At 45.9% G+C, this 72089-nt stretch overlaps 2 protein-coding genes across 12 annotated transcripts; one reads left to right on the top strand and one right to left on the bottom strand.

Annotated features, from left to right (window-relative positions):
- Positions 1–23291: 23291 nt before the first annotated feature.
- LOC125541477 lies at positions 23292–26205 on the bottom strand. Of its 2 annotated transcripts, XM_048704883.1 has the most exons (3): positions 25641–26205; positions 23509–25394; positions 23292–23419 (listed from the first exon to the last, which is right to left on the bottom strand). In XM_048704883.1, the coding sequence occupies exon 2, from the start codon at positions 25060–25062 to the stop codon at positions 23725–23727; it is 1338 nt and encodes a 445-aa protein (XP_048560840.1). In that variant the 5' UTR covers positions 25063–25394; positions 25641–26205; the 3' UTR covers positions 23292–23419; positions 23509–23724. The 2 variants fall into 2 exon arrangements, with proteins under 2 accessions (XP_048560840.1, XP_048560841.1); XM_048704884.1 differs by having other exon boundaries at positions 23509–26205.
- Positions 26206–28546: 2341 nt separating this feature from the next.
- On the top strand, positions 28547–59213 carry LOC125537029 (pentatricopeptide repeat-containing protein At2g41720). Of its 10 annotated transcripts, none has more exons than XM_048700316.1 (10): positions 28547–29016; positions 30268–30440; positions 33201–33306; positions 39683–40792; positions 40865–40970; positions 41044–41248; positions 44487–44619; positions 48711–48815; positions 49266–49386; positions 58945–59213. In XM_048700316.1, exons 1-10 carry the CDS (start codon positions 28606–28608, stop codon positions 59046–59048), a joined length of 2574 nt encoding a protein of 857 aa, XP_048556273.1. In that variant the 5' UTR covers positions 28547–28605; the 3' UTR covers positions 59049–59213. The 10 variants fall into 10 exon arrangements, with proteins under 10 accessions (XP_048556273.1, XP_048556280.1, XP_048556271.1 ...); XM_048700323.1 differs by having other exon boundaries at positions 48711–48825; XM_048700314.1 differs by lacking the exon at positions 58945–59213 and adding an exon at positions 57615–57760.
- Positions 59214–72089: the final 12876 nt, after the last annotated feature.

The following is a 72089-nucleotide window of genomic DNA, read 5'->3' as shown; positions in this document are numbered from 1 at the left end:
GCGGAGGAAAGCCTCGCACACGACGATAAACGCCGAGATGTTGAGGATGAAGTTCGGGGCCAGATCGTGAAAATCCAGGCCGTAGTAGAACATGAGCCCCCGGACAAATGGGTGAAGTGGAAAACCCAGTCCGCGGAGGAAGTGGGGAAGGAATACTACCCTCTCGTGGGGCCTTGGGGTGGGGACAAGCTGCCCTTCCTCGGGAAGCCGGTGCGCGATGTCTTTGGACAAGTATCCGGCCTTCCTAAGCTTTTTGACGTCGCCCTCCGTGACGGAGGAGACCTTCCACTTACCTCCCACTCCGGACATCGCTGGAGAAGGTTGAGGTGGGAAGTGCGGGCTTGGGCGCTGGAGCTCAGTGCGCAGGAGATGGATAGGCAAAGGAGGAAGAAGGCGTAGGTAAAAAGGTGGACCTTTATCCCCTTATATGGGCGGATGCGGTTGTGCGTCCCCACCTGCCCAATAAAACTCGCTTGCCTCCCAAGCGCCGTGGTAAATGGCGCGGTTAGGGTTACTCACGTCCGTATTCATGAGAATCCCGTAAAAAGGGCACACGATCTCTGCTTTGACAAGACGTGCCAAGGAAACCGCCTCGCAAAACATGCTGAGGTGGAAAAGTAAAAATGATTCGAGTAAAGGACTTGGCCGTAGTGTGATAGCGCACTGTGGAATACGTCAGCAGATTTGATTTGTGTCAATATTATTCTCTCTATGGCAATATGTGGAAACTTATTTTGCAGAACGGACACTACTCTTGGTGTTTACAAATCTTCTATGAAGGACTTGGAGGAGGAACCCGCCTTGCAATGCCGAAGACAATTTGTGCGCCGGACTCGTCGTCATTGAAGCCTGGTTCAGGGGCTACTGAGGGAGTCCTGGATTAGGGGGTGTTCGGTTAGCCGGACTATACCTTCAGCCGGACTCCTGGACTATGAAGATACAAGATTGAAGACTTCGTCCCGTGTCCGGATGGGACTTTCCTTGGCGTGGAAGGCAAGCTTGGCGATGCGGATATTCAAGATCTCCTACCATTGTAACCGACTCTGTGTAACCCTAACCCTATCCGGTGTCTATATAAACCGGAGGGTTGTAGTCCGTAGGCAATCAACTCCATACACAACAATCATACCATAGGCTAGCTTCTAGGGTTTAGCCTCCTTGATCTCGTGGTAGATCTACTCTTGTACTACCTATATCATCAATATTAATCAAGCAGGAGTAGGGTATTACCTCCATCGAGAGGGCCCGAACCTGGGTAAAACAAAGTGTTCCCTGCCTCCTGTTACCATCCGGCCTAGACGCACAGTTCGGGACCCCCTACCCGAGATCCGCCGGTTTTGACACCGACAGTATGCTGACTCGGGGACGCTTCGTATGTCATGTGCACTGCCTTGTACATGATGGTGATGTACGATCGAGCCCGTGTGGGGCCGACCACGAAAACTTCAGACGAAATCTCTATCATATGTTTGTTTCGGCTTATTTTGCAAGCCAATCCTTTGTCTTGTTTTGAGTTGGGGTATTCAAGTTGCTTCAATGTCAAGTGTTGATTCCATACCTTTCCTAAGCGGTGTTCTCATACTTCTATGTGAATACCAATCCTTCATGATAATCGAGATTGTCATGTCAATCCTTTTCAACCGGTGTGCTTCTCTTCAAGTGGATCCGATCATTTCAACATCAGCAAGATCAATTATCAGTTCTTCTCAACGGTGTTTGCTTCATCTGTCCTAAGTTGCCTTTGTTTTCCCCCCCCCCCACCCCTTTTCTTCAAGGACTCAGATTTCTTAATCAAGTATCCATCTTATTGATGCGAAGCCTCTACATTCCTTTTCCGTCAATGTTCTTATCCGGCGATTCTCATGAAGATTCCAATGGAGCTTCAAGCTCATCATTCTTCGTTCTTTTCCTTCTCCGGTGGACTTAACTCAAGTTTTCATGTTGATAATATCATTTTCCTTGTTTCAAATGTTTTTCTCATGCCGGTGCACCTCTTTATCATTCACCTCTCACTATTCTTTTGGTCCGGAGTGCTGAAGTTATCTCGAAGATTCGTGTTTCCACTCTGCTTTCATTCAAGCTCTTTCGAGGATGTTATCTCATTCAAGCCATTTAATTCAATCGATGCAATCTCTCTTTTAAATCATTTCAACGGTGTTTCTCTTGAGTGGGCCCTAACCCACAGGTCTTTTCCCAGGATCTTACCTGACTCTTCTAATTTTTCCTGGAGTTACTCCCAAATTCTTTTTGAAGTTTGACGTAAGAATGATTCATCATCAGTCAGATGGTTTCTCCAAGATCTTTCAAATTCTTTTCATTGTTGGCTCAACCTCTTCGTTTTTTATTCTTCCAGAGTGTCTAAATAATTCATGGTGGTGTTTCTCATCATCATTCTCTGCATTTGAAGACCTAAGAAGAGTTTTCTCTTAAATCTTGCCCCATTCTCCTCAAAGATGTGTGGTTCTAGGCTTATGCCATTTTCTCATAATTGTTTTCGGTTGTGAGAATTCTTTTCACCCATTCAGGGTAATTCAGGAGTCCTTCCAGTCTGATTCTTTGAAGGCCATCATTTCAGGTTTATTCATTCTCAGCTTTCAGCTATTGTTCTCCAAATCATACCGGCGCATCATTCAAGTATTCTCTAATCAGCTCGTGATCTATTCGTTCTCATGTATCTAAGTTCCCTCAAGTATCATCATTCATTTTCCAATTCTTCCCGGTGAATTGTGCCTTGCTACTTCCATTTTTCAATTCTTACGGTGGTCCATTCAAGATTACTCTTCTCTGGGTTTCTTATTAATTCATTTGTTCTTTCAAATCCTAACGGTGGTTCGTTGAAGTCTTTTTCCCAAGTTTGCGCTATAGCTATCTTAATCCTTTTTACGAGAATAAGTGGTATGCCAAATCCGTTGCTTGTCATCAATTTAATTGGTGAGGGATACGCATAATGTAATTCCTATTCTTGTTTCTTCCAAGTGATTATTTCTTTATTCCGGAGGTTCATCAAATTCTCTATTTCAATTGTTTTCATCTTTTCTTTTCTGGGGTTTCAAGTTTTCTGCATTATCTCGTCGCAAAGCTCCATTTAATCATTCCAAGGCTTCACCTTATATTCTCAACTTCTCTTTCTTTTTGTCATCCTTTTATTACCGAAGTTCTTCATGGAGGCTCTACATGATGGTTCTTTAAGGATTTAATTCCTTCTCGAAGTGTTCCTCGAGATTCTTTTCAGAGGAGGTCAAGTATTCTTCATCTTGCATAATGAAGTGCAATTCTTTCTACCTTATCTTTTGAGGTGGTGTTATGTCATTCTTGATAATTTCCCTTCGGGTTTCATGATTCACAAGTTATCAAGAATGAGATATTTTAAATCCATCAATCTCGTCATTGGAGTTATCTTGGGTTATATTTCACCTAAAGCCTTCCCTAAGGATTGTTGCTAATTATGATGCTTATAAATGATCCAAGTTCTTCATTTATCCTCCCGGTGAAATAAGTTTCTCGTCTTCTTGGTCATATCAATCCAATCTATTGTTTTCCGTTAGTGGCAGAATTTCACCTCATAATTTTGAGATGTTTTCCATAAGTCCACTTCAAGCTTATCCTTTTCGTTGGTGTTAATCCAACAACTCCGTTCTAGTATTTGTTTTAAGCGTGTTCTCCCAAGATCTTGTTTTCCCTCCGTTCATTTCATTCCATTCTTTCTTTTCTTCCGGAGGCGTTGTGATGTTGCTCTTTTCTCTCATCATCTCGAATGGTGAGGATCGTGTTCTTTTCATGCTTATCCATTTAACCGAAGTGTTGTGTCCTCTACTCAAGTTCTTTTCGCCTTTTCAAGTCTTGCATCTCTTTTCAACCAGAGTGTTGTCCGAATTTGTTCTTCCTTGTTCCTCTTTCCTAACGGAGTGCTTTCAACTTTTTTCATCTCCGTTGCGTTCTTTTCTCGAAATGGTTTAACCTCTCAAGGTTCCTTGGTTTCACTCCTTTGTCAAAGAAGTAACTTAGTTTTACCTCTTTTCTTCCTCTTCCGTTTTTCCCTCCGGTGCCATTCTACATCTCGGGACGAGATCCTCTCATAGTGGTGGAGCGTTGTAACGCCCCGAGACCGTTGCGCCAGGTGTCTTCCAGTTATTCGCTGTCGTTGCCATGGCATTTGTTTGCGTGTCATGCATTTCATATCATGTCATCATGTGCATCGCATTTGCATTCGCGTTCGTCTCATGTATCCGAGCATTTTCCCCGTTGTCCGTTTCTCAATCCGGCACTCCTATGTCCTCCGACGTCTCCTTTTGCCTCTTTTCGTGTGCGGGTGTTAAACTGTCTCGGATTGGACCGAGATTTCCTAAGCGGCCTTGGTTCACCACCGGTAGACCGCCTATCAAGTTTCGTGCTATTTGGAGTTCGTTTGATACTCCAACGGTTGACTGGGTAACCGTAAAGGCCTCGTGTGTGTTGCAGCCCAACACCCCTCCAAAGTGGCCCAAAACCCATTCAAACCCTCTCCATCCTCTCGGTCGTTCGATCATGATCGCGTGGCCGAAAACCGCACCTCATTTGGACTCCCCTAGCTCCCTCTACCTATATATATGTGTGCCTCCCCGAAATTTCGCGCAGATGGAACCCTAATTTTTCCCCTCGTGCCGCCGGACATGTCCGCACCGCCCCTCCAACGAATCACGCAGCGCCACCTCAGCCACCGCCGTCCCGCGCGCCGCCGAGGCCCGCCAGGCCCGCGTCCGGCCCCCGCGGGCCTAGCGCCGCCGCCTGCGGCCGCCCTGGCTCCGCCGACGCTCGTCGGCGCCGACCCCCGCCGCCGCGCCTCCGCGCGTCCCCGCCGCACTTCGCCTCCTCAGCCGCGCAGCCCCGAGCCTCGCCCGCCGCCGCCCCGCTCCCACGGAGCTCCTTCCCGCACGCCGCTGCCCGGGATCCGCCGGCCCTGCGCCGCCCTTCGCCAGTGTCGCGCCCCGTCGACCGTGTCCCTCCTCCTCGACCTCCTCGGCATCTCCACCATCGCCGGAGGAGCTCGCCGCCGGCGTCGACCTGCCCCTGGACGAGATCCACCAAGTCCACTAACCAAACGGCGCCCCGATCCCGGATCTCTTCGTCCCGCTTCTCTCCGTCCCGCTTTTCGCGGAGGTGAAATTCCACTAAGTCCCAGATCTGTGTTATTTTCATGCCATGTTCATCGCATCATAACTTCATCACCGTTGCTCCGTTTTGCGTGCATGAGATATCAAATTGTTCATCTGGATGTGCTCTTCATTTTGTTCCATTGCAGCATGCTTGTTTGAGTCAATCTTGATGCCTAAAATGTTGTTGCAAGAGTGCTATAAAATGTTAGTTCCTGATTCTTATCAGTTTATGAGCATTTGTCATTTTTGCCACGATTATTGTGTGCTGCATATGGTAATGAGCTCTACATGTGTTTTGGGCTATGCCATGCCATCTTTACAGGGGTGTATGCCATGTATTTTTGTGATCAATGTGGTGACTAGAACAAGCATGCAAAGTAGCTCTCGTGATGTTGCTGATTTCAGAGACTTAGAAATTCACCAAGTCATTTTCCTGCTATTATTTTTATGACATGTATTCATGTTGCTACAGAGGGATCCATGCCTCTTTTAAGCATGTTCAGTAAGGATGATTTTGAGATATTGTTATGCTCTATCCATCCATGCCCTTGTTTGCATTTATGGAGTACCCTAGCATGACTCAATCTTGCTCTACTTTTGCTATAAAATATTCCTGGCAGATTGTTTACATGTTAATCAATTTTGTCGAGGTTGTTGTAATTGATCCATGCATGCTATAAGATTGTTCTTGCCATGGTTAGCTTCTTGATCATGTCTTCTTGCTGGGTGTATGCTTAGTTTGTCATGCAATGCCTTGTGGTGAGAGCATCGAGCTCGCAAACATGCCTTCATAATTCTATTTATGCCATGTCCAGTTTTCTGCTAAGTCTGAATCTGTTAACGAAACTTGCTATGTTTACATGGGTGCCATCATATCTTCTGATCCTTTTTGGCTTATGGTCAGTAAGGGACTTTTGTTATATGCTTTGAGTTGATTCATGCCATGCCTTTGTTTGCTATGATCTTATCTTGTAGCATGTTGTTATCTTGCTCTAAGCATTGCTTCCTGATGTTAATTCCTGACATGTTAGTATTTTCACTAAGTCTGTGAAGCTGAATCTTTTGCCCATTTGCCATGCTTGTTTGAACCTGCTCTTCTGTGGTTTAGCCGTAGCTCAGTGTTCATCTTTTGTCAAGCATCTTGAGTAGATCATTGCCATGTGCTTTGTTGCTATGTTGGAGTGCAGTAGTTTAGTTTCTTGTTGCATTCTAGATGGCATCATGCTGTTAATCGCAGAATCATGCCATTATTGTTTTGCTTGTCATTTGCAAACCATGCATCCGATTCCAGCGATCTTTATATCGATTTCGACCGAAATCAACTCATCTTTCCAGCGGCGCTCTTGGTTTGCCAAGTTGAGGCCTGGTTCAATATTTTCCTTCTGGAGCTCGCATATGCATTGCATATCACATCCCGCATATCATGCCATGTTTTGCATCATGTTGCTTGCGCATTGCACCGTGGTTGATTGTTGTCTCCTTTGCTTGTGTTCTTGCCTTGGGTAGAGCCGGGAGACGAGTACGTGATCGAGGAACCTGTTGAGTACGCTGACGAGGGTCAAGTCTTCGTCTTCTCTGAGAACTTTGCAGGCAAGATGACCATACCCTCGAAATCACTTCTATATTTGCTTGCTAGTTGCTCGCTCTTTTGCTATGCCGCGATACCTACCACTTGCTATATCATGCCTCCCATATTGCCATGTCAAGCCTCTAACCCACCTTTCCTAGCAAACTGTTGTTTGGCTATGTTACCGCTTTGCTCAGCCCCTCTTATAGAGTTGCTAGTTGCAGGTGAAGATGGAGTTTGTTCCATGTTGGAACATGGATATTTTGTTGGGATATAACAATATATCTTATTTAATTAATGCATCTATATACTTGGTAAAGGGTGGAAGGCTCGGCCTTATGCCTGGTGTTTTGTTCCACTCTTGTCGCCCTAGTTTCCGTCATACCGGTGTTATGTTCCTTGATTTTGCGTTCCTTACGCGGTTGGGTTATAATGGGAACCCCTTGACAGTTCGCCTTGAATAAAACTCCTCCAATAAGGCCCAACCTTGGTTTTACTTTTGCACTAACAACCTAGCCTTTTCCCTTGGGTTTCCGGAGCCGAGGGTCATCTTTATTTTAACCCCCCCCCCCCCCGGGGCCAGTGCTCCTCTGAGTGTTGGTCCAAACTAGAGCCCCTTGCAGCGCCACCTTGGGGAAACTTGAGGGTTGGTTTTAGTTGTACGGATTGCTCATCCGATGTGCCCTAAGAACGAGATATGTGTAGCTCCTATCGGGATTTGTCGGCACATTCGGGCAGCTTTGCTGGTCTTGTTTTACCGAGCCTGATCGGGTCTTCCTGAAGGAATATCCTTCGTTGACCGTGAGAGCTTGTGATGGGCTAAGTTGGGACACCCCTAAAGGGTTTTGAACTTTTGAAAGTCGTGCCCACGGTTATGGGCTGATGGGAATTTGTTAATATCCGGTTGTAGAAAAACTGACACTTAACTTAATTAAAATGCATCAACCGCGTGTGTAGCCGTGATGGTCTCTTTTCGGCGGAGTCCGGGAAGTGAACACGGTTCTTGTGTTATGTTTGACGTAGGTAGTTTCAGGATCACTTCTTGATCATTTCTAGTTCACGACCGTGCTTTGTTTCTCTTCTCGCTCTCATTTGCGTAAGTTAGCCACCATATATGCTAGTTCTTGATGCAGCTCGACCTCACTACCCTTTCCTACCCATAAGCTTAAATAGTCTTGATCGCGAGGGTATGAGATTGCTGAGTCCCCGTGACTCACAGATTACTTCGAAAACCAGTTGCAGGTGCCGATGATACCGTGCAGGTGACGCAACCGAGCTCAAGGAGGATCTCGATGAAGATCGTGTCTGTTGTGTTGTTTCGTTTCCAGTCGATCAGTAGTGGAGCCCAGTTGGGGCGATCGGGGATCTGTTGCATTAGGGGTTGTCTTTTTTATTTTGGTTCCGTAGTCGGACCTTGATTGTATTCTGGATGATGTAATGCCATATTCATGTATTGTGTGAAGTGGCGATTGTAAGCCAACTCTTTATCCCTTTCATTTCAGTACATGGGATGTGTAAAGATTACCCCTCTTGCGACATGCCTACAATGCGGTTATGGCTCTAAGTCATGCTCCGACACGTAGGAGATATAGCCGCATCGTGGGTGTTACAAGTGGCGACTCCGGCTCAGGCTGTGGAGCTGATGTCAGGCTCCGGTATGCATGAATGGCCTCCGACAAAACAAGGTACGTGCCTGAAAATAAGTAAAACAAAGAGGGAGCAGGCAAGTTAATAGTCTCAAAGTAATTTTTATCAAATATCAGTCTATATTTAAGTATCTTCTTCTTATCCTTAACAATAAAATCATGTGCTACCATACTCTTATAATCTAGAAAAATAGGAGGTAGCAACTTTTCCTCTTTCTCATAATGCCTAATAGGTATGTTAAAGTGTGCAGCAAGGCGCGAGGCAAAGATGCCCCCAAAGACGGGATCCTTTGTACGGTTCAAGTTTAACCATTTAGAAACAATAGCGCGTAAACTAAAAGTGGTATCACGGAACAAAGCATGGCGCAAAATAACAATATCAGGGGCACTAAGGTTTCCCTTGTTCCCGCGACCAATTAAGCATCTACTAGCAAATATTGCAAAGTAACGTAGAACAGGAAAATGTATGTTAGTAATTCTTGCATCGGAAACTTTCCTCGTTTCCCCTACAGCAATCATATCAATAAATCCCTCCACATCATTATGATGTGGTTCCTCTATGCTGCCCTCAAAGGGTATCTTACAGACCCGGCAAAAATCATATAGTGACATCTCCTTAACCTCATCATATAAATGAAATTCCACGGAAGGTGGCGACCTCCTAGCATGGAAATCAAATTTTTGCACAAAAATATTAATGAGTAGGAGATACTGTTCGAGCTGGTCATGGAGGAAGTCGGTGAGGCCTCCATTCTCAGCCAAATAATAGAAGTCTTCATAAATCCCGGCTGCTCTCAAGAACTCATCAGAAGGCCATTCACACGGCCGGACCTCCGCAGTGTGAGGGAGATTATATTTGGGCTTCTTATTCTCTTCACTTTGCTTATCGTTCGAGCTCCAGCTCGAAGAGCCTCTCAACAATCTCTTCATCATTTCCTCTGAAATTTTTAGTGACTCAAGATAAAAATGAACCAAACTCAACAAGATTGATAGCAACTACTCCCACAAGTGCCTAGAGGCCATATCATGCATTAAAACTACTTTTGACCACATAAATTTGACATGCAAGCTCAAGAACAGGGTCACCTAAGCAACAAAAAATTGCAATAAATAAAGCACTAGAACAAAACCTAATTGGACCATTGGAGGAGTCACATACCGAAGAACAATCCCCCAAAGCGGTTTTTCGAATGGAGCTTTAAGCAAGGAGATCGAAAATGGCAGCAAGTTGAGCTAGAACTCGGGTTTGAGCTGGTGGAGGATTTTTTTGGAGGAAGACGAAGTGTGTGGGTGCAAGAATAAGTGGAGTGGGGCCATGTGGGGTCCACCAGGCAGGGGGCGCGCCCCAGGGGGGTGGGCGCGCCCTCCACCCTCGTGGGCACATGGGGAGGCCCCCTGGTGTGTTCTCAGTGCCAATAATTCTTAAATATTCTAGAAAAAAAATCATATTTCATTTTCGGAGCATTTGGAGAACTTTTGTTTTCGGGGTATTTTTTTGCAAGGATAATTCAGAAAACTGACAGAAAATACTATTTTTGCTTTATTTAATCTAAATAACAGAAAGTAAAAAGGGGGTACAAAGAGTTGTGCTGTCTAACTTCATCCATCTCATGCTCATCAAGAGGAATCCACTAACAAGGTTGATCAAGTCTTGTTAACAAACTCTTTTCGAATAACATGAAACCGGAGAATTTTCGAATAACACTAAGTTACCTCAATGGGGATATGCATGTCCCTAATAATAAGAATATCATATTTCTTCTTAGCAGTAGGAAGAGGAAATTCAAAACCTCCAATAGTAATCGTTGGAAATTTTCCAATAGAATTGATACTGTGGACTTGAGGTTGTTTCCTCGAAAGTGTGCTGTATGCTCATTACCATTAACATGAAAAGTGACATTGCCTTTGTTGCAATCAATAGCAGCCCCTGCAGTATTCAGAAAGGGTCTACCAAGAATAATAGACATACTATCATCCTCGGGAATATCAAGAATAACAAAGTCCATTAAAATAGTAACGTTTGCAACCACAACAGGCACATCCTCACAAATACCGACAGGTATAGCAGTTGATTTATCAGCCATTTGCAAAGATATTTCAGTAGGTGTCAACTTATTCAATTCAAGTCTACGATATAAAGAGAGAGGCATAACACTAACACCAGCTCCGAGATCACATAAAGCAGTTTTAACATAGTTTCTCTTAATGGAGCATGGTATAGTTGGTACTCCTGGATCTCCTAGTTTCTTTGGCATTCCACCTTTAAAAGTGTAATTAGCAATCATGGTGGAAATTTCAACTTCCAATATCTTTCTTTTATTAGTAACAATATCCTTCATGTACTTAGCATAAGGGTTTATTTTAAGCATATCAGTCAAACGCATACGCAAAAAGATAGGTCTAATCATTTCAGCAAAGCGCTCAAAATCCTCATCATCCTTTTTCTTGGATGGTTTAGGAGGAAAAGGCATGGGTTTCTGAACCCATGGTTCCCTTTCTTTACCGTGCTTCCTAGCAACGAAGTCTCTCTTATCATAATGTTGATTCTTTGATTGTGGGTTATCAAGATCAACAGCAGGTTCAATCTCTACATCATTGTTATTGCTAGGTTGAGCATCAACATGAACATCATCATTAACATTATCACTAGGTTCATGTTCATTACCAGATTGTGTTTCAGCATCAGAAATAGAAATATCATTGGGATTCTCAGGTGTGTCTACAACGGGTTCACTAGGAGCATGCAAAGTCCTATCATTTTTCCTTTTCTTCTTCTTAGAAGAACTAGGTGCATCAACATTAGTTTTCTGAGAATCTTGCTCAATTCTCTTAGGGTGGCCCTCAGGATACAAAGGTTCCTGAGTCATTTTACCCCCTCTAGTCACAACTCTAACAACATTATCATTTTTCTTATTATTTAATTCATTGAGAAAATCATTCTGAGCTTTAAGTACTTGTTCTACTTGAGTGGTAACCATAGAAGCATGTTTACTAATAAGTTTTAGTTCACCTTTAACTCTAGACATATAATCACTCAAGTGTTCAATCATATAAGCATTTCGTCTCAATTGTCTACCAACATAAGCATTGAAGTTTTCTTGTTTAACAATAAAATTATCAAACTCATCTAAGAACTGGCTAGCAGACTTATAATGAGGAATATCACCTTCATCAAATCTATAGAGAATTTACCTTTACTACCTGTGTCGGGTTATCAAGACCATGTATTTCTTCAATAGGTGGTAAATTCTTAACATCTTCAGCTTTAATACCCTTTTCTTTCATAGATTTCTTTGCCTCTTGCATATCTTCAGGACTGAGAAATAGAATACCCCTTTTCTTCTGAGTTGGCTTAGGAGTTGGTTCATGAAGTGTCCAATCATTTTCATTACTCAACATATTATTCAATAGCAATTCAGCTTGATCAACAATTATTTCCCTAAAAACACAACCAGCACAACTATCCAAGTGGTCTCTGGAAGCATCAGTTAGTCCATTATAAAAGATATCAAGTATTTCATTTTTCTTGAGAGGATGATCAGGCAAAGCATTAAGTAATTGGAGAAGCCTCCCCCAAGCTTGTGGGAGACTCTCTTCTTCAATTTGCACAAAATTATATATTTCCCTTAAGGCAGCTTGTTTCTTATGAGCGGGGAAATATTTAGCAAAGAAGTAATAAATCATATCCTGGGGACTACGCACACAACCAGGATCAAGAGAATTAAACCATATTTTAGCATCACCCTTTAATGAGAATGGAAATAACCTAAGGATAAAGTAATAGCGAATTTTCTCATCATTAGTGAACAGGGTGGCTATATCATTTAATTTAGTAAGATGTGCCACAATAGTTTCAGATTCATAGCCATAGAAAGGATCCAATTCAACCAAAGTAATTAACTCACGGTTGACAGAGAAATCATAATCCTTATCAGAAATACAGATGGGTGAAGTAGCAAAAGCAGGGTCATATTTCATTCTAGCATTCAAAGATTTTTCTTTAAGCTTAGCTAATAATTTCTTAAGGTCATATCTATCATTGCAAGCTAAAAAGTCTCTAGCAGTTTCTTCATCCATAACATAACCCTCGGGCACAACAGGCAATTCATATCTAGGGGGAGAATCTTCATCATCACTTTCATCAATATTATCAGTTTCAATAATTTCATTCTCTCTAACCCTGGCAAGTTGTTCATCAAGAAATTCACCTAGTGGCAAAGTATTAAAGCATAGAAGTAATTTCATCATAAGTATCATGCAAAGCAGAAGTGGCATCATCAATAACATGCGACATATCAGAATGAATAGCAGGAGTAGGTGTCGCAAGTTTACTCAAAACAGAAGGTGAATCAAGTGCAGAGCTAGATGGCAGTTCCTTACCTCCCCTCATAGTTGAGGAAAAATTCTTGGTTCTTTCATCTTTCAAGTTCTTCATAGTGATCAGCGGATATAAATCCCAAGTGACTCAAAGAATAGAGCTGTGCTCCCCGATAATGGCGCCAGAAAATAGTCTTGATAACCCACAAGTATAGGGGATCGCAACCGTTTTTGAGGGTAGAGTATTCAACCCAAATTTATTGATTCGACACAAGGGGAGCCAAAGAATATTATCAAGTATTAGCAACTGAGTTGTCAATTCAATCGCACCTGGAAAACTTAATATCTGCATCAAAGTATTTAGTAGCAAAGTAGTATGAAAGTAATGGTAACGGTGGCAAAAGTAACAGTATTGATTTTGTAGTGATTGTAACAGCGGCAATGAAAAAGTAACTAAGCAAAGATCAATATGTGAAAAGCTCATAGGCAATGGATCAGTGATGGATAATTATGTCGGATGCGATTCCTCATGCAACAGTTATAACATAGGGTGACATAGAACTAGCTCCAGTTCATCAATGTAATGTAGGCATGTATTCCGAATATAGTCATTCGTGCTTATGGAAAAGAACTTGCATGACATCTTTTGTCCTACCCTCCCATGGCAGCGGGGTCCTATTGGGAACTAAGGGATATTAAGGCCTCCTTTTAATAGAGTACCGGACCAAAGCATTAACACTTAGTGAATACATGAACTCCTCAAACTACGGTCATCACCGGTAAGTATCCCGATTATTGTCACTTTCGGGGTAACGGATCATAACACATAATAGGTGACTATAGACTTGCAAGATAGGATCAAGAACTCACATATATTCATGAAAACATAATAGGTTAAGATCTGAAATCATGGCACTCAGGCCCTAGTGACAAGCATTAAGCATAGCAAGGTCATAGCAACATCAATCTCAAAACATAATGGATACTAGGGATCAAACCCTAACAAAACTAACTCGATTACATGATAAATCTCATCCAACCCATCACCGTCCAGCAAGCCTACAATGGAATCACTCACGCACGGCGGTGAGCATCATGAAATTGGTGATGGAGGAAGGATGATGACGATGGCGATGGATTCCCCTCTCCGGAGCCCCGAACGGACTCCAGATCAGCCCTCCTGAGAGAGATTAGGGCTTGGCGGCGGCTCCCTGTCGTAAAACGCGATGAATCCTTCTCTCTGATTTTTTCTCCTCAAACGTGAATATATAGAGTTGGAGTTGAGGTCGGTGGAGCACCAGGGGGCCCACAACGTAGGGGGCGCACCCAGGGGGTAGGCACGCCCCCACCCTCATGGATAGGGTGTGGGCCCCCTGGCCTTGATTCTTTTGCCAGTATTTTTATATATTCCAAAAATATTCTCCATTGATTTTCAGGTCATTCCGAGAACTTTTATTTCTACACAAAAATAACACCATGGCAATTCTGCTGAAAACAGCATCAGTCTGGGTTAGTTCCATTCAATTCATGCAAGTTAGAGTCCAAAACAAGGGAAAAAGTGTTTGGAAAAGTAGATACGATGGGGACGTATCACCTGCCCCTTTGAAGATGAGCCTAGCTAGGATCTGGGGCATGTATGAAGATGAGAACAAGCTTAGGCTGAGGGACAATGCAGTTAATGCTGAAGAAAATCTTAGGGTTGTGAGAGAGAAGGAAAAGATGGAAAAAGACTTGAGGTTTTTTAAGGTTGATTTTGCTCAAATGGTGGCTGAGAAGGAGCAAGCTCTGGCCCAACTAGGCAACACACAACTTGCTCTGTCTGACATGAAGGAAGATCTTGATAAGAAGATGTCTGACAAATCATTCACAAACATTCATCAAGTTGTGAGGGCCAAGGCAGAGAAAGAGAGGGACCTCATGAAGCAAGAGAGGGAAAATATCATGGAAGAGAGGGACAGTCTAGTGCAAGAGAGGGACAATCTGGTGCTGGAGAGGAATGTGCTAAAGCAAGAGAAGAAGAAGTTAGAGTACATGATTGGTGATCTTTTCAAACATAAGGAAGACACCAAAGGCAATATAAGGAAGCTGAAAAAGATTCTTCAAGAATTTGAGTGATGCAATGGTGGTCTAATGTAATCATTAGTAGCAGGTCCAGTATGACCTTGCACTTTAAGTTCCAGACTTATTTGTATTCAGTTAACTATATTCAGTAATTTGACTAATTTGTGTACTGAAGTATGTACTTCAATTTAAGTACTTTGATTGAATTGAAGTGTTGTTATTAATGATTTAATGAGTTAACTGAATTTTTGACACTTAACTGAACTTTGATAGTTAACTGAATTGTTCAGAGTTAACTGAATTTGTTCACAGTTTAACTGTACTTTGACAATTAACTGAATTTTTCAAAGTGTAGTGAATTTGTTCACATTTAACTGTAATTGTGACAGTTAACTAAACTTTGATAGTTAACTAAATTTTTTAGAGTTAACTGAATTTGTTCATAGTTAACTATACTTTGACAGTTAGCTGAATTTTTCAAAGTTTAGTGAATTTGTTTAACCGGTTGAACTACAGTACTTAACTGAATATGTGCTTAACTGAATATGTGCACCATATGGACCATACTCATTGGTCCTATCTATTTTGGGAAAGAGTTGGTTGCAACACATTGTTGCATATGGACCCTACTCATGGCATCTCATGTTGCATCAGTAGACCACATGCAGACATTCAAATTCATAACTGACCACAACATTCATAACGAACTAACTACATCATTGGATAGTTCAACATTAGCATAGGATAGGATAGGATAGCATGCCATAGCATCATAGTTCAACATCTGAGTTCACCATCATACTTAACAGTACCACAGCATCATAAAATAACTTATATGCTCTACATATATGAGCACACCTAAACAACAAATGCCAAAATATTTAACTTATATGCTGCTCTACTATACCAGCATACCTAATGTCTTCATCTTCAGCTACTGCATCACCCTGCTTCTGCTTCAGTTCTCCTTCAACATCTTCAGCCTCTCGGAGCAGCGCACCACCGCATCTGCAGCCTCTTGTTGCTTGCATTCTTCTTCCTCTTCCTGCTGTCCACCACTTCCTGCACAGACACCTTGTCCGCCTCTTCCTCCTCCTCTTGCTTGACGACGTCGAAGTCAGGCACATCCGACAATGCGTCCACGTCGATGGGAGGTTCACAGCCCATGGTGCGATCTGCACCTCATCCGGCTCGTCGTTAGAGAGGATGATGACGCCCACCTCCCACTCCTCAGACGACTCGGTCTCTGGGTCGTAGCCAGAGTCCGTGTCAGAGATGAGGTGCTCGTTCTCGGAATCCGACGACGAATCCGCGTCATAGACGTCGTCGGGAAGGAGGAGGTCAGGCTAGAACCTGTCCCAGTATGCCGTGTTGATTGGCGCGGGGATGGCAAGGATGACGTCGCGCACGCGCTCAGCCCTGGAGGCGACACGGTTCGGATCTGGCTCTTGCAGCGGCGCCTTGGCTGACCGGTACATCCACCAGCGCGCGCGCTGGCCCGGATCATCCGACCGCTTCTCCCCCATGGCGAACTGTAGGATCTTCGCCGGATGGACGCTGGCACTGCCGTACGGGCCGTTGGGCATGGAGCGAAGGTTCTCGTCGTCCGTCATCACTTTGATGAGGCCGCGCGCGTGGTTCCTCATCATCTGGATGCTTGGGAACCAGCGCGTGATATCCTGCAGGTCTGCCCGCACCGCCTGGTCGTTGTCGGCCAGATCTTTGACGGCCCTCTGCCATCCGAGGCTGCCATCCATGGCGTCGACGGTGGCATGGAGCTCGGAGAGGGTTTTCTTTGTGGCGATGAGATGGAGGTGGGTAGCCCAAGGAACGAGGAGACGAGGGAAGTGGGGAGTGGGTAGTGGGCGGCGAGAGCAGTGGGTTGACATCTTTAAGACAGGTGTGAAAACCGAATCATCTCTCGCTCGGAAAAATCAGTATTAGTATAGCAGTGGCAGCAAATACACCAAACCACTACTACTACTCCACTGGCATTGCTTCTAGCTTACCAAACCATGATCCTGGGTTTGAGACCCAGGCTGATAGAGGCGAGGGTCCCGATCTTTCGATGAGATGATAACTATCAATTTGGTGGAGACGACTTTGACGATCCGACTACAAACGTGCACGACGTTGCGCCTTAGCAATCGCTAAACCAATCTCCTGAGGTTACTGACGATGCCGGAAGCACGGTCAGCCTGACCACGAAGGTCTATTCCTGCAAGCAATCGAAGAACGAGCAAGAATATGATAAAGCAATCTGAATATTGCAAATATATATGAGGTATTGATAATGGTGGGGATCCGTAAGCGGTCTTGGTCTGGTCGTTGGACACAAACGAAGTACACGAAGTTGCAATGGCTAACTTTTAACTAAACAAATCCCAAGGAAAAAGCTACTAGATGGATCTACTTATATAGGAGCAAGGGGTGGCGGCCAAGGAGGTGGGAGGATGTCCCAAGGCAGCCTAAAACTAACCCTAGGTCGTACAAGGCTCATGGGCCCAAGTGGAGGTGATGCAACACCTTTGGGCTTGTAGTTTGACTCGGATTCTGCTGCAATGTCAGATTGTTTCGTCCGTAACTCAACGCTCCGGATGAATTTGAAGGTGAATCCAATTGGGTTGGAAAGAGCACGAAATCTAGTTTCCAACAGAAAAAGAATCACCCAATTCGGAGTCCGTATGAAAAAGTTGTTGGCGTTTTGAGTCAGGTATGTCTGTGCAGTCCGAATCTGAATCCAGAACGTGAGAGACTTGGACTCTATCTTCTCTTGGCCCAAAAGTGACGTGAGAGGACTTTTTGAACACAACCTAAACTTCTCCTTTTCCCTTATCTTCATATGTGGATTGTACAAATGTCCCATACACCTGCAATTAGACAAAACACAAAAGTGTGTGAAGTATTTTTTTTTCTGGATAACATAAATAGATTATTGAATAGTTTGCATTAGAAATCACCTGACAAATATGCATGTATGCAATATTTTTGGTCGTATCCAAGGTAGTCATGTCCTCATCACAGGCCAAACATTTTTTTATTCTTTTTTCCTTACCTTATATTTAGTTATCTGTAGGCCAAATAATTGCACCTAACTACATTCAGTTTGATGTATGGAGTTAAATTTAACTTCATTAAACATTTAAACAGAAGTTAACTGAATTTTCGACTACATTTGTATTGAACTTTGCTAACTAGACTTTGCTAACTTAACTGAATATTGGAAAGCATTAACTGAATTAAACTGAACTTTGCTAACTGACAGAAGTTAACTGAATTTAGTAAAGCATTAAAACCCAGCTAATGCCACATGTTTGCCGTCACAGTATTTAGTTACAAAAAGGGTAGTTAATGCCACTGTTTGCCATAAGAAAATGAGGCACTCGATGCTCCTTTCTGCATCCGAAAAAGTCCACTCAATGTTTTACATTGCTTCAGGCCTTAACAAAAAAATGTAGTCTGAACTGCCACCAAATCAAGCATTAGGGGGAGCATTTAGATCAGGAATTAGGCTGCTCCCCATGTCATCTCCAAACAGCAGCCACCATGCCCTCTCACATGGCATTACTCCTCTTCATGTACCTGCATCTGTAATTCTTCCTCCCATGCCTCTGCCTGCAGCTTGAATTCCTCCTCTTCCTCTCCATGCATCTGGATTTCCTACTCCTCTACCTGCATCTACATTTCTTCCTCCCCTGCCTCTCCAAGCATGCACATTTCTGCCTCCTCTTCTTGGAACTGCATCAACATTTGCTCCTCTTCATGGCACTGCATTTGCATTTGCTCCTCTTCCTGGAACTGCATTTGCTCCTCTTCCAAGCACAGCATTTGCTCCTCTTCCTCTCCTTCCTACTGGATTTCCTTCTCATCTTCCTCTCCTCTTCGTCTCCTTTCCTTCCTCTTCCTTGCCAGTAGCTTCAGATCCTTCTCCTCTGTCAGCTGCTGTGCTTGCCCTTGTTTGTCTACCAATGTTCATCTCTGTAGTGACCCTTGGCTATGGTATTGCAGCACCAGCAGCAGCAACAAATGAAGACTACTGTGGCAATGGGCCATGAACTCTTTATTGAGATCTTCTAGCTCTATGTAACGCCCTCGATGCGGCTATATCTCCCACGTGTCGAAGCACGACTTAGAGGCATAACCGCATGGAAAGCAATGTCGCAAGAGAGGTAATCTTCACACAACCCATGTAATACAATATGGTAAAAGATACATAGTTGGCTTACAATCGCCACTTCACACAATTACATGAATAAAGCATTACATCAACCAGATACAATCAAAGTCCGACTACGGAACCAAAATAAAGAACAACCCCAAATGCGACAAGGTCCCCGATCGACCCCAACTGGGCTCCACTACTGATCAACTAGAACGAAACAACACAAAGGACAAGATCTTCATCGAGCTCCTCCTTGAACTTGGTTGCGTCATCTGCTCGGTATCATCGGCACCTGCAAGCTGGTTTTGGAAGTATCTGTGAGACACGGGGACTCAACAATCTCGCACCCTCGCGATCAAGACTATTTAAGCTTATAGGAAGGGTAAAAGGTATGAGGTGGAGTTGCAGCAAGCGACTAGCATATATGGTGGCTAACCTATTCGCAAAAGAGAGCGAGAAGAGAAGGCAAAGCACGATCGAGAAACTATGATCAAGAAGTGATCCTAGAACAACCTACGTCAAGCATAACTCCAACACCGTGTTCACTTCCCGGACCCCGCTGAGAAGAGACCATCACGGTAACACACGCGGTTGGTGCATTTTATTTAAGATCAACTTCAGGTTTTCTACAACCGGACGTTAACAAATTCCCATCTGCCCATAACCGCGGGCACGGCTTTCGAAAGTTCAATCCCTGCAGGGGTGTCCCAACTTAGCCCATGACAAGCTCTCACGGTCAATGAAGGATATACCTTCTCCCGAGACGTTCCGATCAGACCCGGTATCCCGGTTCTACAAGACAACTTTGACAAGATAAAACAAAACCAGCAACACTGCCCGAATGTGCCGACAAATCCCGATAGGAGCTGCACATATCTCGTTCTCAGGGCACACTCAGATGAGCGCTCCATACAACTAAAACCAAACCTCGAGTTTCCCTGAGGGGGCGCTGCACAGGGCTCTAGTTTGGACCAACACTCAGAGGAGCACTGGCCCGAGGGAGTTTAAATAAAGATGACCCTTGAGTCTGCAGAACCCAAGGGAAAGAAAAGGCTAGGTGGCGAATGGTAAAACCAATGTTGGGAATTGCTGGAGGAGTTTTATTCAAGGCGAACTGTCAAGGGGTTCCCATTATAGCCCAACCGCGTAAGGAACGCAAAATCCGAGAACATAACACCGATATGACGAAAACTAGGGCGGCAAGAGTGGAACAAAACACCAGGCGTAAGGCCGAGCCTTCCACCCTTTACCAAGTATATAGATGCATTAATTAAATAAGATATATTGTGATATCCCAACAAGTAAACATGTTCCAACAAGGAACAAACTTCAATCTTCACCTGCAACTAACAACGCTATAAGAGGGGCTGAGCAAAGCGGTAACATAGCCAAACAACGGTTTGCTAGGACAAGGTGGGTTAGAGGCTTGGTTCAACAATATGGGAGGCATGATAAGCAAGTGGTAGGAATCGCAGCATAGGCATAGCGAAAGAGTGAGCACTAGCAAGCAAAGATAGAAGTGATTTCGAGGGTATGGTCATCTTGCCTGAAATGCCGCAAGGAAGAAGAACGAGTCCATGAAGAAGACAAACGGACGTAGTCGAACTCCTCACAAATGCGACGTTACCGGAACCAACCTGAAGAAGCAAACACCGGAAAGAAGCACACAACATAGTAAACAACCAACACATGAACATGATATGATATGCGGGATGCGATATGGGATGCATATGCATGATTTGACAAGGAATGATGGAACCTGGCCTCAACTTGGAAATCCAAGTGTGCCACTGGAAAGGTGAGGTGATTTCGGTTGAAATCGATATAAAGAACACCGGAATCGGAGACACGGTTTGGAAATGGCAAGCGAAACAAATATGGCACCGGTCTGCGATATACAGCAAGTAGCCATCTAAATGCAACAAGATAATGTGCTACAACACTCAAATATGGCAACAAAATACATGGCAGGGATCCACTCATAATACTTGACAAAAGAGGAACACTGAGCTACGGCCAATTCATCCATTAACAGGTTCAAACAAGCATGGCAAATGTGCAATTGATAAACAGGTTTCAAATTTAGTGAAATTAACACAAGCCTGGAATTTCAGATCAGGTAGCACACTTTGGAGCATGAAAAATATATGCTACAGGAACTTAACATGATAAAGTAAAGCACGACATGGAGCTACTCAAACAGCTTAACAAAAGTCCCTTAGTGACCTTGAGCCAAAAGGGATCAGAAAATACAATTGCAAGCATGTGAACATGGCAAAAATATAATCAGTTTACAGACTTAATGAAAAACTGGAGCATGCAAATCTGTTAACGAGTAGGCATGTTTACGAGCTCGATGCACTCACTACAGAGCAAGGCATGACAAACTAAGCATACACCCATCAGGAATACACATTATATAAGCTAGACATGGCAAGAACAACAACATAGCATGCACGGTTCAACAACAACATCCTCGGCAAAATCGCTAACAAGTAGACAATCTGCCAGGAATTACGAAATAGCAAAAGTAGAGCTCGATTAACTCAAGCTAGGGTGCTCCATAATTGCAAAGAAAGACATGGATGGATAGAGCACCACAAGATTAACAAAACATACTTACTGATCATCCTCAAAAGAGGCACGGATCACTAGGAAACAACATGAACATATGACATATTGATAAAAACATATCAAGGACTTATTGATATTTCTAAGTCCCTGAAATCAGCATTAATGAATGCACTACTTTGCAAGCTTGTGCTAGTCACCACACACATCACAAAAATACATGGATAGCACCTCTGTAAAGATGGCAAAACATATAACAAAACTCATGTATAGCTCAGGAGCATATCATGCACACAATAATCATGGCAAAAATGACAAATAGCTATTTGGTGCAGCAGATCTGACAATTAACTCAAATAGCTCTCTTCCAACAGTATTTCGGGCATCAAGATGAGCTCAAATGAAAATGATGCAATGAGATGAAATGATGTGCTCTCTGAGAAGAACATTTTGATATGCTACACGCTCAAAACGGAGCTACGGATGCGGAGTTACGGCATGATCAACATGAGCACATGAACTCTGAAATCTCAGGACTTAGAGAAAAAAACATGGGCGCAGGATAGCTATCGTGCGCACGAGCGGGGAATCGTGGTGGCTCACCATGGGCTTCGGCCGCAGAGAGAGGCCGGCTGGCCTGACGGGCCGGATGCGGGGCCTGGAGATGAGGCCCACGAGCGGAGGGCTCGTCGTTCTCCTCCCGATCCCGCCTGGATCGGAGAGGCAGGGAGCAGCGGCTCCGGTGCGACGCCGGCGAGGTTGGGCAGCGAGCCGACGAGGGAACAGCGCCGGGAGATGTGGGGACGGCCGGATCCGGTCGCTCCGGACCCATTCCGGCCAGATCCGGGGCCTCGCGACGACGGGGTGGCGCCGGTGCAGCGAGATGGAGGCGGGGCACTCCGGTAAGGTGGCGGTGAAGTTCGGTCAGCGGAGCACTCCGGTGGAGGACGCAAAGAACACGGCGGGGCCGAGCGGCGCGGTTGAAGAGGGGGTTGCGCGCGGGCGTGTGGAGCGACGCCGAATGCGGGCGGCAACGAGAAGGACACAACGGCGTGCTCCGGTCGCCGAAGTTGGTCGCCAGCGATGGCGCGAAGGCGGCGGCGAAGATCCGGCAAGGCGGGGTCTCCTGGCGCGCGGGCGGCGGCGCATCTGGGCCCGCGCAGGCCCCGGATGGGCTTCGCGGGCCGCGGCGACGGAGGGAGCTGAGGTGGCGGCCTCTCGTTGGTGCGGCCGGCGACGATGCTGACGTGGCAGCCCGCGATTGGCCGGGGCGACATGGAGGAGAGCGGCGGACATGTCCGGCACGGCACAGATGCGTCCGGACGCGCGGAAGAGGAGTGGATCTAGGTTTAGACCCGGATTTCGGGGGAGATGCACATATTTATAGGTAGAGGGAGCTAGGAGAGTCCAAATGAGGTGCGGTTTTCGCCCACGCGATCGTGATCGAACGCTCTAGATGATGGAGAGGGTTTTGGTGGGTTTTGGGCCAAATTGGAAGGGTGTTGGGCTTCAACACACACGAGGCCTTTTCGGTTCCTCGGTTAACCGTTGGAGTATCAAACGAAGTCCAAATGGTACGAAACTTGACAGGCGGTCTACTGGTAGTAAACCAAGTCCGCTTTGCAAGTCTAGGTCCAATCCGAAAACGTTTAACACCCGCACATGAAAAAGAGGTAAAAAGGGACACCGGGTGACATAGGAGCGCCGGATTGCAAAACGGACAACGGGGAAAATGCTCGGATGCATGAGACGAATATGTATGCAAAAGAAATGCGCATGATGACATGATATGCAATGCATGACACGCAAGCAATGACAACGCACCAACAGCAAATAACTGGAGGACACCTGGCACATCGGTCTCGGGGCGTTACACTCTATCTCTGGTAGCCATGTTGAAAACCATGCTGCTGGGTGACTCACTAGGATCCAATCTAGGATCTGGCCTGGTAGGGTATATGTTCTGCAAAGAAGAAGCTCATATTATTCAGTTGAAAGTGAAACATTCTTCAGTTACAAGTGAAACTTTATTCAGTTACAAGTTAAACATACCTGCAGAAAAGTTGGATCATCATAATTTTCATCCACCATCTCTACCCCTTCTTCAACAGTGCTTACTGCCATCTATAGTGGCCCTTTCTATTGTGGTCAGCTCTGCCACATATGGAGAAATGCATTGTAACACCTTTCTTTTTCAAATATCTCACACCATGTTTGATTTTATCTTCAGGTGTTTTTTTCCTGTTTTTCTTTGGTCTGCCCAGCTGTTTAGTGAACACTGGTGGAAATACCTTGTATCGGTGGAAAAGCGGATCCATAGCTCGGAGCCGCGTGGTACATGGCCGAGGCGTCCCAGTGAGGAGGAGCCGCGGCGTACAGTGTGGGAGAAGGCGGCACCGGCGCGGTGGAGTACAGCAGCGGGTAGGCCTGCGTTGGAGCGCCCGGACGGGGGCCAAGCACGCCCGCGGAGTTCTGCGGGATCCAGGGCGCACGGGGCGGAGGGAAGGGTGCCCCGACGGGAGCGAAGTAGCCCAGCCAGGGGGTGGCACCCGCACCGCGGCCAGGAGGAGCATCGCCGCGGCCACGCTCGCGGCCACGCCCACGGTTGCCGCGCCCACGGTGCGCGCCGAGCTGGCCACCACGCCCGCCGCCTCCATTGGGGGCGCGGTCACCTCCGCGATCACCGCGGTCGCCACTGCGGTCGCCGCCACGGTCGCCTCCGCGGGCACCGCCCCGATCCCCGGAGCGATCCGCGCCGCGCTCATCATGCTGGACGGCGAGAACCTGAGAGCCTTCGCCACGTGCGCGCCTGTCGAGGGAGAGCTCGGCGAGGACAAGGTGGGAACGCGCCTGCTGGAAAGTGGGGAGGGGAACAGTGGACTGGATGATGGCGGCTTGCATGGCAAATTTGGGCCCCAGCCCGTCCAACATTTGCAGGGTCAAAGTACGATCAGTCACAGGCTCGCGAACGTCGGCGAGCGCGGCAGCGATGCCTTGGAGACGGCGGCAGTAGTCGTTGATGCTGAGGTCGCCGCGAACCGTAGCCCGGAACTCCTGGCCGAGATGCATCGCGTGCTCGGCCTCGTTGGCAAGGAAGTACTCGTGGATCCTGGTCCAGATGGTGAAGGCGGTGGAGCCAGGAGGAGCGGTGATGTCGAGGAGGTCCCCCTCGATGGTGGTGAAGAACCAGAGGATGACAGTGTTGTCGTCGTCGCGCCATGCCTGGTCAGCCAGTCGGTTGGCCGACCCCTCCCTCACGTGGCCCTCTGCATGGTAGCGCGCCAGGAGGAGGTTGATGTAGTTGCACCAGCGCTGGAAGTTGGTGCCATCCAAAGCGAGCTTGAAGTCGATGACGCCGGAGATGCTCGCCGGCAGAGCAGGAGAGGAGCTAGAGGAGGAAGAAGGCGCAGTGGGATTGGGTGGGAGGGTGGTAAGAGGAAGAGCCGAGAAGGAATTGTCGGTGAAGAGCGGAGCGCGGGGGCACGCCTCAACGCTGGGTTCAGTAGGGAGAGCCGCGGCAGCGGCGGCGGCGGCGTCGGCGAGTGCGGCGGCTGCAGCCTCGGCGGAGTCGGCATCTGCCATGGGAGAAGAAGGAGGAGTAACCATCGCTCTGATTACCAAACTGAGCCGTAAACTCTGTGCTGTATTGCGAGAACTGAGCTCGGTTACATATACATCGAGACCTCTACATGCAGGGCACGTCTCGTGGTGGTTGCGGTAGACTAGGGTGGATCCTGAAGACTAGCCTACCTAGTTACAACAGATTACAAGATAAGCAACAACACAAGTGTACACATACAATGAACGTGACAGTTCAACAACTACCTCAACAGAATAATCAACATCAGAAGCATCACCTATGGATTGCCCATCGTAAAAGGCCGGAGAAATCCAGACACCCTTTCAAGAGTCGTCTCGGAGATGGATCTTTTAACAGACTGATATTAAGAAGAAAAATACTCTCCAATTAGCATTTAGATAAAATTTACTAATACTTTGTGTCAAAAAATGAAAAAGAATTAAGGGAACAATGCAGAAAAAATGCGCCAAACGTATCGAAATAAGCTCGTGTGCACACAAATTTCTGTTGACCAACATTCAGTAGTCGAAAGATTGGACACGATATGCAAATATCTCCAGTTTTAAGAACAAAAGCAGAACCAGTGGTGTGTCAAGGTATTTACCCGTTCGCTGCCACCGGTGACATATGCTTGTAGAATGAGGAGAGGTCTGAATCGCTGGAGAGAGATAGAGAGAGATGTGCATGTATGGTTGAACAACACTATCAAGTTGCAGCCTCGCAGATCAGAGGTGAACCAGGAAAACCAACAGAGGAGGCAGCCTCCGGTCGACCGACACACGCGAGGAGGATGAGCCAGGGATGGATGCAGCGGAGCTCGGACCACCGCCGTTCGTCCTTCTTCCGCCTGGCGCAACAATGAGGGCTGGGGGTGGACGCGGTACTTGGCGTGAGCACGACGACGTGAGAGGGGAGCGGGAGAAGAAGGGAATGGAGGATAACGGCGGCGGCCTGCAGACCACCTGCGGAGCACAAAGAGAAGGGAAAGGCGGCACTGCCATGCTTCTTTCATTTGACGCCGAGGAGGGAGGTGGTGGCTCTCGCGGCTGACGAGGGAGGGGAGGGAGGATGGAGGAGGGCGTAGGCAGGAGGGGAGATGGGAGCGATGGAGGGGGACCTGTGTGACGACTGCGGGGATTGGGGGAGAGGAAGGAGAGAGTTTGGGCAGCGGCACGAATTTCTTCACCTCTCGTGAAACCTAGGTTATCACCCCATCTGCGCGGCGCGGGACGAGCATATTGGCCAAAAGCGCTCTCGCGGGTTTCTTAGGTTGACCCGATCAATATCCACTAACATGTGGAACCAGCAGCCAAATCGGTCCATCTGTCATAGAACACAGAAGTAATTGCGGGTGTGCATGTGTCATTCCATACAAACCTTCAACTGCACACGACGCAAGCGACACGCCTGCGCAAATCGCGCGACGTGCACGCCGCGCGCAATGCATCGGTCAGCGAAACCTTTCTCTCTTCAAACGCAAACACCACGCGAAAGAAACACAAGTTAGGTGACAGATGTGTGGGACTAGGCTGAAATAGAGCCCACCTACAGCGGCAGAAACAGGCGCGCGCGGACGATACGGAGTCAGCCGACCAGAGAACGGAGCGGGAAACGAAATCGTGCGATATGCGCGACGCGTGAGGAGACCCAAAAAGATCTAACCCGGCCAATCACGTAACAGCCTGAGCCCACATGTCATCCTCCCCTATGAATTCACCGCGAGGTCAAAACTAACTGCGGAAATTCAGCTAAGATCTAACGTCAACGAGCATAAAAACAACCAGTTTGACCGGCATCCGATGGATGAAATCGAGAGAGCCTCCTGGAGCCGAGTCTTCGAGCCACCTTAGGCTTTGTTCGGTTAGCCCCAACCCCATCGGGATTAGGCGCAAACCCCGCCGATCCACGTGGGTTTCGCCCCCGCCGTGGTCAAATCCTGGCTGATGACAGCCCTCGGTTAGACCTGGTCTAAATCAAATCCTTCCCAAACCCCGTGGAGATCGCTGGGAAACGGCTCACGCGTCCCATCTCATGGAAACAAACTTTGTGCCAAACATTACGGCGCGTCTCTCTCGCCCCGATCCTTTCTCCCTCTCTCGATTCGGCGACGGCGGAGCAGGCGTCGGAGACGCTGCCGAAGCAGATGGAGGCGACGTGCATCCTCCTTCCCCTTCCTTCACCACCCTCCTTTTCAACCGTCAGCTCAACAACAAGCGAAGAGGCACAATATCAGCGGTGACCCAGAACAATCATGGAACCCGGCCGATCCAATCTACCCTGCCACCTCACGCTGAAGAAGAGGAGGCAGCCGACGACGAGACCTTCAAATTGGTTCTCTCTTTCTCTCTGTGCATGCCTGCTCCTCTAGTCCCCTGTCTACTGTCTTCTCTCTCTCTCTGCCTGCAGCAAGGCGTTGGCGATGTTGGCCTAACATGCTGTTAACTGATACTTCTGTAGAGGATTTATCAAATGCACCATGGATTGCATAGTGACATGTATTTAGTCCACGAGCGGATTTGATATAGAAAGGGGTTCACCCAATCCTCTAGAGTATTAAATCCAGTAGAGGATTAAAAACTCTGCAACCGAATAAGGCCTTAGAGCATCTCTAGCACAGCCCTCAAACTCCCAAAACCCTTATAAATAACTGTTTTTTTTTACAGTTTGCGAGTAAAAAATCGCATAGACTAGAACCCCTTAACCCTTAAACCCTCAATTTTTTTTAAGGGTTCAACTCTCAAACCCTCTACCAATTCTGAAAAGTAGGGTTGGGAAGCAAAACCTACCCCAACCCTCATTTGACGGTTATTCTCGCGCGGGAGGGGAAAATCCTCCCAACTCCCGCGTCCACGCCTGCGTCCGCCGCTGCTAGTCGCTCCCGCCGCCGCTGGCCGCCCCGTCGACCTCCCGCGCACCCGCCCCGCCCCAGCCCCCGGCCTCTCCTCCACCTCCTCCTGGCCGCGGTTGCGCTCGCCCCGCCCCCGGCCGTTGCCATCCGTCCCGCCGCCTGCCGCCCCGCCGGCTTCTACTCCCCCGCGCCCTGCTGCCTCCGCCTCCCGTCCCCCGGCCTCTCCTCCTCCCGCACCCCTCCGCCTCCGCGCCCTCCGCCTCGACCCGCCGCCACCGCCCTTCGGCCCGTGCCCGCTCCCGCGCCCTCCGCCTCCCGCCCCCGCGCCCTCCGCCTCCGCCTCCCACCCCGCGGCCACTTCCCTCCGCCCGCGCCCGCCCCGCCCTCCGCTCCCGCGCCGCCCTTCCCCCCGTCGTGCACGAGGTGCTCGACGGTATGCCCGCAATGACAACGTCGTTTATGAGGAATATTCCGTTATAAGGGTTGAGTTTGAGGGTTTTAATCTTTGCTTCTGTTTTTTAACCTGTGAAAATGCACAAAAAAATTATTTTTGGATCCTTAAAATGCTAGTGAGAATTTAAGGGTTTGAGGGTTCTACTAGACGCTTTTATAGGTTTAAATTTCGGGAAGGAGTACACCTGACCCAAATATATCTCTAACATTTTCCAGTGGAGATCGTCGCCGAGAAACATCAGATTCCTTATCCGCAGAAATCTCTCACATGCACAACGGTCGAGCTTTGCCACCAACTGCAGCAATGTCTTCGGCCACCCCCCGTCCGCCGGCGTCACCGAACCCGAAGGCGCCTCCGCGCGTCGTCCGCCCGCCGCCTAGGCGGTCACCGAGGTCGCCTGGGCCGCCGCTGTGGGCCAAGCGGCGGCCCTCCGTCTCCGTCGACTACGACCGCGGCCGCCGCACAGTCCGGGTCGAGGTGGACGGCGTAGGTGCCGACGCGCTCCCCGCGCGGCACCGCCTCCGCGTGGAGGGGAGCCGGTGGCAGCGGGACTGCAAGGTGTCCCAGGTCGCCGCGCGCGTGCTCGCGCTCCCGCGGGCCGACACCCATGCCGTCGACGCCGTGCTCAACTGCTGGGCCGGGCGCTTCGCCTGCCGTAACTTCCCTCTCCTTATTCGTGTAAGACACCTCTGCAATTTATGTGTTCGATGCAATGAGTCTCTCTGACTCCCACATACCGGCTTTCTATGTGTTCGATGAAATGAGTTACTGGGCGGTAAATTTAACAAATTTGACCTGTGAACGAAATCAAATCACAGAATAAACTGCTCGTGAAACTATTTCACGCGGCTGACCTTTTTGTGAGACGCCCGACACAAAGGCGTCACACTACATTGTGCAACGCCTCACAGATAGGCGCTACACGCCTGGCCAACGTTGCACCCCAAACTGCCTAAAAATTGCTAAGTCATTGTGCAGAGCCTACGAGCTAGGCGCTGCACTGTATAGTGTGGCGCCTAGCTCTCAGGCGCTGCACTAGTGGTTGCACTACAAAATGGAGCAACCACTAGTGCAACGCCTAGAAGCTAGACGCTACACTGTATAGTGTGGCGCCTAGCTCTCAGGCGTTGCACACTGACTTAGTAATTTTCGGATCACATGGATGCGACGTTGGCCAGGCGTGTAGCGCCTATCTGCGAGGCGTTGCACAGTGTAGTGTGACGCCTTCGTGTCGGGCGTCACACAAAAAGGTCAGCCGTGTGAAATAGTTTCACGGGCAGTTCATTCTGTGATTTGATTTTGTCCATAGGTCAAATTTGTCAATTTTGCCTTACTGGGCATCCATTTGGGTTTATCATAGGAGTAAATGAACAAAAAAACAAATGAAAGATTATTCTGCGACTATTGCAGTCTTGTCTTGCAGCTGTTGCCCATTAAAGTGTCTCCGAAATGTCTAGATGGGAGTGTTGAAACTGAATGAACTCAATTTCTGTTTTGGATAGACATTCTAGTCATCTGGATATTTTATAACACCTGTGATTTCGTGCTTGATTCAAGCATTCGGATCTTGTATTGTTTCTAGTCATCTTGCACGTATTAGCTAGTTCTAGTAAACTGTGGGAGCATTATTGATTTTAAGGATTCTTGCTTGATCCTTGTAATCATTAGGTTTCTCATGGCATTATTTTTGTTTAATGCTTTTTTCAGTAATTCCAAAATTCTAATTACTTAATTCATATACCATCTTACCATCTTTCTGCTCCAATATATACATTGCTATTTACTAGAGAATGTGCTTCTGTACTCCTTATGAGCTTCTAGCTACTGAAGCTACAAGTCACATGTCAAGACTTCTCATTTTGTTAATAAACCTCCCACCTTTGTAAATCCACTGACATAAAGTGCTTACATGATCTACATCACTTGTAGGAAATGGCCTTTTCTGGGTCCTTGCAACATGCTGTATATGTGTTCTGCTGGATGAAAAACCAGGAGAACTACTGTGCCCGTAATGACATTTATGGTATGATGATACGGTTACATGCCAGACACAACCAGGTTGATCAAGCACGTGGCCTGTTCTTTGAGATGCAAGAATGGCGGTATGAATAATATTAACTTGAGACTTCAGATTTCATTTAGCTACCCTCGGTTTTCACCAAAAAGTCAATAAGCCATAATAGTCCTCATGTTATCTGTGTTCATGAGTCTACATACAGACTATAGAACATATTTGGCCTTGGTTGCCTCTGTTATGGATGCAACTTGATTGTATTGCAAGGCCCATGGGGCAAATATAGCCTAATAAAGACTCCTACAGCAATACCAATACTCCTAGACCAATACTAATACTCCTTAACACCTCAATGACAAAGCATATGCAATAGCTTTGCATTTGAAGAAGTGTAACACTAGAAAAAAATGGTAATCCAAAATCCGCGTCTTGAGAGTATCGTTGTAGCATGGAGAGTCTTGAAAGCTTGTTGAGTTAAGCTAAAGGGGATAAGAGAAGATGGTGCATCAACAGAAGACACCGCATCAGTAGAAGATACAAAATAAGTATCAAGAGAAGATGGGTTGTCGAAAGAAGATGTCACATCAAGAGAAAGAAGCATTGTGCACAAAGTCATAGTCCAAGAAAATCAGCGGCTAGAGAAACTCGGCAGCAAGAGAATGGGCGTAAATCGACAATGCAAAAAGAGGCCACGAAAATCCTATAGAAAACAACAAGGACCGAAAAAGGCCAGAAAAGCTGTATAGAAAGGACTAGAACCAGAAAAAGATGCTGACATATAAAGGTTTGATGGACTTACATGGCATGAGAAACAAAAAATATCAACGGATTTGGTGGACGCAGCAGAAAATATGGAGAACTAGAAGCTAGGAAGCACATACACAAAACATATATCATGTTCTAGGATTGGGACCGGCCCTAAGACCGATGAATGTGACATGGTTAGGGGTACAACTCTGAGGAGTGAAGGTTGGCCAGCCATGGTGCCAGGGATGAGAGGGAGAGAAGGTCGGTGACATGGATTAGATCTTTACTAGTTTATTCAGGGATTAGATCTTTACTAGTTTATTCTTATCTACTATTTCATAATCCTTATGAGGTACGCGGTGTCCCTTTTATAGGGAAGACTCAACTTGATGCCTAAGAATAGAATCTCGACTTTCCTAACAAACCATATCTTAATCTTCCTAACTGAACCAATCTCTTTCCTAACTAAATACTCTTTCCTAACTAAATAATTATCTCTAATGGGCTAAGTATGAGATCCACGCCTTTGACAACATAGATTCAAGAGCCATCGTGTATGCAGGAGAGTCTGTGGAGGAGGCCTTGCAGGTTGTTGAGCTTCATGCGCTAGCCAACACAACTAAAAGTTCGAACTGATAGAAAGGGCTAGGCAATCCACATATACACTTCAACACCCCCTCTCACATGTGAGCGGGAAGTCAACACGTGAATAGATTCAGAGGTAGGAGTATGGCCCAAGAGGCCTATACATGTGCACAGAGGGCGACAGCAGCAATTTTTGAATAAATTGCAAAAGCCAGGACCTTAGGCTCTGATACCATGTTAAGCTTCATGCATTAGCCAATGCAACCAAAAGTCCGAACTGATAGAAAGGGCTAGGCAATCCGCAATCCACATATACACTTCAACACAAGTGAGATGCCGGTGAGCAGCAGCGTGGAATAACAACTAGCGGATGAACATGCAACACGGACGGAAGGTAGGTGCATGTGGGAGATGGAGTTGACGAAATGACCATCGCTGAGGAATCACTAGAGACAAACGACATTGTAAACTTATTTTTTCGTTTTTTAGAAGAGTTGAAGCTAAGGAGCACATAAGGCCGCAACATCAAGCATCTAGCGCACCAGCTAGAGCAGGGAAGAGCCACACGCTGAGCATACAACAACCAGTAGCGTGCAAAGCAAGCCGCTGCAAGGAAGAGCCAACACGCGAAGCGGCAAGCATCCCGCACGCGGGTCAGTAGCAGCCATGCAAGCAATGCACAAGTAGTGAAGGGAGAACCACGTGCGAGGCAATAGAGAAGCAGCCTGCATGTTGTCCTCTGTCGGAGAGGTGCGTCATGACCAGGGAGGCATCTGCGCCGGGAAGACGGTGGCCAGGGACTGCAGGCGGACGGTCGAGGTTGCTGGAGTTCCGGCCGGCGGGCAGCGGTGAAGCCGGTGTGAGGCGAAGCAGGCGGGGCGTGCCGACAGCATAGTTGTTCTCCTAGGGCGGCGGGGTGGTGAACTCCTGTACGACTGCGATTGATCTGGACGGGGTGGCTTCTGTTGATCTAGACTAGATGATCGAGCATGGGATGGCTGGATCGTGGGCATATCGATACGGAGATCGATCTGGCCAGCATTGGCGACGGCCGGTGCACGATATCGATCAGAAGAGGAAACCAAAAAAGTCCATCAAGAGCGTGAGCTGCGGCACGCGAAAAAATCCCTAAACCTGGGCTCATGATACCATGGCCTAATAAGGAGTCCTAGACCAATACCATTACTCCTTAATAGCCTTGTTGGCTGCTTGCCGAAATTATGAACTCGTCTGTTTTATGAAGCGTATCCACTTATTTTTCTGCCAAAGGCATATTTTATATTGTTACATATTTGCCTTTCTACCACACATTACTAATGCCTTTACTGGAATAGCCAACTTGGCAGTTTGAAAAGCTGTACTATTATCATATGCACCAATATGATTTATCTCCAGTAATATGTAGGTTATAGCTGCCTTATAATGGTCTGTCTTGCACAAATGAGATAGGAAGTGGGGGCCTCTTCTACATCATCAGTTTAGTCTATGATTTTTTTTACATAACCAATATTTATAGGTGCAAGCCAGATGCTGATATATACAACTCTTTGATCAATGCTCATGCTCGGGCTGGTCTATGGCGCTGGGCCATCAACATTATGGATGATATGCTTCGTGCAGCTGTCAGTATTGTTCGTTGAAATAATCATTGTGTTCTAATTGCTTTGTTTTCTTGAATATGACTGGTTATATGTGATTTATATAGTTGTTTAGGGTTGTACATTCCAAAGTATGCTATTACTCTCCTTAAAGAAAGTGACAGAGGTATGGGCCTTGTCCACTTATAATATTGCCTGGGTGGCACCAGTACTATAGATGGATACTGAGTTTTGGTATAGAATTCCCTCTAGTCTCCAACAAAGCCATAATTGTTAAGCATATATGTAGATTAGTACTACCACATTAGTTTTGGTTTACAGTCTCTTAGAGTATCCATAGTTGACCCTTGGCCTACCAGATTAAAACCATCATAGCACTACTAATCCACATATATCCTTAGTATTGGCTGTGAATTATATTGCTGTTTAGTTTGGTAATGATGGGTGTTATCTCTATTTTATGTTGGCTTGCAGCGCTGCCTCATATTTCTTGAATTTCATTACTGGCCCACTTAGAAAATGATAGGAATATGCAACTTGTATTTCCAGGTGACCATAGACCAGTATATATATATGTACAGGTGTGGAATATATGCAGGAAACCCCTTATACAATAGGGTAAATACGAAGGTTACATGGCTATAATATAGCTCTAACACCCCCCTCAAACTCATGGTGGATTAACAACACTGAGTTTGGAGAGATAGAAGCCATGCTGCGCTCTAGTTTGGGCCTTCGTCAGAAAATCCGCCAACTGTAACTCGGAAGGCACATACTGAAGAGCAATAACCTGATCCTGCATACCAGCGCGCACATAGAAAGCATCAACACCAATATGCTTCGTGAGCTCATGCTTCACAGGATCACGCGCAATGCTAATAGCACCTGTACTGTCAGACAAGAGCGGAGTAGGTGTAGTAACAGAATCATCAAAATCCTGAAGTAACCACCGTAACCAAGTCACCTCTGCCGTCAAAAGAGCCATAGCTCGTAACTCAGCCTCTGCACTCGAATGGAAAACTGCAGTCTGTTTCTTCGTCTTCCAGGCAATGAGAGAACCACCAAGAAAAACATAGTAAGCAGAAAGTGAACGGCGATCGGAGGGATCACTAGCCCACGTAGCATCCGAATAGGCCTGAAGTTGTAAAGAACTGGAGCGAGGAAAGAATAGACGGTGAGACATCGTGCCCCAAAGATATCGGAGAACACGAAGGAGGTGACTATAGTGAACCGAAGTGGGAGCGGAGACAAACTGACTCAGAATATGAACCGGATAAGAGATATCCGGACGAGTGACAGCTAGATAGACAAGACTCCCAACAAGATGACGATAACGCGTCGGGTCAGGCAAGGGGTCACCATCAGTATCACGGAGGTGAACATTGAGCTCCATTGGAGTCTCAACAATGCGCTCATCGGTAAGAGCAGCACGAACAAGAAGATCCTGTATATACTTTTCCTGGGATATAAAAAAGCCATCAGAGGTAGAAGAGACTTCAATCCCAAGAAAGTAGCGAAGAGGTCCAAGATCGGACATAAGAAACTGCTCACTAAGACGGGCCTTTACAAAGGCAATATACTCGGGGTCGTCGCCAGTGATGATCATGTCATCAACATAGAGAAGAAGAAGAGTCCGACCACGAGGAGAAAGGTGGGCAAACAATGCTGGATCATGAGCACTCGCTGAAAAACCAGCGGCAGTCACCACAGAGGCAAAACACTCAAACCAGGCGCGGGGGGCTTGCTTAAGGCCATAGAGAGAGCGACGAAGATGACATACCATGCCATTAGGAACAGAATACCCAGTTGGTGGCTGCATGTATACCTCCTCACGCAGCTCACTGTTAAGAAAGGCATTCTTAACATCAAGCTGAGATACAGACCAGTGGCGTGCAGAGGCCACGGCAAGAAGTGTGCGGATAGTGGTCATATGGGCCACAGGAGCAAATGTCTCATCATAATCACGACCATGCTCCTGCTGAAAAACACGAGCCACAAGACGAGCTTTGTAATGCTCAAGAGAACCATCGGAGCGAGTCTTAACCTTGTAGACCCACTTACAAGTAATGGGACGTACACCTGGAGGAAGAGAAACAAGATCCCATTTACCAGTGCGTTCAAGAGCAGCAATCTCCTCTGCCATCGCAAACTGCCATTTAGGATGAACAACAGCCTCACGATAAGAAGTCGGCTCAAGAACAACAACACCAGCTGTGGAAAAACCAAGGCGATCAACAGGCGGAAGCGGACGAGGACGCAAGCCATAGGTAGGCTGAGACGAGGAGGACGACACGTCAGCAGACACATCCACATTACGTGAACGACGAGTGTAATACTGAGGCAAAGATGGAAGAATACGAGGAGGAATAGCCGAGGTAGAATCAGGAGGTGGAGACGAAGAAATCACCGGGGATGAAGGTGCAGAATCTGGTGACATGCGAGGTGAGGAAACCGTGGGAGATGGTGGCGGCAAATCAGCAAGAGGTGGAGAAGTAGAGTGAGCAGGACGGAGAGACAAGGGCTCAACTGGAGTGATAGGTGTGTCGGGAAAAGTGAGGAAAGAGATATCCTCCACAGAAAAGGTCGAGGAAGATGGACGCGGGTAGAAGGGACGAGACTCATCAAAAGTCACATCCCGAGAAATACACATCCGACGACCGATAGGATCCCAACAACGATAGCCCTTATGCTTATCACTATAGCCTAAGAAAACACACTCAACAGACTGAGCGGTCAGTTTGGTGCGTTCCCGAGGGGCAAGAACATAGCAAACACAACCAAACAAGCGAAGCGTCGAATAATCAGGAGAACGATCAAAGAGACGCTCGAAAGGAACACCACCCTGGAGAGCAGCAGACGACTGAAGGTTGATGAGATAGGTGAAGGTGAATATAGCCTCGGCCCAAAAATGAGGTGGAAGAGAAGCGACGATCATTAACGCACGAGCCGTCTCAAGAAGGTGGTGATGCGTTTGCTCAGCCACGCCATTCTGAGCATGAGCACCAGGACAAGAGAACTGAGGAAGAGTGCCCTACTCAGCAAGAACACCATGCAACATCTTGGAAATATACTCGCCAGCGGAGTCAGCACGGAACACACGAATAGGTGAAGAGAACTGAGTGTGAACCATGGCAGCAAAACGCTTATAGATGGAAAGAACCTCACTGCGAGAAGTCATAAAATAAAGCCAAGTGTAACGAGAGAAATCATCTATGAAAATAAATATAGTATGGATGGCCCCCTTATGAAGCGAAGGGAGCCGGACCCCATACATCAGAATGGACCAAATCAAAAGGGCGCTGAGACACCGACTCACTAGTAGGGTAAGGTAACTAAATCTGTTTTCCTAGTCTACAGCCCTGACACTCTAAAGAGACATCTCCTGAGACAGACCCCAGAAGACCTCGATGAACTAATGACGACAAGCGAGACCCACAAAGATGACCAAGTCGATGATGCCACTGCTGGAAGGAGCCGGTAGCTGAAGCGACACAAGCGGATGGACTGGCGATAGTGGTGGCAGCGGAAGGAACATGAAGCCAGTCTAGCTCCCAAAGAACCTGAGGGTTACGGCGGCGAGGGCCAGCCCAACCAAAGTGTGTGTTCGACGATCCTGAACAGAATAAGAGTCAACGTCAAGGTGGACGCGACAACCAGAATCAGTAAGTTGACCGGCAGAAAAAAGATTCATGTTAAGTTGAGGAACATGAGCAACTAGACAGCTAATGAAAATCAACACTTGCCTGTTTGACATATGAACAAATCAAGGATGAGTAAACCTCCTTGGTTAAAGGAATTCGCAAGTCCATGTCTTCAAAAAGTTTCAGAGATTCTGCATATTTTCCCAATTTACACAATCCACTGATGAGTATATTATAAGTTACAGCATCTGGATTCACATTGCTCGCCATCATTGTGGCGTAGAACTCCAAAGCTTTCTCATAATCTCCAAAACTTAAATAGCTTCCAATGCTCAATATTAAGTTGAGGAACATGAGCAACATCAGGAACAAAGTAAGAAGGTGTGCTAAGATTGCCTCGACTAGCAACAGAAAGAGGAGTACCATTAGCAGTGAGTACATGAACAGGAAAATCAAGCGATTTAAGAGAGGACAAATTTGAAGAATGAGAAGACATATGAAAAGAAGCTCCGGAGTCCAGAACCCACGAGGATGTACCTGACTGTGTAGAGGGTGGTTGCTCAGTGCAGGAAGCATCAATCACAGAACCTGCAGTACTCGTCGAAGGAGAACCTGAAGCGGCAAGCAGATGCTTAAGTCGCAGAATATCCTGCTCAGTCAAGGCGGTGGCTGAAGATGTCGAAGTAGAAGAAGTCCCTGAAGCTGATGATCGCGCCTTACGTAGGTGTTTCTTCTTCTGGAAGCACTGAGACTCAACATGACCATCCATCTTACAGTAGCCACAGTGAGGACGAGACCGACCTTGGCCGCCCGTAGGAGTAGGCAAGAGCGGCGGAGCACTCGAGTGGGAAGGAGTCGGTGCAGCAGGCATAGCAGGAACTCGAGTAGCGAGCACAGAGGGAACCTCAAGTAAACCAGCGCCACGGAGGCGAGTCTCCTCAGCACGGATCTCTGAAAGCGCCTCCATGAGGGAGATACGACCACGAGCAAACAACTGAGCGCGTCGGGGCTCAAACTCCTTACGGAGTCGAGACAAGAGCTCGTAGACACGATGAAACTCCAAATCAGCCCGCACAGCCTGGCAACACTGACAAGTACGACAACCAGCAGTGCGGAGAGAATCAAGCTGACGCCAGATAGCAGAACTCTGTGCATAGAACTCATCAATAGTGGAGTCACCCTGCTGAAGAGCATGCTCCTGACGAACCACAGACAGGTATAAGGCATCACCAGAGGGCTGATAGCGCTGACAAAGCCGAGTCCACATCTCAAATACAGTAGAGAGGCCGAGAAACTCAGAGGCAAACTGAGGCATAACACTAGCAGTCAAAACAGCTGCGGCACGAGCATCATCATCAAGCCACTGAGTGTAAGCAGACAGAGCTGCATGATAAGTCTGAAGTGCGTCCTCATAGGTCTGAACCTGCTCATCATAAGCAAGAATGGCAGCGTCATCAGCCAGCTTAGCTGCATCCTTTGCAGCCTGATCAGCGTTGGCAGCAAGAACCGGTGGCGTCGGTGGAGTAGGAGCCACGTGAGGAACTGGACACGGCGGACTAGGGACCTCGCCAGAAAGAACGCCCCAAAGACGAAGGCTACGCATGTGAATGCGCATGAAGCCAACGAACTCGATGAAGTTAGTGCCATCAAAAATCACCAGAAAACGAGGAACTGCGACATAGCCCGTAGATGTAGACATAGTACCCTTTTTTTTTCAACGGAAGCAGACGGAAAACTGAACAGTGAACGCACACGCGCGGCTAGCAGAAGCGGAGACCAAGTCCACGTGGGCGAGCAGCGGAGACCAAATCCTCGCGGGCGAAGACCACTTCCAGCACCAATGATGTAGCGAGGGCGAGCAGCGGAGACCAAGTCCACGCTGGCGAAGACCACTTCTAGCACCAATGATGCAGCGAAGACCAAAACGGGTGGTGACTGAGGCGGGAGTCTCGATCGGAAGCAGAGGACGATCCAGAAATCGGCAGCAGCGCGTGACCTTCTCTGCTTGATCTGGGCAGTGAAATCGATCGAGGGCGGTCGGGCCGAGCGATCAGGGGCGACGGCGGGAGTCTCCGATCGGGGGTGGTGGCTATCAGGCGGCGGCGGGCCTCACGAGACAGGCGGACGAGGGCGGGTCGAGCAGATCGATCTGGGCGATAGCGGAAGTCTCGATCGGGGTGGGAGGCAGAAAAAACCAGTAGCAGCCTGAGGATTTGGCCACCACGGAGAGTCAGCACAGCCAAGGATGGAGGCGTCGCGTCGGAGGTGGATCAACAGCAGGAGTTGCGCGTGCTATAAAATTGACCTAGCTCTAATACCATGATAGGAATATGCAACTTGTATTTCCAGGTGGCCATAGGCCAGTATATATACATGTACAGGTGTGGAATATATGCAGGAAACCCCTTATACAATAGGGTAAATACGAAGGTTACATGGCTATATATATATAACTAACAGAAAACACTTGTATTTTTCCAGAATTATGGATGTTATGCTTAACTTTCTTCCTGTCCGAGGAAGTACTAATATTTTTACCAATTCTTGCCTCTTAGCAATAGGTGCGAAAATATCTGCAGTAGTTCATTGCACCACTAGCAAATAATATCTTGATTTTCTATATAATGCAGTCTGTAGTTTGCTCCAGCAACCACTTTGGCAAATAACATTTCTGTAAATATTATCAACGCTCAGATACTTGTACCATTGTTGGTTGTCATAGTTGTGTTATTAGTTTACTTTCTGTGTTTGTCCTGCAGATACCTCCTAGCCGAGCTACATATAATAATGTCATAAATGCATGTGGTGCTGCTGGTAACTGGAAAAAGGCTTTAGAGCTTTGTAAGAAGATGATAAGAAATGGTGTAGGGCCAGACTTGGTTACACACAACATTGTATTATCTGCTTTCAAGAATGGCTCTCAGTATTCGGAAGCCATAGGTTACTTTGAAATGATGAAAGGAGCAAATATTGCCCCTGATACTTTCACTTTGAATATTGTCATCCATTGCCTTGTAAAAGCCGGACAGCACGGAGATGCTGTCGATTTGTTAAACTCGATGAGGGAGAAAAGAGCACAGTGTCCTCCAGATGTTGTTACGTACACTAGCATAATGCATTCTTATTATGTTTGTGGGCAAGTGAAAAATTGCAAGGCAGTCTTTGATATGATGGTTGCTGAAGGAGTTAAACCTAATATTGTATCATATAATGCACTTTTGGGTGCTTATGCCTCACATGGGATGCACATTGAGGCCTTGGGATTTTTCAAGTTACTGAAACAAAATGGTCTGCGACCTGATGTAGTTTCCTATACCACTTTACTGAATGCCTATGGTAGGTCAGCACAGCCTGAAAAAGCTAGGGAGGTTTTTAACGAGATGAGAAAGAACTCATGCAAGCCAAACAAAGTCAGTTATAATGCACTAATTGATGCTTATGGATCTGCTGGAATGTTCAAGGAGGCCATTAGCTTACTGCATGAAATGGAGAAGGATGGCATTCCACCAGACGTTGTTTCAATAAGTACTCTGTTGACTGCCTGTGGCCGCTGCAGGGAGACAACAAAAATTGACACAGTTCTTGAAGAAGCAAAATTTCGAGGGATTGAACTTAATATTGTTGCGTACAACTCGGGCATTGGAACCTATTTAAGTTTTGGAGATTATGAGAAAGCTTTGGAGTTCTATGCCACAATGATGGCGAGCAATGTGAATCCAAATGCTGTAACTTATAATATACTCATCAGTGGATTGTGTAAATTGGGAAAATATGCAGAATCTCTGAAATTTTTTGAAGACATGGTGGACTTGCGAATTCCTTTAACCAAGGAGGTTTACTCATCCTTGATTTGTTCATATGTCAAACAGGCAAGTGTTGATTTTCATTAGCTGTCTAGTTTTCTGTGGAAAGTTGATATGCTAACGATGGTTCCCACTCAGGACAAACTAGCTGAAGCGGAATCTACTTTTAGTTATATGAAAACATCTGGCTGCTTCCCTGATGTTCTAACATATACTGCTATGATTCAAGCCTATATTGATCATGGTAAGATCCTCTTAAAAGTCTTAGGTTGAGATAACATTTTTTCACTGATCATGTTTTTCTTATGGATCATAAGGGAGTTGGACGAGTGTGTGGGACCTATTCAAAGAGATGGAAGGAAATGCCATACTGCCAGATGCCATTATATGCTCATCCCTCATGGAAGCATTGAATAAAGGAAATCAACATGAAAGGGTCCTTCAGTTGATGAAATTCATGCACGATCAATCCATCGAATTGAACCAAAAAGCTTATTTTGAAATAATAGCTTCATGCAGCATGTATGTCTATCCACTCTCTTAAGTTGAACAAGCATGAATTGGTAATTACGCTGTTATGATCTGAACAAGGTTACTACGGTAACACCGGTGGTTGTTACTTTATCATTTTAAGTATGTTCATATACTATATCTTAGATTTTCCAGCGACCTGCATGATTTTTTTTTGCATGTGAGTCCATAGTTTTTAGTATATTTTGAAAATACTTTCATATTTATATATGTACATATTAACAATATACTAAAATAACAGTTCATACTACCTAAAAAGTGGTATACTACCGAAATATTCTTATATACTACCTCCATTCATAAATATATGTTTTAACTTTTATCTGAATCGGATGTATATAGACACGTTTTAGTTTGTTTGTTTGCTCATTCCAGTCCGTATGTAGTCCATATTAAAATATCCAAAACATCTTACATTTGTGAACGGAGGAAGTACATACTATGCCTACATACTCCCCAGTTTGACAGATACTACATACTCCCTCCATAGTGAACTAAACGCTCTTATATTTCTTTACGGAGGGAGTACAACATACGAATCTCACTTGAGTGTAACTATCACCGGTTGTATGTAAAATATCTGGGGCACCTAGGCGCATGGGCAGCTTGTTCGGGTCCAACCCGTTATGGCATTTGGTTGCAAGTGGCGTGCATCACTCTTGATTAGTTTCCTAATTTGTTTGCATGCAATTCTATCCATGTATGAGATAGCATCAAACATCTGAGATTTGGTTCCTAATCAAATAACATTATTAGTTATGTTGGATTTTGAACCATTCTTGTCTATTTGAATCTGAGATACCCACATGTACGTGTTACCAATTTAGGACGACACAATAATAACATTTTTTGGTATACACATACCCGAGATACCCACTTGTACGTGTTATTAGACCGCGATACCAATTAGTGGGTATTATACCTAACGAAAATATTTAGTGTTCGTGTTATACCTAATCAAAATATATACACTCTGAGGTATTATACCTAATGAAAATATACACATCCTGAGATACCCATGCGTACATGTTTGTAACTCAGTCAAAATATGAATGTGCAAACCCTCCTAATTACAAATAGTTCCTTCTCTATTCCTAATGGGTATCATGTACCTTCCATCCATGAAACATGGAAAGAAACACAAGATAATTATTCATGACGCATTGATTTCTGATTTCTCTCTCCTATTATGTCTCTCAACATGGAACGTTGCCATGCATGGTATTTTTTATTTGCTGCTAAAGAAATGTTCGAACAAGTGATGGTGACACTGGTGACTTTCCAGTTAAAATAGGATTGCACCAAGGGTCAGCTTTGAGCCATTATCTTTTTTGCTTTGGTGATGGATGAGGTCACAAGGGATATACTAGGAGATATCCCATGGTGTATGCTCTTTGCGGATGATGTGGTGCTAGTCGAACGAGGGTTAATAGAAAGTTAGAGATGTGGAGACGAACTTTAGAATAGAAAGGGTTTAGTCTTGGTAGATCTAAAGCTGAGTACATGAGGTGCGGTTTCAGTATTACTAGGCACGAGGAGGAGGAAGTTAGCCTTGATGGGCAAGTGGTACCTCAGAAGGACATATTTTTAGTGTACTCCTTTTTACATACAAATATGAACGTATTTTAAATATATACTAAAAACTATGGACTTGTTTGTAATCTGAAACACACGCGCCAGCGCATCAATGAGGCGAGCGAGAGGGCAAATAGACAGGCAAATGTATACCTTGGAGGCGCGGGTGAGGCGATCTCCGCTCTCGCCGACAGAGATGTTGGGGACGAGCTTCTGCACCTTGATCTCCCGCATGGGGTTTAGCTACTTCTTCTCCATCGACTGCGAGCACCAAAACACAAACAACACCGCACCGTCAGAACACCAGGAACCTGAGCAACCCAAAGGATTTGGAACAATTGACAAAGCGGAGGGGAACTCACCATGGCTGCGGGATCTGGGGTGCGGCGGCGAGGGAGAGGAGAGGGAGAGGGGGAGGGTTTAAAGCATGGTGCATGGCGGCGGCAGGGGCTTTGTAGGGAGAGAGAGGAAACCCTAGCGCGGAGGGTGCTTATATGCCTAGAATTACGTCCGTGCCCCCGTGTGCAGGTGTAGAATGGAGGGTGGTTTAATAATTTTGGTTAATCTGGCTTAGGAGCGCTAAAAAAGAACATGTAGCTTGCATTGGAATCTTAGATATAGTACTCCCTCCGTTCCTAATAGTCTTTGTAGAAATTCCACTCTGGACTACATGCGGAGCAAATTGAGTGAATCTACACTCTAAAATGCATCTATATACATCCTTATGTGGTTCATAGTGGAATCTCTACAAAGACTTATATTTAGGAACGGAGTGAGTATATGATCGTACTAAAAGTAATAAAGTACTCCCTCCGTCCCACAATGTAGCTTGCAAAAACGTCTTACACTGTGGGACGAAGGGAGTAGTACATATACTACCCCGTGGTAGTTGAGACGTGGGTGTAACTAGACCCGGTTGTAGGATGTATTTTCCCTACGGAAACATAAAATGGTTTTGTACTCCTGGAAGTATGTACTGCTCCTCATACATCACACAGATAAACCGATTAAAGCTCTTAATTATTTTTGACATATTTTGCTAATAATTACTAGATACCTAAGTGAGTTTTATGAAACTAATTGCCAAGTCCATATATTTTATGTAGTTTACATATGGCAGCTTTTTTGTATGTAGGACTGTTATATTGCAAAAACTAGGGACCTAAGTGACAATTTTTTGTACTACTTGTACTGGGGTATCTTACAGTGATTACTATGGTATATGTAGAATGATGAGGTATACTATGGTATATTTAGAATGATAGAGGTATAATAGATGCATATGAGGTACATTGAATGTGGGAGTACGTACTCCCAGGAGTACAGAAAATTAGTCCATATATCTTATATTACTAGACTTTTAGATTACCATGTCTATTTATCAGGTTATCGTTCGAGTCACTTGCAACTAGGTCTGCTGTCTTCTGAGGCAACCATGCCGAATATACACACCATGGTTAATAAATAGAAACATAATAAAGTTGAATATTTATTGGGATAGCAGCATAGAGCTTTCTTGTGGTTGAGATGCCATCTAAATTGTGTTTGTTCAGTTTTTGTAATAGCTGCATAGAACCGCCCTTGATGTATTGAATAGGTCAATGTTCATTTGTGTCGCTTGGTTACTTATCGACATTTTGCTTCCCCATAACAGGCTACGGGACTGGAGAACTGCAAGTGAAATAATTGAACATTTGGATTCCTCTCTCCCATCCATTTCTGTTGGGAAGCTAAACCATCTTCTGAATTTTCTTGGAAAATGTGGGAAGACAGAGAGTATGATGAAGGTACAATTGGTCTGCGTAACATAGCTTTCATACAGAACGTACTTTTGTTATTTCCAACTTCTTCTATGCAATTGATGTAGATACTTAAGCATTATCTGTTTTCGTAGACCATCAATTTGTTATGTTGTTCTGTATATGAAGCGGAAGTTGTACCAACCAGTTCACCCAAAAAGCCTAAGCTTAGGGAGACGGTCAGGCATTATACTCAAACACCCCCCTCGCGTATGAACTGGGTTGGAGATATGTGTGCATCGGAAGTAGAGGCAGATCACAATTATTTATTGCATGTACTGGGTTTTGAACCTAAAATCTCTTGGATTCAAATTATATGTGCTTGACCATTTCATCCATCAACTCAAGCTTAGAGAGGGTTAGATATGACATTCTGAACATGTTTGTCGTTGCTAGTTATGCTATAGACACCTAGCAATATTTTTTTAATGCACTATCACTTAGTGTTTTTGTCCTTACCATGATCAATTTAGACAGCATGGCTCCTCGTTTAAAAAGAATGGACTGCTTGCGCATAATGGCTTGCTGGATCCATATATCAATCTTTCCCCTTGAAGTCTGTTGTGTTTGGTTTGAGCCCAAGCCAACCTTGTCAAAAATTTGTGAGGGGGGAGGGGTAGTGGAGCTGGTACATGAAGTTACATCTACGCTCAGCTATTTACAATCCTAACCCTAGATGAATTGATGTACCTGAGGGCGGGTTGGCCTTTTACTTCCGTAATATCCTGAGAATATGCGTGGATCCCACTTGGTGCTGAAGATGTAGTTTTCCCGAGGCACCGAGCTGGTGGCATTCCTCAAGGTATTAACTTGGTGGAAATCCTATTGGGTCTCTGGTTGGTAGCAATTCCGCGGGGTGTCAAGTTGGTGGCGATCTCGAGAGGTTATAAGGTTTTCCGCAAAGTCTAGTAAGACGTTGAGTCCAAGTAGCACAGTGAACCTTCCCCAGCAGTAGCCCCTCGTAGGCCTGGGCCGTAAAGTAGCGCATGTCCGGGCCGATGCACGAATCCTAGAGGGGTTGGCGTGCCGACCGGATCAATGAATTTTGAGGCATGCGTGATGATGGTTGAATCCAACCTCTATGGTTCATTGGATTTACTCATGCATCCTTTTGATCCCATCACTCAGCATACTAGTGGTTGTATGATTGATGTAGCTCGCAAAACCTCTTGCCTTGGTCGTTGACTTCGCTTCCTTGGTGATTGGGCCCATGACCTCGGCTCTGCTACCCATGGTCGCTTTGGCGCGCACGATCCTGGTGTTCCTCCCGCGTCACACGGGCTTGTGGATGCTATCCGTCTACCTTCACCCAGTAAATACCGTGAGGGCACAGTTGGGTATCTTCTTGGGTTGGCTTGAGTTGCCTTGTGGCAGCCTGCTCCTTGTTTGGTTGTTGCTCCCCTTACTCCTGGAGCAAGTACGTCCTCATGATGGCGTAGAGCCTCTTAGTTGTTGACCGTAGACTTTGATGCAACTTGGCGTAGAGGGCTGGGTCACATATCGCCAGTCGCATGGCGGGGCACACGCTCTCGTCGGTGATGGTGCGGATTTGACACTATATGCTGGTGAAGTGCTTCTGGAATGCTTTGATAGATTTGCGTGGATCTTGAATGAGCGCGTAGGGTTTGACGGCGGTCACCTCCATAGTCTCATTCCCTTGGAAGTCAGCATGAAGATGCTAGCAAAGTTGTTCCCAAGTGCACTGATCTAGGAGCGAGCGCTAGGTATCATGACCGAGCCATCCCAGAGATCATGGTGGTTTCGTCGCCTCCCGCCACCTAGACGACGGCCTCGTACATAGGTGAACCCGCTCAGGTCGGCGTCACTTGCATAGCTCGGGAGGTCCGCTGGGCAAAGCTTATGCGGCCATGGCTTCACTTCAAGTCCTAGGCTAAGGGGGTTGCGCTCGTCGGCAATGTTGATGACTTCACATCTTCGAGCATACATTGTTTGTGCGGAGATGTATTTTTTGAAGCGCTCACTGTCTTCCTCTAGACCCAATGCGACACTCATCTTGCGCAGAGTAACCAATCTGGTCATGCCTGCTTAGGATGATGGTCTGGAGTGCTTCTACCTCCGAAGCTCCTCGGAGTGGCCGTCTCGCCCACACAATCATTTTTGCTATTGGCCATCTTTGCTCCTCGATGATTTCAGAATTCACCTTAACTTCCTCCCTTGCCGCATCACACTCTTGGGTTTGGTGGTGGCGAATTTCCTTGGTTTAAGCCATGCGGAGCGGGGTTCGGCTTTGCCGAGGCTATTGTGGTCACTTGTCGCGCATGTATGTTGGCGGCCTCGTGTAGGAGCGCCGCTAAGCAAATGGAGTCTGCTTGGGATGCTTCTAGGATGGCTTGCAGTTCTTCTGCCCTTGTGCTCGCGTCTGTGGCTTGTTGCCTGAGTGCTTCAACTTCCTCCTTGTTGATAATGACTTGTGCAGATCCTTCCGAGCTGGCGACCTGGGCATCGGTGGAGGGTTCATGTGCTTTGTTAGACGTGCGAGCCTGGCGCATGCTGCTTGTAGGTGACGTGGGTTGAGTCGTCTCCTTCCTCTTTGACGTGCTTATGTTTCTGTGGTGCCATCTCCTTGCCTTCCTGTCCTGGCGTCCAAGAGAGTGCACGGGGTGGATATTAGCTGGCCTTCCACATCGGTCCGTGACGGTTGTGCTCTCTTGGTCACACTGCTTCTGGCTAGGTTCCCATAGACGGCGCCAACTGTCATAGCATCATGGCTAGACTGTGAACTTGTTGCACCCCTAGCCGGATACAAAGACTGGCACGAGGTGCGCCGGAAACTTGACATGGGGACACGTGCCCCGTTTGCAGCGACCCGACGCGGAGCTACCTGAAACCAACAAGAATTGCAAGGTAGGAAGACAAGTTACAAATCTGCCCTCCGGCTATTTATAATCCTAACCATAGATGAACTGATGTACTTGAAGGCGAGTCGGTCTCTTTCTGTGGGAATATCATGAGAATATGCTGTGGGTTCTGCTCGGTTCTCAAGATGTAGATTTTCCGGGGCGAGCCGGTGGCAATCCCGCGAGGTTAAAGGTTTTCCACCAAGTCTAGAAAGATGTCGAGTCCGGGTAATAACGTGGGGACCCTTCCCCAACACGAACAATCTTGGGCGACGTGGTTGGCCTCACGAGCAGAGGCGCGTTCTTTTGTGGAATTGAGAACCATCTCTGCATATCTTGCCCATCAGGTAGGAGATCATGACTTTCTTGGTGGGCTGGAATGGCCTTCTAATTCCACACCTAAAACCAATCTCCGTTTCTCTGAATTATGATGCTTGATGAGAGGCTTTACTGAAGGCTCGCGAAAAGGATATGCGAGGGTGTTTTAGCGGGCTGCTCATATATATTCTCTGGAATGTGTGGAAGGATACTCCAACTAGTGGATGTGGCGCCCCTTGCTCATGAGGAGTTTGCCCTATGTAGATTGGCTTTGCTTAATATGTAGTCTGTTTGTTGGTAAAAAGTTGCTTGTATTTTGTCTTAGGAAAGGCTTAAGCAGTAGTTTTTGTTTACTCGAGTAATTGGCTTGTTGCTTCCTTGCGCTTGCTTTGGCAAGCTTTGTAACAAACTGCTTTTCCTTCTTTGTGAAAAAATATGCCAATATCTACAACATCAAATATATATAGTACTATATTTATGATGAATCTAATGAAGTTAATTTGGTGTCGTTAGATGTTAATATTTTTTTTTTGTAGACTTGGTCAAACTTTTTTAAGTTGAACTTGGGACAAAGCTAGAACTTCAAACAATTTTGTATGGATGGAGTACTTCATGTATCACCTATATAACTATATTTCTGATATTCTTGGCCCGAAGAAGCTGGTTTTATAGTTAAGAATGCTAGCTTCTTGACTAGTTTCAAAACCATCAAATCACGGTCTTTTCTTTCATGAAAATACATTGATACTCGAGGGACCCATGTAATCTCATATCTAAACACTGGACTTGTGAGGAAATAGTTTCAATAAAGGTGCTTAGATTATTGGATGTGCTTTCCAGTTTATGTTTTACCCTGAGTCCTTGTAAAGATGGGCCTAAGATATTTAATTTTCTCTAATGTAGCTGTTTTACAAGATGGTGAGTGCATGCTCTACTGTAGGCCTTTCTACTTATAAGGTTCTGCTGAGAAATCTCTTAGCAGTTGGAAAATGGAGAAAGTATGTCGAGGTAAAGATAGGTATTCACTAGTATCCGTATCACTTATGATTACATATTTGCATGGACATCTATATCTGGTACATTCAATTTGCACAACTGTGCTCTGGCAGCATGATGGTGTACTGCAGATACACATTTATCTTGGAACAACTTCACATTTTTACCTCAGAAAAAAACCTCACATTTTTTTCTTCTGTTTTGACCTGTATTATGTTGGTCCTTGTAAAACCTGCACCAATATGTGCTTCTGGGATCATAAGAACTGTGGCAAAAGCAAGTGATTTGACATTACATTGAAAGTTTTGCTTGAGTTACTTCTTCCATGAGCAAAGCTCTAATGTCAGCAATAAAATGCTAGTACTGGACGGGTATTTGAGCCTCCATTATATAAACAGAAAACTAGACTCGTGGTTGTTTATGGGCATGAAACTGAACTCCTTTGTTTTCTGAAACATGTAGGTTTTGCAGTGGATGGAGGATGCTGGAGTCCGTCCAACACTATATATGTATCAAAATGTTCTTCCATATATTTGGAGGGACAATAGCATGGATTATGTCACTCTTATGCAGGAAAAAATAAGTATGTTACTTCTTTAACTTTAGGAGAAGTACTATTTTATCATGCAAGAACCTCTTTCAACATTTCTGTTTTCCCCTTGCCATTAGTGATCTAGTCAAATCTAGAACATGTCTTGTTTGGTGCTTGTGGTTGTTGAACTATCATTGTTGTAGACCTGATCATTTACATGGTTTTATCCTTTTCCAGGAAGTGTCATATTTTTCAACAGTTTCTGTACAGGGAACATTTTTTGATATTTTAGTAGTCAATAAAGTGTCGAAGTATCTTATGTTTGTTAATTTGTAGTTGTGATAGGAAAGAAATAGTGAAGACATAGCTACATCATGTAATCCAGATATTCAGAAAACATAAAACTGTGGCATTTAGACAGCGAACTGAACCATCTATGCTACCTATACGAGGCATAGCCTTCCATCATCTCGTATACTCCTTTATTGAGAAAATGCAAAAGCTTCTGTCTTGCATATATAGGAAAAGAGAGTCGTGTACGAGGCCAAGAGGGCCACACCCGAAAGTAGAATACCACACACCTGCAAGCTAAGGCGCCACCGGAAGCATCACCACAAGACCCAATGCTCCCACTGATGTAGGGTGGAACCCTAGGGGCTGATCTTTTACGATTTGAAGGGGGATTCCTGAAGAACATGACGAACACATGAAAAATGCAAGGGGAAAAACAAGAGGAAACATTCAAATTGACTTGATTCAATCACACATATGCTAGATCCATGAACACAAGAGATCACAAGATCCAAAGACAACAAAGGAAAGATACAAGTAGCTAGTTATCCTCCAAGAGGTCTTGAATCCACTAGGGGATCTTCTCCGTGGAGAGGTCTTGAGTCCACTTGGGGGGTCTTCTCCTAGATGGAGGGCTTGGCCTCCAATGGAGTAGGTATCAAGTGGATGAACAAAACTCTATCTCTCATATGAGCTAAATCAATGCTAACCCTAAAACGTTGGGGAGAAAAGTACATATAGTCTAGGGGGCGAAGGAAGTACATATAGTCTAGGGGCCGAAGGGATACATGGACTTTGGCCCTTTGCAATGTGCGCAGACAGGGGGGCTGGGCGTCGGGCCGGATGTCTGGGCCTTCACGAGGTGCCGGATGTCCGGGGGAGGGGGGGGGTGTCCGGACAGGCAGGGACCAATTTCGGTGCTCTCCGGATAGGCGTTATCCGAATTTTCAAGCTAGAGTCCGGATGTCTGGTGGCTCACGTCGGCCCAGATGTCCGGGGCCTGAGCCGGATGCTTGGGCTGGCGGGGGCCCGGCTTCGGTGAGGTTCTGTGAAGGATGCCGGATTTTCGGGCTGGGACCGGATGTCCGGGCTCGCATCAGGCCGGATGTTCGGGCCCTGTAGCTCGACGACTGGGGGTGGGGGGGGCGGATGTTCGGACATACAGGGTATAGTTTCGGTGCTCTCTGGATATGCGTGGTCCGGATTTTCGGGCTGGAGTCCAGATGTCCGGTGGCTCACGTCGGGCCGGATGTCCGGGGCCTGAGCCGGATGTATGGGCTGGCGGGGGCCGGCTTTGGTGAGGTTTTGTGAAGGATGCTGGATTTCCGGGCTGGGGCCGGATGTCCGGGCTCGCGTCGGGCCGGATGTTCAGGCCCTGTAGCTCGACGGCTGGGCGACTGCTGATGACACTTTCAGGGGCCGGATGTTCAGGGTCCTGGGAGTTGTTCTCGGTCCCTTCCATTGGTTCTCTTCATCCTTGAAGTTGGGGACTTGTTCGTCTTTGCATATCCGAGAGGGTCCTTTTGATATCTGATCATGCACAACATTTCGGACTTAGGTAGTAGCCATGTCTCGAGTGAGTCATATGGAATATCACTAAGGAGAGATGTCACCTCGGTCTCGAGAGCTCTAGCTCGTGCTCGTGTCATCGGTCCTCTTGGCACTTGGTGAGACAATGGTAGGTCCATGGGATGACCATAGGATGGTCCACATCATCTCCCCCACCCCCTGGGAAAGATCCGACCTCGGATCAGAAGCCTCATCACCGTGGTAGGGAGAGAAATCCTTGACGTTGAATATGCCGCTCACGAAGTACTTGTCGCGTGGGATGTCGATCTTGTAGGCGTTGTTGTTGTTGTAGTGTTCTAGCACCTTGAAGGGTCTGTCGGCTCGTGGTAGGAGCTTGGACTTGCGTTCGTTGGGGAAGCGTTCCTTGCGAAGGAGTAGCCACACAAGATCTCCGGTGTTGAATATCATGGGATTCTTGTTGAAGTTGATCTTGGTCGCAGGCGTTGTACTTGGCGCTCGATGGTGTGCCTTGTATCTTCATGCATCTTCTTGAGATAGCTCGCTCGTGCACTCGCGTCCATGTTGATGCGCTTTTGTAGTGGTAGAGGTAGAATGTTCAATGGGGACAACAGGTTGAAACCGCAGACGACCTCGAAGGAGGGGACTTGCCGGTAGTCAGATGTCTTGTGCGATTGTAGGTGTACTCGAGTATAGGTAAGCGCTCTTCCCATCCGTTGATGTTCTTTTTTATGAACACACGTAGGAGGGTAGATAGCGTCTGATTCATGACCTTCGTTTAGTCGTCGATTCGTGGGTGGTATGCCGAGGAGAATAGGAGCTTGATACCGAGCTTGGCGCATAGAGTCTTTCAAAAGTAGTTTAGGAACTTGACGTCATGGTCCGACACAATAGTCTTGGACCAAAAGTAGCGAGAGACGTCACGGAACATCTTGGGCCAAAAGTAGTTATTGGAGAGCGTAGCGAATGTCTTGTAACGTCCAAAGTGTCCCATAAGTCCTCCATGAGCTTCTTGCAAAAGTAACAAAGGAAGAGAAGACTCGGGGGTACATAGTTTGTTAGCTCGCATAAGACACTCATCCTTGATGTAATATCGTTCTCAAGATGTATGCGTCAAGCATTTGGCATATGGAATAGCAAAAGTAACATCATGCGCATACAAGTCTTTTATGTGCTTAAAGCCAATGACATTCAATCCAAGTTTAGTTACAAGCATGCATTTGCGGGATAAAGCATCCGCCACAACATTTTCCTTACCTTTGATATACTTGATAACATAAGGAAATAACTCAATGAATTCACTCCACTTCGCGTGACGCTTATTCAATTTAGTTTGACCCTTAAGGTACTTAAGCGTTTCATGATCCGTAGGGATGGCAAATTCATGAGGGCGAAGATAATGTTCCTACATATGCAAAACTCGCACTAAGGCATATAGCTCCTTGTCATAAATTGGATAGTTTAGTTGTGCTCCAGAAAGTTTCTCACTAAAGTAAGCTATGAGGCGCTTCTTTTGCATTAACACACCTCCTATATCGTTGCCACTAGCATCACAATGAACTTCAAAAGTTTTGTTAAAATTGGACAAAGCAAGCAAAGGAGCATGTGTAAGCAAATTCTTAAGCTTATGAAATGCGGTATCTTGGGATGGTCCCCATACAAATGGTGCATTTTTTTACTCAAGGCATCCAAAAGGGATGCAATAGTGCTAAAGTCCTTAACGAATCTATGATAGAAACTGGCTAAGCCAAGGAAACCACGCACTTTGTTGCATGTTGGTTGATTGTGGCCAACTTTTAATACTTCCTCTGTTCATTTTTATAAGGCCTTGAAGACATTTCAGACAACATGCAAAACAATTTATTTTCAGTTGTCTGAAACGACTTATAAAAATAAACGGAGGGAGTAGTATCAATTTTAGCTTCATCTACATGAACACCCTTAGAAGACACAACAAAATCCAAAAAAATAAGCTTATCAAACCAAAAAGGGATTTGTCCATATTAACATAAAGGCGTTCTTTTCTTAGAGTTTGCAAAACGGTTCTAAGATGGGTGACATGATCGTATAGGGACATGCTAAACACAAGAATATCATCAAAATAGACCACAACAAATACGCCAATGCAAGGGCGGAGAACATAATGCATTACATGCATAAAAGTGCTGGGTGTTTCGGATAAGCCCATAGGCATAACGAGATTCTTACAAGGCAAATTTGGTTTTAAAAGCGGTTTTTCATTCATCACCTTCTTGAATGCGAATTTGATAATAACCACTTTTAAGATCAATATTAGAGAATATGGTAGCTCCGCTAACAGTGATAACATTGATAGGACAACAATCGGAACACATGCGAAAACTACCGTCTTTCTTAGGCACAAGAATTACCGGCACGACGCAATGACTTAAACTTTCACATACATGCCCATTGTCAATGAGTTGTTGTATTTGCCTCTGAATTTCTTTGGTTTCTTTCGGGTTGACGCGGTAGGGTGCCTTGTTTGGTAACGGTGTGCCGGGGGTGAGGTTGATTCGGTATTCGATGCCGTGTAAAGGAGGTAGTCCCGGAGATAGCTCATCAGGGAAAACATCCTTGAATTCCTGCAATAAAGAAGACAACACTAAAGGTAGATGATGAGAGGTGTTAGTTTTTGTTGCCTCATCCTTGCACAGTAGGACATAGTGTATAACACTTGATGGGTTCTCACACACTTCTCTCATCTCACTTTTGGTAGCAAATAACACTAAGTTTTTCTTGTCGCTCATCGTGGAGGCATTCAATTTTGGCTTGCGGCGTTCACTCTCTTTTTGGTGGCTCACTCTCTCACTATTCTTTCTGCGATGGGTAATCGCTTGCTTGTCGACGATCACTTAGCTTGGTGACATATGTCATAGTACGTACTCCTTCCCCTTCATCTTGAAGCTATAGTGATTGGTTCCTCCATTGTGCATGACATCGCGATCAAATTGCCAAGGTTGTCCAAGCAAGAGGTGGTAAACGGACATAAGAACCACATCACACTCCAAAGTGTCTCCGTATGCGCCAATCTTGAAGGAGACTTGAACGGTGTGCTTCACTTGGATGGTGTTGGAGTTGTTATACCATTGGACCTTGTAGAGACGAGGATGCTTCATCTTGACCAATTGTACCTTGGAACATAGTGAAGGAAATATACCCTGGAGGCAATAATAAAGTTGTTATTTTACATTTTCTTATATCATGATAAATGTTTATTATTTATACTAGAATTGTATTAACCAGAAACTTGATACATGTGTGGATATATAGACAAAACACAGTGTCTCTAGTAAGCCTCTACTAGACTAGCTCATTAATCATAGATGGTTAAGTTTCCTAACCATAGACATGTGTTGTCATTTGATGAATGAGATCACATCATTAGAAGAATGATGTGATGGACAAGACCCATCCGTTAGCTTAGCATAATGATTGTCAAGTTTTATTGCTATTGCTTTCTTCATGACTTATACATATTCCTTTGACTACGAGATTATACAACTCCCGGATATCGGAGGAATACCTTATGTGCTATCAAGCGTCACAATGTAACCGGGTGATTATAAAGATGCTCTATAGGTATCTCCGAAGGTGTTTCTTGGGTTGGCATAGATCGAGATTATGATTTGTCACTCTAAGTACCGGAGAGGTATCTTTGGGCCCTCTCGGTAATGCACATCATAATAAGCCTTGCAAACAATGTGACTAATGAGTTAACGGGATGATGCATTATGAAACGGGTAAAGAGACTTGCCGGTAACGAGATTGAATTAGGTATGTGTAGCACCTAGATGTAACTTGCCATATTTGTAACTCCGACTCTTGCCATTTTCGGCCTCAAGTTATGAGATTCCCTTCGTGGTTGGGTTCTGTCTTTGTTTTGTATTTTGTTCATGTCATGCATTTTATCATGTGCATCGCATTTGCATTCGTTTTCGTCTCATGCATCTGAGCATTTTCCCCATTGCCCGTTTCGCAATCCGACACTCCTACATGCACCAGTGCACCCCTTGTGTCTCTTTTCGTGAATGGGAGTTAAACATTCTCGGAATGGGTTGAGATTTGTCAAGTGGCCTTGGTACACCATCGATAGACCGCCTGTCAAATTTCGTTCCATTTGAAGCTCGTTTGATACCCCAACGGTTAACCGGGTAACCGCAACAGCCTCTTGTGTGTTACAGCCCAACACCCCTCCAAAACAGCCCAATAACCCATCTAAACCATCTCCATGTTTTTCGCCGTCGGATCACGATCGTGTGGGCGAAAACCACACCTCTTTTAGACATTCCTAACTCCCCTACCTATATAAATGGGTCTCCCCGTCCATTCCCGGGTCCAAACCCTAAAAAATCGCCCCTCTTGTCCGTCGGACGTGTCCGCACCGCCCGGACACGCTGTGTCGCCGTGCCGAGCCACCCAGATCGCGCCACGTGGCCCTCCACAGCCACGGCCCGTGGGGCCCGAAGCCGGCCCGCGCGAGCCCGCGTCGCCAGGCCGCCTCCTCCCGCGCCTCCCCGCGCCGCCGCCGCGCGCCACCACGCCTCGCCGCGCCGCCCGAGCGCTCGCCCGCCTCCTCCTCGCGCCGCCGCCGCGCGCCACCAAGCCTCGCCGCGCCGCCCGAGCGCTTGCCCGCCTCCTCCCCGCGCCTTCGCGCCGCCGCCGCGCGCCACCACGCCTCGCCGCCGGCCGCCGCCACCTCGTGCCGTCCGAGCGCTCGCCCGCCTCGCTCGTCGTGCCGCCCTGCCGTCGTGCTGCACCGCCTCCATCTCCTTGTCGCCGGCCCGAGCTCCTCCGCCGCCCCGAGCTCCGGCGACCCCGGATCCACCGACCCCTCCTTCCCCGGCCGCCGGCGACCACCCGCCTCCAACTTCGGCCGCCGCACCAGTCTCCTCTGGCGATCCTCGAACCTCGTGCAACCCTAGATCTGGAAATTCGGAGGGTATAATTTCCACTAAGTCTTTTCCCTGATATTTTTATGCCCCTGTTCATAGTGATATATCTCCGTGCTCGGTGATCCGAATCATGCATATGATATGTCAAATTGTTCGTCTCGTTGAGCTCTTCATGTTAGAAGCATTTTCATGCATGTTACTGTACCTTATGATGCCATTTTCTTTGATGCAGGAGTGCTATAAAATGTTAGCTGCTGGTACTTATCAGATCATGAAGGTTTTGTCATTTTTGTTGCATTTGATGTGTGCATTATTTGAGCATGAGGTCTACATGTGTTTTGAACTACATCATGCCATCTGTACAGAGGTGCAAGCCTTGCATTTTTGTGATCTATGTGGTGACTAGCACACGCATGCAAACTAGGCTCCGTGATGTTGTTGTTTTCAGGGATTTAGGATTTTGCTAAGTCTTTTTCCTGCTGTTATTTTGATGCCATGTAAACTTGATGCTACATAGTGATCCATGCTTATTTTGAGATACTTCAGTAAGGATGTTTGGAACATGTGGTTATGCTTTATCTCTTCATGCCCCTGTTTGCAATTATGGAGTGCTCTAGTATGTCTTTTTCTTGCTCTAGTTTTGCTATAAAATGTTTCTGGCAGATTGTTAACATGTCAATCAATATTGCCATGTGTTTTGCTAGTGATCCATGCATCCTATGAACTTCCTCTTGCCATGGTTAGCTTCATGAACATGTCATCTTGCTATTGGTATGCTTATGTTGTCATGTAATGCTTTGTGGTGAGTGGCATGAGCTCGCAAAGTTGCTATCGTGAATCTGTTTATGCCATGCTCTGTTTTTCTGCTAAGTCTGAAACTGTTAATAAACTTGCTATGTTTACATGGGTGCCATCATATCTTCTGTGCCTTTTTGGCTCATGTTTAGTAAGGGACTTTTGTTCTATTCATTTAGTAGTATCGTGTCATGCCTTTGTTTGTTATGATATGTTCCTGTAGCATGTTGTTTGCTTGCTTTAAACAATGCTTCCTGATGTTGTTTTTGACATGTTAGTATTTTCACTAAGTTTGTGATGCTAATATTTTTTGCATTTTTGCCATGCTTGTTTGAACCTGTTCTAGTGTGATTTAGCCGTAGCTCGGTGTTCATGTTTTGTCAAGCATCTCTTGTACATCACTGCCATATGCTTTGTTGCTATGTTGGAGTGCAGTAGCTTGGTTTTTTGTTGCATTCTAAGTGGCATCATGCTGTTAATCGCAGAATAGTATCAACCTTGTTTTGCTTGCCATTTGCAAACCGTGCATCCGTTTTCGGTGATCTTTATATCGATTTCAACCGAAATCATCTCATCTTTCTAGCGGCATACTTGGTTTGCCAAGTTGATGCCTTGATCATTCTTTCTCTTCCGGAGCACACATATGTATTGCATATCATATCTTGCATATCATGCCATGTATTGCATCATGTTGCTTGTGCATTGCACCGTGATTGATTGTTGTTTCATTGCTTGTGTTCTTGCCTTGGGTAGAGCCGGGAGATGAGTACGTGACCGAGGAACCTGTTGAGTACGCTAACGAGGATCAAGCTTTCGACAACTCTGAGAACTTTGTAGGCAAGATGACCATACCCTCGAAATCACTTATATCTTTGTTTTGCTAGCTGTTCGCTCTATCACTATGTCGCGCTACCTATCACTTGCTATATCATGTCTCCCATATTGCCATGTCAAGCCTCTAACCCATCTTCGTAGCAAACCGTTGTTTGGCTATGTTACCGCTTTTGCTTAGCTCCTCTTATAGCGTTGCTAATTGCAGGTGAAGCTGAAGTTTGTTCCATGTTGGAACATGGATATTGTTGGGATATCATTATTATCTCTTATTTACTTTAATGCATCTATATACTTGGTAAAGGGTGGAAGGCTCGGCCTTATGCCCTGTGTTTTGTTTCACTCTTGCCGCCCTAGTTTTCGTCATACCGGTGTTATGTTCCTTGATTTTGCGTTCATTACGTGGTTGAGTGTTATAGGAACCCCTTGACAGTTCGCCTTGAATAAAACTCCTACAGCAAGGCCCAACCTTGGTTTTACCATTTGCCTACCTACCATCATATACCTTTTCCTTGGATTCTGCAGACTCAAGGCTCATCTTTATTTTAAACCCTTCCCCCCGGGCCAGTGCTCCTTTGAGTGTTGGTCCGAAACAGGCAGCCTGCAGGGCCACCTCAGGGCAACTTGAGGGCTGGTTTTACTCGTAACTTGACCTATTCGGTGTGCCCTGAGAACGAGATACGTGCGACTCCTATCGGGATTTGTCAGCACATCGGGCGGCTTTGCTGGTCTTGTTTTACCATTGTCGAGATGTCTTGTAACCAGGATTCCGAGACTGATCGGGTCTTCCCGGGAGAAGGAATATCCTTCGTTGACTATGAGAGCTTGTGATGGTCTAAGTTGGGACACCCCTGCAGGGTATAAACTTTTGAGAGCCGTGCCCGCGGCTATGTGGTAGATGAGAATTTGTTAATATCCGGTTGTAGAGAACTTGACATTTTACTTAATTAAAATGAATCAACCGCGTGTGTAGCCGTGATGGTCTCATTTCGGCGGAGTCCGGAAAGTGAACACGGCCTTGTGTTATGCATGAACGTAAGTAGCTTCAGGATCACTTCTTGATCACTTCTAGCTTCTCGACCGTTGCGTTGCTTCTCTTTTTGCTCTCATTTGCGTATGTTAGCCACCATATATGCTTAGTACTTGCTGCAGCTCCACCTCACTATCCTTTCCTACCCATAAGCTTAAATAGTCTTGATCTCGCGGGTGTGAGATTGCTGAGTCCTCGTGACTCACGGATACTTCCAAACAGTTGCAGGTGTTGAGGATACCAGTGCAAGTGATGCTACCAAACTCAAGTGGGAGTTTGATGAGGATTCGGGCCGTTACTATGTTTCTTTTTCGGATGATCAGTAGTGGAGCCCAGTTGGGACGATCGGGGATCTAGCTTTTGGGGTTTATCTTCCTTTTATTCGGATTTGACCGTAGTCGGTCTTTGAGTATTTGGAGTGTATTTGGATGATGTATGAATTATTTATGTATTGTGTGAAGTGGCAATTGTAAGCCAACTCTTTATCGCTTTCTTATTCAGTACATGGGATGTGTGAAGATTACCCCTCTTGCGACAAGCCTACCATGCGGCTATGCCGCCAAGTCGCGCCTCGATACGTGGGAGATATTGCCGCATTGTTGGTGTGACAGTATGAAGATACCGACGATCGAATCTTGGGCAAGTAACGTACCGATGACAAAGGAAATAACGTATGTTATCGTGACGGTTTGATCGATAAAGATATTCGTAGAATATGTGGGAGCCAATATGAGCATCCAGGTTCCGCTATTGGTTATTGACCGGAGAGATGTCTCGGTCATGTCTATATAATTCTCTAACCCGTAGGTCCGCACGCTTAACGTTCGATGATGATTTTGTATTATATGAGTTATGTGATTTGATGACTGAATGTTGATCGGAGTCCCGAATGAGATCACGGACATGACAAGGAGTCTCAAAATGGTTGAGAGGTAAAGATTGATATATAGGATGATGGTATTCGGACACTGGAAGTGTTTCGGGATGTACCGTGTACTTATCGGGTCACCGGAAGGGGTTCCGAGCACCCTGGCAAAAGATATGGGCCTTATGGGCCAAGAGGGAAAACACACCAGCCACAAAAGGGCTGGTGCGTCCACCTCCCATACGGGCTGGCCAAATTGGAGAAGGAAAGAAAAAAGGGAATAGGATTCCCCCTTCCCCCTCTTCCCTTCCTACTTCCCCCTCTTCCCTTCCTACTCCGAATAGGAATAGGAAAGGGGAGGCCTAATTGGGAGGACCCCAAGTAGGATTCCTCCTACTTGAGGCGCCCCATTGGCTGTCTCTCCTCCCCTCCAACCTATATATATGAGGGGGGCACCGCTAGAACACACACGAACCATTGTTAGCCGTGTGCGGCGCCCCCTCCATAGTTTACACATCCGGTCATATCCACATAGTGCTTAGGCGAAGCCCTACGCGGATCACTTTTCACCATCATCGTCATCACGTCATCATGCTAACTGAACTCTCCCTCGACACTTTGTTGTATCAAGAGTTCGAGGGACGTCATCGAGCTGAACATATGTAGAACTCGGAGGTGCCATATGTTTGGTGCTTGATCGGTCAAAACGAGAAGAAGTTCGACTACATCAACCGTGTTGTCAAACGCTTTCGCTTTTGGTCTATGAGGGTACGTGGACACATTCTCCCCCTCTTGTTGCTATGCATCTCCTAGATAGATCTTGCGTGAGCGTAGGATTTTTTTGGAAATTGCATGCTACGTTTCTCAACAGTGGTATTCGAGTCAGGTCTATGCGTAGATGATATGCACGAGTAGAACACAAAGAGGTGGGCGGTGATCGTCATACTGGTTACCACCAATGTCTTATTTTGATTCAGCGGTATTGTTGGATGAAGCGGCCCGGACCAACCTTACATAACCACGTTCATGAGACCGGTTTCATCGACAAACATGCAACTAGTTTTGCATAAAGGTGGCTGGCTGGTGTCTGTTTCTCCAACTTTAGTTGAATCGAATTTGACTATGGCCGGTCCTTATTGAAGGTTAAAGCAACAAACTTGATAAATCATCGTTGTGGTTTTGATGCGTAGTTAAGAACGGTTCTTACTAGAAGCCCTAGCAACCACGTAAAACTTGCAACAACAAAGTAGAGGAGGTATAACTTGTTTTTTGCAGGGCATATTGTGATGTGATATGGTCAAGACATGATGTGATATATGTTATTGTATGAGATGATCATATTTTGTAAAAGTTATCGGCAACTGGTAGGAGCCTTATGGTTGTCGCTTTATTGTATGAAATGCAAACGCCATGTAATTGCTTTACTTTATCACTATATGATGGAGATCAAGGTGTCAAGTCGGTGACGATGGAGATCATGACGGTGCTTTGGAGATGGATATCAAAGGCACAAGATGATGGCCATATCATGCCACATATATTGATTGCATGTGATGTTTATCTTTTATGCATCTTATTTTGCTTAGTACGACGGTAATATTATAAGATGATCCTTTACTAAAATTTCAAGGTATAAGTGTTCTCCTCGAGTATGCACCGTTGCGACAGTTCGTTGTGCCGAGACACCACATGATGATCGGGTATGATAAGCTCTACGTTCACATACAATGGGTGCAAGATAGTTTTGCACATGCGGAATACCCAGGTTAAACTTGATGTGCCTAGCATGTACAAACATGGCCTCAGAACACTAGAGACCGAAAGGTCGAACATGAATCATATAGTAGATATGATCAACATAGAGATGTTCACCATTGAAAATTACTCGATCTCACATGATGATCGGATATGGTTTAGTTGATATGGACCACGTGATCATTTATATGACTTGAGGGATGTCTATCTAAGTGGGATTTCTTAAGTAATATGATTAATTGAACTTAATTTATCATGAAATTAGTCCTGATAGTTTTTGCATATGTATATTGTAGATCAATAGCTCGTGTTGTAGCTCCTATATATCTTTGATATGTTCCTAGAGAAAACTAAGTTGAAAGATGATAGTAGCAATAATGCGGATTGGGTCCGTGATCTGAGGATTATCCTCATTACTGCACAGAAGAATTATGTCTTTGATGCATCGCTAGGTGACAGACCTATTGCAGGAGCAGATGCAGATGTTATGAACGTTTGATAAGCTCGGTATGATGACTACTTGATAGTTTAATGGACCATGCCTTACAACTTAGAACCGGGACTTCAAAAATGTTTTGAACGCCATGGAGCATATGAGATGTTCCAAGAGTTGAAATTGGTATTTCATACTCATGCCGTGTCGAGAGGTATGAGACCTCTGACAAGTACTTTGCCTACAAGATGGAGGAGAATAGCTCTAGTAGTGAGCATGTGCTCGCAATGTTTGAGTACTACAATCGCTTGAATCAAGTGGGAGTTAATATTCCAGATAAGATAGTGATTGACAGAGTTTTCTAATCACTATCACCAAGTTACTAGAACTTCGTGATGAACTATAATATGCAAGGGATGACGGAAATGATTCCTAAGCTCTTCGTGATGCTGAAATCGGCGAATGTAGAAATCAAGAAATAGCATCAATTGTTGATGGTTAACAAGACCACCAGTTTCAAGAAAAAAAGGGCAAGGAAAAGAAAGGGACTTTCAAGAAGAATGACAAGCAAGTTGCCACTCCCGTGAAGAAGCCCAAAGCTAGACCTAAGCCTAAAACTGAGTGCTTCTACTGCAAAAGGGAATGATCATTGAAAGCGGAACTACCCCAAATACTTGGCGCATAAGAAGGATGGCAACGTGAACAAAGGTATATTTGATATACATGTTATTGATGTGTACTTTACTAGTGTTCATAGTAACCCAAGGTATTTGATACCGGTTCAGTTGCTAAGATTAGTAACTCAAAACAGAAGTTGCAAAATGAACGGAGACTAGTTAAGGGCGAGGTGACGATGTCGGTTGGAAGTGATTCCAAGGTTGATAAGATCACCATCGCACACTCCCTCTACCTTCAGGATTAGTGTTGGACCTAAATAAATGTTATTTGGTGTTTGCGTTGAGCATGAATATGATTGGATCATGTTTATCGCGATATGGTTATTCATTTAAGTCAAAGAATAATTGTTGTTCTTTTTATATGAGTAAAACCTTCTATGGTCATACATCCAATGTAAATGGTTTCTTGAATCCTGATCGTAGTGATACAAATATTCATAATATTGATGCCAAAAGATACAAGTTGATAATGGTCGTTGTATCCTATGAATCTGCCTAGGTTCGTGCACCCCTGCATCCCTTCGGTACCATCCATCTGAATCAAATTGTGAGCATGTAGTTTGTTGGCTCAATTCTTGCAAAAAGACACCCGCCTCCAACCCATCTCACCTATGCGATTTGCAAAAAGACCCCTCATCCCCTAGGCCTGTCTCCCACCTCTGGCTCCTGAATCAATTTCCTGCTAGTCCAACTCGGCAACTCTGGTTGCAAATAGGACCTAGATATCTGGCTACCACATCCTGTTGACGACATGCGGTGCGTGCGTTGATGGAGACACGCCAGAGGCGGCTCATAGATCCCAGCGACGACAGCCCTAGACGGAGATTCATGTGTGTGGCTGACTGGCCGTCTTATCTGCCGCCTTCGATGAAGACCAATTAGGTGGCCACCACATCTCGTCGGTGGCAGCCCGTGAGTACGAAATTTGGATGACTACGTTTACGTCCACATAGCTAGCCCTATTAGATGATCTCCCCTTGGCCCTTGCCAATTAGCGCCCAGCGAGATGTGACTGGCATGTGTTGGTGAATGTAAATTTCTGAAATAATCTGTTAGTTCTACTCTCGTTTTGGTCAATGCCATTTTTAAGCTGATGTTGTTTTGTAATCAGAGGTGCTCCATGCTTGATTTGCACCGCGCAATTTGTATTACAAATCTGATATACTAATGGCAAATATTTGCCTATGATACATGCTGCTTCTGGAACTAAACCCGTAATGGCTATGCATGTAATTTCTTCTAACTGTTAGCTGCTGGCCATAGGCACGAAATTTCAGAGCATGCTTTAGGTTTTGAGCATTTGTCTCGACTGATTGCAACTTCGGTAGCTAGGTTCAGAGTGTTTGAGTACATGCCTCCATCTCAGCTTGATATGCATCCTGTAGTTTCTGAAGATTCCTAAAAGACACAACAAACGGTTGTCCTTCGCTATATGACCCCAACCACTCTTATCAAACTGACGAATACAGGATTGCTTCCGTTTTTGGTGCACCGAGTTTGCAAGATAATGACCAATTTCGTGGCTCAAGGAATGTATTTACACGATAATTCTTCCAAACAACGAGTACAGTTCGCGTTCTGCAGATGTAGAATTTAGGGAGACAGATCACGACAAGGGAGATGAGTCTGCAGATGAATACGCAGATGGGAAGAAAAATTTAGATGTCTAAAGGGACGATAGAAAGCAAGTTTCTGTTATCATGAAATAAGATTCTCCGTCCATAATCGCGGTGGCCGCCAGATGGGTCGCAACGCATCATGGGAGGATATTTTCTCCGTCGTACCGATCTGAATGATTCAGGAGCCGGAGGTGGGAGATAGGCCCAGGAGATGAGGGATCTTTTTGCAAATCGCATGGGTGAGCTGGGTTGGAGGTGGCGTCTTTTTCCAAGACTTGAGCCAACAAACTACAAACGCATGATTTGATTCAGATGGATGGTAGCGAAGGGATGCAGGGGTGCACGAACATAGACAGATTCATAGGATATGACGCCTTGATAATGATAGTGCAACATATTTGTGGACCTGGTGTTTAGGTCATATTGGTGTAAAGCGCATGAAGAAACTCCATATGGATGGATTTTTGGAATCACTTGATTATGAATCATTTGATACTTGCAAACCATGCCTCATGGGCAAGATGACTAAAACTCTGTTCTCCGGAACAATGGAGCGAGCCAATGATTTATTTTAAATAATACATACCGATATATGCGGTCTAATGAGTGTTGAGGCTCGCGGTGGGTATCATTATTTTCTGACCTTCACAGATGATTTGAGCAGATATGGGTATATCTACTTGATGAAACACAAGTCTGAAACATTTGAAAAGTTCAAAGAATTTCAGAGTGAAGTGGAGAATCATCGTAACAAGAAAATAGAACTTTCTACGATCTGATCGCGGATGCGAATATTTGAGTTATGAGTTTGGCCTTCATTTAAAACAATGTGGAATAGTTTCACAACTCACACCACCTGAAACATCACAGTGTAATGGTGTATCTGAACGCCGTAACCGTACTTTATTATATATGGTACGATCTATGATGTCTCTTACCGATTTACCATTATCGTTTTGGGGGTTATGCATTAGAGGCAGCTGCATTCACGTTAAATAGGGCACCATCTAAATCCGTTGAGACGCATTCACATTAAATAGGGCACCATCTAAATCCATTGAGACGACATCGTATGAACGATATATGGTTTGGCAAGAAACCTAAGCTATCATTTCTTAAAGTTTGGGGTTGCGATGCTTATGTGAAAAAGTTTCAGCATGATAAGCTCCGAACCCAAATCGGAGAAGTGCGTCTTTATAGGATACCCAAAAGAAACTGTTGGGTATACCTTCTATCACAGATCTGAAGGCAAGATCTTTGTTGCTAAGAATGGATCCTTTCTAGAGAAGTAGTTTCTCTCGAAAGAAGTGAGTGGGAGGAAAGTAGAACTTGATGAGGTAACTGTACCTTCTCTCAAATTGGAAAGTTGCTCATCACAGAAAACCGTTTCCGTGATGCCTACACCAACAAGAGAGGAAGCTAATGATAATGATCATGAAACTTCAGATCAAGTTACTACCGAACGTCGTAGGTCAACCAGAGCACGTTCCGCACCAGAGTGGTACGGTAATCCTGTTCTGGAAGTCATGTTACTAGACCATGACGAACCTATGAACTATGAGGAAGTGATGATGAGCCTTGATTTCACAAAATGGCTTGAGACCATGAAATCTGAGATAGGATCCATGTATGAGAACAAAGTGTGGACTTTGGTGGACTTGGCTGATGATCAGCAAGCCATTGAGAATAAATTGATCTTCAAGAGGAAGGCGGACGATGATGGTAGTGTTACTATCTACAAAGCTCAAATTATCGCAAAAATGTTTTTGACAAGTTCAAGGTGTTGACTACGATGAGATTTTCTCACTCGTAGCGAGGCTTAAGTCTGTCTGAATCATGTTAGAAATTGCCGCATTTTATGAAATCTGGTAAATGGATGTCAAAACTGCATTCCTTAATGGATTTCTGAAAGAAGAGTTGTATATGATGCAACCAAAGGTTTTATCGATTCTAAAGGTGCTAACAAAGTGTGCAAGCTCCAGCGATCCTTCTATGGAACTGGTGCAAGCATCTCAGAGTTGGAATATAAGCTTTGATGAGTTGATCAAAGTATATAGTTTTATATAGACTTGCGGTGAAGTCTGTATTTACAAGAAAGTGAGTGGGAGCACTACAACTTTTTTGATAAGTATATGTGAATGACATATTGTTGATAAAAAATGATGTAGAATTTTCTGGAAAGCATAAAGAGTGTTTGAAAGGAGTTTTTCAAAGAAAGACCTCGGTGAACCTGCTTACATATTGTGCATCAAGATCTATGGAGATAGATTAAGACGCTTGATAAGAATTTCGATGAGTGCATACCATGATAAGATTTTGAAGGAGTTCAAAATGGATCAGTCAAAGAAGGAATTCTTTGCCTGAGTTGTAAGGTATGAAGTTGAGTAAGACTCAAAACCCGACCACGACAGAAGATAAAGAGAGAATGAAAGTCATTCCCTATGCCTCAGCCATAGGTTCTATAAAGTATGCCATGCTGTATACCAGACCTATTGTGTACCTTGCCATGAGTTTGGCAAGGGGGGTACAATAGTGATCCAGGAGTAGATTACTGGACAATGGTCAAAATTATCCTTAGGTACCTAAAGAGGACTAAGGAAATGTTTCTCGGTTATGGAGGTGACAAAGAGTTCGTCGTAAGGAGTTACATCGATGCATGCTTTGACACTGACCCGGATGACTCTGAGTCTCAATCTGGATACATATTGAAAGTGGGAGCAATTAGCTAGAGTAGCTCCGTGCAGAGAATTGTAGACATAGAAATTTGCAAAATACATACGGATCTGAATATGGTAGTGATACGTCCATTTTGCATCATGCTTTTATATCGATATTTATTGCATTATGGGATGTTATTACACATTATGTCACAACACTTATGCCTACTCTCTCTTATTTTACAAGGTTTGCACGAAGAGGGAGAATGCCGGCAGTTGGAATTCTAGGCTGGAAAAGGAGCAAATATTAGAGACCTATTCTGCACAACTCCAAAAGTCCCGAAACTTCACGGAAGTCAGTTTTAAAATATATAAAAAATATTGGGCGAAGGAAGCACCAGAGGGGGGCCACCCACTATCCACGAGGGTGGGGGCGCACTCCCTGCCTTGTGGGCCCCCTGGCAGGCCTCTGGTGCCCATCTTTGGCTATATGAGGTCTTTCACCCTGGAAAAAGTCATAGCAAGCTCTCGGGACGAAACTCCGCCGCCACGAGGCGGAACCTTGGCGAAACCAATCTAGGGCTCCGGCGGAGCTGTTCTGCCGGGGAAACATCCCTCCGGGAGGGGGAAATCATCACCATCGTCATCACCATCGATCCTCTCATCGGGAGGGGGTCAATCTCCATCAACATCTTCTCCAGCACCATCTCATCTCAAACCCTAGTTCATCTCTTGTATCCAATCTTTGTTCCAAAACCTCAGATTGGTACATGTGGGTTGCTAGTAGTGTTGATTACTCCTTATAGTTGATGCTAGTTGGTTTATTTTGTGGAAGATCATATGTCCAGATCCTTTATGCATATTAATACCCCTCTGATTATGAACATGAATATGCTTTGTGAGTAGTTACGTTTGTTCCTGGGGACATGGGAGAAGTCTTGCTATAAGTAGTCATGTGAATTTGGTATCCGTTCAATATTTTGATGAGATGTATGTTGTCTTTCCTCTAGTGGTGTCATGTGAACGTTGACTACATGACACTTCACCATTTTTTGGGACTAGAGGAAGGCATTGGGAAGTAATAAGTAGATGATGGGTTGCTAGAGTGATAGAAGCTTATACCCTGGTTTAATTGTTGCTTCGTAAGGGGCTGATTTGGATCCATATGTTTCATGCTATGGTTAGGTTTACCTTAATACTTCTTTTGTAGTTGTAGATGCTTGCAAGAGGGGTTAATCATAAGTGGGATGCTTGTCCAAGGAAGGGCAGTGCCCAAGCACCGGTCCACCCACCTATCAAATTATCAAAGTACCGAACGCGAATCATATGAGCGTGATGAAAACTAGCTTGACGATAATTTCCATGTGTCCTCGGGAGCGTTTTCCTTTATATAAGAGTTTGTCCAGGCTTGTCCTTTGCTACAAAAAGGATTGGTCCATTTTGATGCACCTTATTTACTTTTATTACTTGTTACCCGTTACAAATTACCTTATCACAAAACTATCTGTTACCGATAATTTCAGTGCTTGCAGAGAATACCTTACTGAAAACTGCTTATCATTTCCTTCTGCTCCTCGTTGGGTTCGACACTCTTACTTATCGAAAGGACTACTATAGATCCCCTATACTTGTGGGTCATCAAGACTCTTTTCTGGCGCCGTTGCCGGGGAGTGAAGTGCCTTTGGTAGGTGGAATTTGGTAAGGAAAAATTTATATAGTGTGCTGAAATTTACTGTCACTTGTTACAATGGAACATAATTGTGACGCCCCCAATTCGACCGTACACTAATCATACACGCAAACGTGTACGATAAAGATCAGGGACTCACGGGAAGATATCACAACACAACTCTACAAATAAAAATAAGTCATACAAGCATCATATTACAAGCCAGGGGCCTCGAAGGCTCGAATACAAGAGCTCGATCATAGATAAGTCAGCGGAAGCAACAATATCTGAGTACAGACATGAGTTAAACAAGTTTGCCTTAAGAAGGCTAGCACAAACTGGGATACAGATCGAAAGAGGCGCAGGCCTCCTGCCTGGGATCCTCCTAAACTACTCCTGGTCGTCGTCAGCGGGCTGCACGTAGTAGTAGGCACCTCCAGTGTAGTAGTAGCCGTCTTCAACGGTGGCGTCTGGATCCTGGGCTCCAACATCTGTTTGCAACAACCAGGTAGAATGGAAAGGGGGAAAAGAGGGAGAAAATCAACCATGAGTACTCATCCAAAGTACTCGCAAGCAAGGATCTATACTACATACGCATGGGTATATGTGTAAAGGGCCATATTAGTGGACTGAACTACAGGATGCCAGAATAAGAGGGGGATAACTAATCCTGTCGAAGTCTACGCTTCTGGCAGCCTCCGTCTTGCAGCATGTAGAAGAGGGTAGACTGAAGTCCTCCAAGTAACATCGCATAGCATAAACCTAACCGATGATCCTCCCCTCGTCGCCCTGTGAGAGAGCGACCACCGGTTGTATCTGGCACTTGGAGGGGTGTGTTTTATTAAGTATCCGGTTCTAGTTGTCATAAGGTCAAGGTACAACTCCAAGTCGTCCTGTTACCGAAGATCACGACTATTCGAATAGATTAACTTCCCTGCAGGGGTGCACCACATAACCCAACACGCTCGATCCCATTTGGCCGGACACACTTTTCTGGGTCATGCCCAACCTCGGAAGATCAACACGTCGCAGCCCTAGCTAGGCACAACAGAGAGGTCAGCACATCGGTCTAAATCCTATGGCGCAAGGGTCTGGGCCCATTGCCCATTGCACACCTGCACATTGCGAGGGCGGCCGGAAGCAGAACTAGCCCCCTTAATACAAGAGCAGGCTTATGTTCCAATCCGGCGCGCGCCGCTCAGTCGCTGACGTCACGAAGGCTTCGGCTGATACCACAATGTTGAGTGCCCATAACTGTCCCCGCGTAGATGGTTAGTGCGTATTGGCCAGTGGCCAGACTCAGATCAAATACCAAGATCTCGTTAAACGTGTTATCTTGAAATAACCGCGAACGCCCACCAGGGCCAGGCCCACCTCTCTCCTAGGTGGTCTCAACCCACCCTGTCGCTTCGCCACAAAGATCCACACGCGGGTACTCCTACGAGCCGACCCGTCTTTTAGTCATCACATGTATCATGTATAAAGTATATAGTATATACCCGTGATCACCTCCCGAGTGACCACGACCCGATAGTATAGCATGGCAGACGGACAAGAATGTAGGGCCACTAATGATAAACTAGCATCCTATACTAAGCATTAGGATTGCAGGTAAAGGTAACAACAGTAGTATTAAGGACAGGCTATGCAGCAGTATAGGATTAACTGAAGGCAGTAACATGCTACAGTACTCTAATGCAAGCAGTATAGAGAAGAATAGGCGATATCTGGTGATAAAGGGGGGGGCTTGCCTGGTTGCTCTGGCAAGGAGGGGTCGTCAACACCGTAGTCGGACTGGGGGTTGCCGGCAGTCTCGGGGTCTACCGTAAAGAAGTAACGGAGGGGGAACCCAATAAATAACAGAGCAATCAAAGTATCACAAAGTGTAACATGGTATTACACGGTGCTAGAGGTGACCTAACGCGGTATGAGGTGGTACCGGTGAAGGGGGGGAACATCCGGGAAAAGATCCCCGGTGTTTCGCATTTTTGGACAGATGAACCGGAGGGGGAAAGTTGCGTGTTCACTATGCTAGAGATGCGTGGCGGACGAACAGGCTGCGTATCCGGGTTCGTCTCGTCGTTCTGAGCAACTTTCATGTACAAAGTTTTCCCATCCGAGCTACGATTTATTTTATATTAATTTTAAAAGATTTAAATCATTTTTAGGATTTATTTAATTATTTAAATTCAACATTATCTAGAATAGTGATTGCTGACGTCATCATGACGTCAGCAGTCAACAGAGGTGTTGACTAGGTCAAGCTGACGTGTGGGTCCCATCTGTCATTGACACATTTTAATTATCCAATTTTATTAACCTAATCAGTATTAATTAGGGGTGGGCCCCACTGTCATTGACTATTTAATTAACTAACAGTAGTTAGGTTAATTAGTTATTTGGTTAATCTGATTATGATTAATTAGTTTAATTAATTGTTTAGTTTAATTAATCAAGGTCAATTAAGTTAATTAATTCTTCAATTAATTAATTAATTAATTAATTATTTTAATTCTTCTTTTCTTCTATTTTTTTTTCCATTTTCGTTCTGGGCGGGGCCCCTTTGTCATAGGGCCAGGGGGCCTTGGCGGGGCGGGCACACGGGTGCGGGCGCACCTGAGCGGGTACTCACCCGCCGGGCGAGACGAGGCCGACGGGGCTCCGATGGCGGGGCAAGCCGGCGCGGCCAGCCAGGACCACGACAGGCGGAGGCGAGGCGGGACGACGCGGGAGGAGCGGCGCGGGGCGATGCGGCAAGGAGAGGTGAGGCGCGCAGGCGACAGGGGCGGAAGGCCGCGCGGGGCAGGGCGAGCCCATGGGCGGAGCGAAGCGGGATGACGGGCGACGCGGTGGCCGCGAGCAGCAGCAGGAGGGTCGTGAGCGAGCGGCGCAGGCGGAAGCGGGAGATGAGGGGCTGCGGGAGGCCGGGTCGAGGCCAGCGGCATAGGCAAGGGGCGGCAAGGCGGCGAGCAGAGAAGGCGCGGTGTGGCGAGGGCGACCCGGAGCGTGAGCTTCGGCACGCGGGCGCTGCGGGTGCGGTCCGGACGCGGGTGGCTGGGCGAGTGGAGGCACGACGGGCAGCGGTCGCGCGTGGGCGAGCGGGGGAGGAGAGGGTAGTCGGGGCTCACTGCGAGGAGTAAGGACTTGGCAGTGGTGCTTGGGAGGAGGACGAAGACGCGCGACGGCGACGGTAGGCGACTCCGGCGAAGAAGTGGCCGGACGAGGCGGTGACGGTGTGCGGTGGCGACGTGCGTGGACGGCGTCCGACGAGGAGGAGGGCGTCAGCGAGGTAGAGGCGGGGCGTCGGTGCCTGGGGCGCCCTCGGGGGCGTGCAGCAGAGGGGTGGGAAGGGGGCGCTCGTCGATGGGGGAGGGGGCGCTCGTCCCTGATCCAGATCCGGACGAGGAGAGGAGAGACGTGGGGAGTGGGAGGACTGGGTTAGGGTTCGGTGTCCCCTGGGGGGGGGGGTTAGTAGGTGAGGTGGGGTGGGCCGGTCTGGCCGGGCCGGCCTATAGCTAGCTGGGCCATTCGGCCCAGGGAGAGGGGTTCTTTTCTTTTGTCTTTTTTGTTTTGTTTTCTGTTTTCATTTAACCTTTAATAGATTTTAGTTTAATTAAAATACAATAATAGTCCCTAAATTAGTCTTACTAAACATCCCACTGCCACAAGCAATATAGCACATTTTAGAAAGT

The sequence above is a fragment of the Triticum urartu genome, chromosome 2 (genome assembly GCF_003073215.2).
Source record: "Triticum urartu cultivar G1812 chromosome 2, Tu2.1, whole genome shotgun sequence".
Classification (NCBI taxonomy): Eukaryota; Viridiplantae; Streptophyta; class Magnoliopsida; order Poales; family Poaceae; genus Triticum; species Triticum urartu.
The sequence above is the reverse complement of the archived record's forward strand: the minus strand, read 5'-3'. Positions and strand labels throughout refer to the sequence as shown.

Bases quoted from the DNA above. Each gene is read 5' to 3' on its own strand.
- LOC125541477 (XM_048704884.1), bottom strand. From the start codon at position 25,062: ATGGTTACTCCTCCTTCTTCTCCCATGGCAGATGCCGACTCCGCCGAG.
- LOC125537029 (XM_048700314.1), top strand. From the start codon at position 28,606: ATGCACAACGGTCGAGCTTTGCCACCAACTGCAGCAATGTCTTCGGCC. The intron at 40,793-40,864 runs GCAAGTGTTGAT...GTTCCCACTCAG, and splicing joins TTTGTTCATATGTCAAACAG to GACAAACTAGCTGAAGCGGA. The intron at 41,249-44,486 runs GTATGTCTATCC...TCCCCATAACAG, and splicing joins ATAATAGCTTCATGCAGCAT to GCTACGGGACTGGAGAACTG.